Source organism: Triticum aestivum, chromosome 2D (genome assembly GCF_018294505.1).
Source record: "Triticum aestivum cultivar Chinese Spring chromosome 2D, IWGSC CS RefSeq v2.1, whole genome shotgun sequence".
In the NCBI taxonomy this organism is placed as follows: domain Eukaryota; kingdom Viridiplantae; phylum Streptophyta; class Magnoliopsida; order Poales; family Poaceae; genus Triticum; species Triticum aestivum.
Genome location: NC_057799.1, coordinates 38,019,585 through 38,091,673, shown reverse-complemented (window position 1 = coordinate 38,091,673; position 72,089 = coordinate 38,019,585). Strand labels below are relative to the sequence as shown.

Below are 72,089 nucleotides of genomic sequence, written 5' to 3'. Positions count from 1 at the left end.
ATGGATCCAAATCAGCCCCTTACGAAGCAACGCATAAACTAGGGTTTAAGCTTCTGTCACTCTAGCAACCCATCATCTACTTATTACTTCCCAATGCCTTCCTCTAGGCCCAAATAATGGTGAAGTGTTATGTAGTCGACGTTCACATAACACCACTAGAGGCTAGACAACATACATCTCATCAAAATATCGAACGAATACCAAATTCACATGACTACTAATAGCAAGACTTCTCCCATGTCCCCAGGAACAAACGTAACTACTCACAAAGCATATTCATGTTCATAATCAGAGGGGTATTAATATGCATATAGGATCTGAACATATGATCTTCCACCAAATAAACCAACTAGCATCAACTACAAGGAGCAATCAACACTACTAGCAACCTACTAGTACCAATCCCGGACTTGGAGACAAGAATTGGATACAAGAGATGAACTAGGGTTTTGAGAGGAGATGGTGCTAGTGAAGATGTTGATGGAGATTGCCCACTCCTGATGAGAGGAGCATTGGTGATGACGACGGCGATGATTTCCCCCTCCCGAAGGGAAGTGTCCCCGACAGAACAGCTCTGCCGGAGCCCTAGATTGGTTCCGCCAAGGTTCCGCCTCATGGCGGCGGAGTCTTGTCCCAAAAGGTTGCTTATGATTTTTTCCTCGACGAAAGACTTCATATAGCAGAAGATGGCCACCGGAGAGCCAACGGGGGGCCCACGAGGCAGGGGGCACGCCCTGGGGGGTAGGGCGCGCCCCCCACCCTCGTGGCCAGGTGGGGCCCTCTCTGACGTACTTCTTCCGCTCAGTATTTTTTATTATTTCCAAAAATAACTTTCGTGGAGTTTCAGGACTTTTGGAGTTGTGCAGAATAGGTCTCTAATATTTGCTCCTTTTCCAGCCCATAATTCCAGCTGCCGGCATTCTCCCTCCTTATGTAAACCTTGTAAAATAAGAGAGAATAGGCATAAGTATTGTGACAGCCCATAATGCAATAAATATCGATATAAAAGCATGATGCAAAATGGATGTATCAGGGGGCACCCCATAGACACACAAGTTGATATTGTCTTAGCCGTGTGCAGTGCTCCCCTCCACCATAATCCACCTCGGTCATATCGTTGCAGTGCTTAGGTGAAGCCCTGCGCCAGTAGCTTCATCATCACCGTCATCACGCCGTCGTGCTGACGAAGCTCTCCCTCGACACTCGGCTGGATCAAGAGTTCGTGGGACATCACCGAGCTGACCGTGTGCAGATCGCGGAGGTGTCGTACTTTCGGTACTAGGATCGGTCGGATCGTGAAGACGTACGACTACATCAACCGCGTTGTCATAACGCTTCCGCTTTCGGCCTACGAGGGTACGTAGACAACACTCTCCCCTCTCGTTGCTATGCATCACCTAGATGGATCTTGCGTGTGCGTAGGAATTTTTTTGAAATTACTGCGTTCCCCAACAGAACTCTTGATCCAGCAAAGTGTCGAGGAACAGTTTTGTCAGCACGACAGCCTGGTGACGGGTGATGGTGATGTGATCCACGCAGGGCTTCACCTAAGCACTACGACAATACGACCGGAGAAGTAAATTATGGAGGGGGGCACCACACACGGCTAAAAACAATTGATGTCCTTTGGGGTGCCCCCCTGCCCCAATATATAAAGGAGGAAGAGGGAGGGGCGGCCTAGGGGCGCGCCAAGTGGGAGGAGTCCCACTTGGACTCCTAGTCCAATTCTCCCCCTTCCTTTCTTCGGAGGGGGAAAGGGGGAAGGAGAGGGAGAGGGAGAAGGAAAGGGGGGCCCGCGCCCCCTCCCCTTGTCCAATTCGGACTCCCCATGGGGGTGCGTGTCACCCCTTGTGGGCTGCCCTCTCTCTCCCCTATGGCCCATAGTGCCCCATTACTTTCCCCGGGGGGTTCCGGTAACCCCTCGGTACTCCAATAAATATTTGAAACACTCTGAAACCATTCTGGTGTCCGAATACTATCGTCCAATATATCAATATTTACCTCTCAACCATTTCGAGACTCCTCGACATGTCTGTGATCTCATCCGGGACTCCGAACAATCTTCGGTCACCAAAACACATAACTCATAATACAAATCGTCATCGAACGTTAAGCGTGCGGACCCTATGGGTTCGAGAACTATGTAGACATGATCGAGAAACATCTCCGATCAATAACCAACAGTGGAACCTGGATGCTCATATTGGTTCCTACATATTCTACGAAGATCTTTATCGTCAAACCGCAATGACAACATACGTCATTCCCTTTGTCATCGGTATGTTACTTGCCTGAGATTCGATCGTCGGTATCTTGATGACCCACAAGTATAGGGGATCTATCGTAGTCCTTTAGATAAGTAAGAGTGTAGAACCCAACGAGGAGCAGAAGGAAATGATAAGCGGTTTTCAGCAAGGTATTCTCTGCAAGCACTGAAATTATAGGTAACAGATAGTTTTGTGATAAGATAATTTGTAACGAGCAACAAGTAACAAAAGTAAATAAAGTGCAGCAAGGTGGCCCAATCCTTTTTGTAGCAAAGGACAAGCCTGGACAAACTCTTATATAGAGAAAAGCGCTCCCGAGGACACATGGGAATTATCGTCAAGCTAGATTTTATCACGTTCATATGATTCGCGTTGGGTACTTTGATAGTTTGATATGTGGGTGGACCGGTGCTTGGGTGCTGTCCTTACTTGAACAAGTATCCCACTTATGATTAACCCCTATTGCAAGCATCCGCAACTACAAAAGAAGTATTAAGGTAAACCTAACCATAGCGTGAAACATATGGATCCAAATCAGCCCCTTACGAAGCAACGCATAAAACTAGGGTTTAAGCTTCTGTCACTCTAGCAACCCATCATCTACTTATTACTTCCCAATGCCTTCCTCTAGGCCCAAACAATGGTGAAGTGTCATGTAGTCCATGTTCACATAACACCACTAGAGGAGAGACAACATACATCTCATCAAAATATCGAACGAATACCAAATTCACATGACTACTAATAGCAAGACTTCTCCCATGTCCTCAGGAACAAACGTAACTACTCACAAAGAATATTCATGTTCATAATCAAAGGAGTATTAATATGCATATAGGATCTGAACATATATGATCTTCCACCAAATAAACCAACTAGCATCAACTACAAGGAGTAATCAACACTACTAGCAACCTACAGGTACCAATCCCAGACTTGGAGACAAGAATTGGATACAAGAGATGAACTAGGGTTTGAGAGGAGATGGTGCTGGTGAAGATGTTGATGGAGATTGGCCCCCTCCCGATGAGAGGAGCGTTGGTGATGACGATGGCGATGATTTCCCCCTCCTGGAGGGAAGTTTCCCCGACAGAACAGCTCCGCCGGAGCCCTAGATTGGTTCCGCCAAGGTTTCACCTCGTGGCGGCGGAGTCTCGTCCCGAAAGCTTGCTTCTGATTTTTCTTCGGGCGAAAGACTTCATATAGTAGAAGATGGGCACCGGAGGGCCAACAGGGGGCCCACGAGGCAGGCGGGCGCGCCCCCCACCCTCGTGGCCAGGGTGTGGGCCCCCTCTGGTATTTCTTCCGCTTAGTATTTTTTATTATTTCCAAAAATAACTTCCGTGGTGTTTTAGGACTTTTGGAGTTGTGCAGAATAGGTCTCTAATATTTGCTCCTTTTCCAGCCCAGAATTCCAGCTGTCGGCATTCTCCCTCCTTATGTAAACCTTGTAAAATAAGAGAGAATAGGCATAAGTATTGTGACATAATGTGTAATAACAGCCCATAATGCAATAAATATCGATATAAAAGCATGATGCAAAATGGACATATCAACTCCCCCAAGCTAAGACCTCGCTTGTCCTCAAGTGAAAGCCGATAACGATAAATATGTCCACATGTTTAGAGGTAGAGGTGTCGATAAAATAAAATACGGACATGAGGGCATCATGATCATTCTTATAACAGCAACATATATGAATATTGTCATATGATTTCTTATGCTCAAGTAATAATCTATTCACAATGTAAAGTATGAATCAGAAACTTTATTGAGAACAAACAAACTATAATCTCAGTCATTGAAGCAATTGCAATTTATCATAACATCAGAAAGAGTCTATGTCAGAGCTTTTTAGCAAGCCCACATACTCAACTATCATTTAACCTTTCACAATTGCTAACACTCACGCAATACTTGTGGTTACGGAGTTTTAATCGGACACAGAGAAAGATAGGGGCTTATAGTTTCGCCTCCCAACCTTTTACCTCAAGGGTAATGTCAACAATAATAACTCATGCTAACTTACATCCAATTAGATATATATATATATCAGGATATTTCCAACACACTGTGCTTGCCAAAGGATAAAATATAAAAAGGAAAGGTGAAGATCACCATGACTCTTGCATAAGGTAGGAAATAAAATTAAAAGATAGGCCCTTCGCAGAGGGAAGCAGAGGTTGTCATGCGCTTTCAGGGTTGGATGCACAAAATCTTAATGCAAAATAACGTCACCTTATATTGCCACTTGTGATATAGACCTTTATTATGCAGTCTGTAGTTTTTATTTCTTCCACATCACAAGATCGTATAAAGCTTATTTCCTCCACACCAATCAATCATACATATTTAGAGAGCAATTTTTATTGCTTGCACCGATGACAACTTACTTGAAGGATCTTACTCAATCCATAGGTAGGTATGGTGGACTCTCATGGCAAAACTGGGTTTAAGGATATTTGGAAGCACAAGTAGTATCTCTACTTGGTGCAAAGAATTCAGCTAGCATGAGGGGGAAAAGCAAGCTCAACATGTTGGATGATCCATGACAATATACTTTATTTCAGATATAAGAAAACATAACCCATTACGTTGTCTTCCTTGTCCAACATCAACTCTTTAGCATGTCATATTTTAATGAGTGCTCACAATCATAAAAGATGTCCAAGATAGTATATTTATATTTGAAACCTCTCTTTCTTTATTACTTCCTATTAATTGCAACGATTACCAAACCTATGTTTGTGAACTCTCAACAATTTTTAATCATCATACTCTTTCTATGTGAAGTAATTACTCTCCATAAGATCAATATGATCTCTTTGTTTCTTTTTATTATTTCTTCTTTTCTTTTCTTCCCTCAAGAACATAGCTAAATAATCAAGCCCTTGACTCAACACTAATCTTTATTATATAGCTCACGGACTCGATTACATAGAGGGATCATAAAGCAAAACTCAAAACTAGATCATACTAAAACTTTATTCTACTAGATCGAGATATTACTGAAAGGATCGAACTAAGAAAAACGGTAAAGATAGAGATGTGATGGTGATACGATACCGGGGCACCTCCCCCAAGCTTGGCAGTTGCCAAGGGGAGTGCCCATACCCATGTGATTATATCTCCTTTCTCAGAAGTGGTGGTGATGGGGTTGTTGATGAAGTAGGCTTGTCGTCCATCTTCCAAGGCATGGTCTCACCATGATAGAAGGATGATCGAGTCTCCGAGATCCTCAAATCTGCAGCCAAACTCATTCTCTTGAATCTATATTCATACTCATAGTTTTGGTTTTGCAGGTCATAGATTTGAGCTTGGAGGTGCTCGATTTTCTCATGGAGCTTGAAGATGGCCTCCCCAATGTCCTTGGCATATAGCTTGTGGTTGTGGTGAACTCCGCGATCATCATGTGATTGGAGTCAAGTCCACGCTCCACCATCTCCTGGCACATGAAAACTTGTTGCTCCATTGCCTCGAGCCTTGTCTCCATGCTCCCGGTCCTCCTTGGTCCCTCAACGTCGCGGATGTGCAGCACCCCCTCATGCATCTCAATGGTTTGAGGGTGTTGCAGCACCTCCGCGAGGTAGGGGTCGATGACCTTCTCGAAGAACTTGTCCTTGGGGGCACTTGGAGATGTCATGATGATCTAGATCTGTCAGAAAAACAGCTCGAAACAAGAATAGAGGACAATTACGTGATACAGGAGTCAAAACCTTCGGGAGATTATATAATGAATTTTTACCGACCAAAATACGTAACGTGCAAGAAAACGGAGTCCGGAGAGCACACGAGGTGCCCACGAGGCAGGGGCGCGCCCGGGGGGTAGGGCGTTGTTGGGGAACGTAGCAGAAATTCAAAATTTTCCTACGTGTCACCAAGATCAATCTAGGAGATGCTAGCAACGAGAGGGGAGGAGTGCATCTACATACCCTTGTAGATCGTGAGCGGAAGCGTTCAAGAGAACGGGGTTGATGGAGTCGTACTCGTCGTGATCCAAATCACCGATGATCCTAGCGCCGAACGAACGGCACCTCCGCGTTCAACACACGTACGGAGAAGGGATGTATCCTCCTTCTTGATCCAGCAATGGGGGAGGAGAAGTTGATGGAGATCCAGCAGCACGACGGCGTGGTGGTGGAAGTAGCGGGATCCCGGCAGGGCTTCGCCAAGCGCAAGCGGGGAGGAAGAGGTGTCACGGGAGGGAGGGAGGCGCCAGGGCTTCGGGTGCTGCTCCCATGCGCCTCCCTACTATATATAGGGGTGGAGGGGGCTGGTTTCTTGCCCTCCAAGTCCATTGGGGCGTTGGCAAAGGTGGGGGAAAGAAATCCCATCATTTCCCTTCCCCACCGATTGTTATCCCCCTTTTTTAGGGATCTTGATCTTATCCCTTCGGGATATGATCTTATTCCTTCTAAGGTGGGATCTTGGTGCGCCTTGACCAGGGGTGTGGGGCCTTGCCCCCACTACCCACGTTCATGTGGGTCCCCCATGCAGGTGGGCCCCACTTCGGAACCTTCTAGAACCTTCCCGGTACAATACCGAAAAATCCCGAACATTTTCCGGTGGCCAAAATAGGACTTCCCATATATAAATCTTTACCTCCGGACCATTCCGGAACTCCTCGTGACGTCCGGGATCTCATCCGGGACTCCGAACGACTTTTGGATTTCCGCATACTAATATCTCTACAACTCTAGCGTCACCGAACCTTAAGTGTGTAGACCCTACGGGTTCGGGAGACATGCAGACATGACCGAGACGACTCTCCGGTCAATAACCAACAGCGGGATCTGGATACCCATGTTGGCTCCCACATGTTCCACGATGATCTCATCGGATGAACCACGATCTCGAGGATTCAATCAATCCCGTATACAATTCCCTTTGTCAAGCGGTACGTTACTTGCCCGAGATTCGATCGTCGGTATCCCAATACCTTGTTCAATCTTGTTACCGGCAAGTCACTTTACTCGTACCGTAATGCATGATCCCGTGACCAAACACTTGGTCACATTGAGCTCATTATGATGATGCATTACCGAGTGGGCCCAGAGATACCTCTCCGTCATACGGAGTGACAAATCCCAGTCTCGATTCGTGCCAACCCAACAGACACTTTCGGAGATACCTGTAGTGCACCTTTATAGCCACCCAGTTACGTTGTGACGTTTGGTACACCCAAAGCATTCCTACGGTATCCAGGAGTTGCACAATCTCATGGTCTAAGGAAATGATACTTGACATTAGAAAAGCTCTAGCAAACGAACTACACGATCTTGTGCTATGCTTAGGATTGGGTCTTGTCCATCACATCATTCTCCTAATGATGTGATCCCGTTATCAATGACATCCAATGTCCATGGTCAGGAAACCATAACCATCTATTGATCAACGAGCTAGTCAACTAGAGGCTTACTAGGGACATGTTGTGGTCTATGTATTCACACATGTATTACGGTTTCCAGTTAATACAATTATAGCATGAACAATAGACAATTATCATGAACAAGGAAATACAATAATAACCATTTTATTATTGCCTCTAGGGCATATTTCCAACAGTCTCCCACTTGCACTAGAGTCAATAATCTAGTTCACATCACCATGTGATTAACACTCAAAGTTCACATCGCCATGTGACTAATACCCAAGAGTCAATAATCTAGTTCACATCACCATTTTATTATTGCCTCTAAGGCATATTTCCAACAGTCTCCCACTTGCACTAGAGTGAATAATCTAGTTCACATCACCATGTGATTAACACTCAAAGTTCACATCGCCATGTGACTAATACCCAAGAGTTTACTAGAGTCAATAATCTAGTTCACATCACCATGTGATTAACACTCAATGAGTTCTAGGGTTTGATCATGTTATGCTTACGAGAGAGGTTTTAGTCAACGGGTCTACAACATTCAGATCTGTGTGTGCTTTACAAATCTCTATGTCATCTTGTAGATGCAGCTACCACGCGCTACTTGGAGCTATTCCAAATAACTGCTCTACTATACGAATCCGGTTCACTACTCAGAGTCATCCGTATTAGTGTCAAAGTTTGCATCGACGTAACCCTTTACGACGAACCCCCTTTCCACCTCCATAATCGAGAAAATTCCTTAGTCCACTAGATACTAAGGATAAGTTCGACCGTTGTCATGTGATCCCTTCCTGGATCACTATTGTACCCCTTGACTAACTCATGGCAAGGAACACTTCAGGTGCGGTACACAGCATAGCATATTGTAGAGCCTACGTCTAAAGCATAGGGGACGACCTTCGTCCTTTCTCTTTCTTCTGCCGTGGTCAGGTCTTGAGTCTTACTCAATACTCACACCTTGTAACACAGCCAAGAACTCCTTCTTTGCTGATCTATTTTGAACTCCTTCAAAATCTTGTCACGGTATGTATTCATTTGAAAGTACTATTAAGCGTTTTTGATCTATCCTTATAGATCTTGATGCTCAATGTTCAAGTAGCTTAATCCAGATTTTCCATTAAAAACACTTTTCAAATAACCCTGGATGCTTTCTAGAAATACTACATCATTTCTGATCAACAATATGTTAACAACATATACTCATCAAAAATTATGTAGTGCTCCCACTCACTTCTTTGGAAATACAAGTTTCTCATGAACTTTGTATAAACCCAAAATCTTTGATCATCTCATCAAAGCGTTCATTCCAACTCCGAGATGCTTACTCCAATCCTTAGAAGGATTGCTGGAGCTTTGCATACTTGTTAGCATCTTTCAGGATTGACAAAACCTTCTGGTTGTATCACATACAACCTTTCCTCAAGAAAATCGTCGAGGAAACAATGTTTTGACATCCTATCTGCAAGATTTCATAAATAATGCAATAACTGCTAATATAATTCTAACAGATTCTTAGCATCGCTACGAGTGAGAAAGTCTCATCGCAGTCAACTCCTTGAACTTGCCGGAAAACATCTTAACGACAAGTCGAGCTTTCTTAATGGTGACACTTACCATCATTGTCTGTCTTCCCTTTAAAATCCATCTGTACCCAACAGCCTTACGACCATCAAGTAGTTCTTTCAAAGTCTATACTTTGTTTTCATACATGGATCCTCTCGGATTTTATGGCCTCGAGCCATTCGTCGGAATCCGGGCCCACCATCGCTTCTCCATAGCTCGTAGGTTCATTGTTGTCTAGCAACATGACTTCCAAGACAGGATTACGTACCACTCTGAAGTAGTACGCATCCTTGTCGTCCTATGAGGTTTGGTAGTGACTTGATCTGAAGTTTCATGATCACTATCATAAGCTTCCACTTCAATTGGTGTAGGTGCCACAGGAACAACTTCTGTGCCCTGCTACACATTAGTTGAAGTGACGGTTCAATGACCTCATCAAGTCTCCACCATCCTCCCACTCAATTCTTTCGAGAGAAACTTTTCCTCGAGAAAGGACCCGTTTCTAGAAACAATCACTTTTGCTTCCAGATCTGAAATAGGAGGTATACCCAACTATTTTGGGTATTCTATGAAGATGCATTTATCCACTTTGGGTTCGAGCTGATCAGCCTGAAACTTTTTCACATAAGCGTCGCAGCCCCAAACTTTTAAGAAACGACAGCTTAGGTTTCTCTAAACCATAGTTCATACGGTGTCGTCTCAACGGAATTGCGTGGTGCCCTATTTAAAGTGAATGCGGTTGTCTCTAATGCCTAACCCATAAACGATAGTTGTAATTCGATAAGAGACATCATGGTATGCACCATAACCAATAGGGTGCAGTTATGATGTTCGGACACACCATCACAATATGGTGTTCTAGGCGGTATTAGTCGTGAAACAATTTCCACAATTTCTTAATTGTGTGCCAAACTCGTAACTCAGATATTCATCTCTATGATCATATCACAGACATTTTATCCTCTTGTCACGACGATCTTCAACTTCACTCTGAAATTACTTGAACCTTTCAATAATTCAGACTTGTGTTTCATCAAGTAAATATTCTCAGCATCTACTCAAATCATCTGTGAAGTAAGAACATAACGATATCCACTGCGTGCCTCAGCACTCATTGGACTGCACACATCAAATGTATTACTTCCAAAAAGTTGCTCTCTTGTTCCATCTTACTGAAAACGAGGCCTTTCAGTCATCTTGCCCATGTGGTATGATTTGCATGTCTCAAGTGATTCAAAATCAAGTGAGTCCAAATGATCCATCTGTATGGACTTTCTTCATGCATATATACTAATAGACATGGTTCGCATGTCTCAATCTTTTCAAAAACGAGTGAGTCCAAAGATCCATCAACATGGAGCTTCTTCATGCGTTTTATACCAATATGACTCAAGTGGCAGTGCCACAAGTATGTGGTACTATCATTACTATCTTATATCTTTTGGCATGAACATGTGTATCACTACGATCGAGATTCAATAAACCATTCATTTTAGGTGCAAGACCATTGAAGGTATTATTCAAATAGACAGAGTAACCATTATTCTCCTTTAATGAATAACCGTATTGCGATAAACATAATCCAATCATGTCTATGCTCAACGCAAACACCAAATAATAATTATTCAGGTTTAACCCCAATCTCGATGGTAGAGGGAGCATGCGATGCTTGATCACATCAACCTTGGAAACACTTCCAACACATATCGTCATCTCACCTTTAGCTAGTCTCCGTTTATTCCGCAGCTTTTATTTCGAGTTACTAACACTTAGCAACCGAACCGGTATCTAATACCCTGGTGCTACTAGGAGTACTAGTAAAGTACACATTAATATAATGTATATCCAATATACTTCTGTCGACCTTGCCAGCCTTCTCATCTACGAAGTATCTAGGGTAGTTCTGCTTCAGTGACCGTTCCCCTCATTTCAGAAGCACTTAGTCTCGGGTTTGGGTTCAACCTTGGGTTTCTTCACTAGAGCAGCAACTGATTTGCCGTTTCATGAAGTATCCCTTCTTGCCCTTGCCCTTCTAGAAACTAGTGGTTTTACTAACCATCAACAATTGATGCTCCTTCTTGATTTCTACTTTCGCGGTGTCAAACATCGCGAGTTGCTCAAGGATCATCATGTCTATCCCTGATATGTTATAGTTCATCACGAAGCTCTAATAGCTTGGTGGCAGTGACTATGGAGAACCATCACTATCTCATCTGGAAGATTAACTCCCACTCGATTCAAGTGATTGTAGTACTCAGACAATCTGAGCACATGCTCAACGATTGAGCTTTTCTCCCTTAGTTTGCAGGCTTAAGAAACTTGTCAGAGGTCTCATACCTCTTGACGTGGGCATTAGTCTGAAATCCCAATTTCAGTCTTTGGAACATCTCATATGTTCTGCGACGTTTCAAAACCGTCTTTGGTGCCACAATTTTAAACCGTTAGCATCACACACTGAACTATCACGTAGTCATCAAAACGTGTATGTCAGATGTTTCGTAACATCTACAGACGACGCTCGAGGTTCAGCACACCGAGCGGTGCATTAAGGACATAAGCCTTCTGTGCAGCAATGAGGACAATCCTCAGTTTACGGACCCAGTCCGCATAATTGCTACTATCAACTTTCAACTAAATTTTCTCTAGGAACATATCTTAGTAGAACTAAAGCGTAAGCTATGACATTATTTGCAAAGACCTTTTGACTATGTTCATGATAATTAAGTTCATCTGATTATTTAATGAACTCCCACTTAGATAGACATCCCTCTAGTCATCTAAGTGATACATGATCCGAATCGACTAGGCCGTGTCCGATCATCACGTGAGACGGACTAGTCATCATCGGTGAACATCTCCATGTTGATCGTATCTACTATACGACTCATGTTCGACCTTTCGGTCTCTTGTGTTCCGAGGCCATGTCTGTACATGCTAGGCTCGTCAAGTCAACCTAAGTGTTTTGCTTGTGTTCCGAGGCCATGTCTGTACATGCTAGGCTCGTCAACACCCGTTGTATGCGAACGTTAGAATCTATCACACCCGATCATCACGTGGTGCTTCGAAACAACGAACCTTCGCAACGGTGCACAGTTAGGGGGAACACATCTCTTGAAATTTTAGTGAGGGATCATCTTATTTATGCTACCGTCGTTCTAAGCAAATAAGATGTAAACATGACAAACATCACATGCAAATCATAAAGTGACATGATATGGCCAATATCATCTTGCGCCTTTTGATCTCCATCTTCGAGGCGCGGCATGATCACCTTCGTCACCGGCATGACACCATGATCTCCATCATCGTGTCTTCATGAAGTTGTCTCGCCAACTATTACTTCTACTACTATGGCTAACGGTTAGCAATAAAGTAAAGTAATTACATGGCGTTTTTCATTGACACGCAGGTCATACAATAAATTAAGACAACTCCTATGGCTCCTGCCGGTTGTCATACTCATCGACATGCAAGTCGTGATTCCTATTACAAGAACATGATCAATCTCATACATCACATATATCATTCATCACATCCTTTTGGCCATATCACATCACATAGCATACCCTGCAAAAACAAGTTAGACGTCCTCTAATTGTTGTTGCATGTTTTACGTGGCTGCTATGGGTTTCTAGCAAGAACGTTTCTTACCTACGCAAAAGCCACAACGGTGATATGCCAATTGCTATTTACCCTTCATAAGGACCCTTTTCATCGAATCCGATCCGACTAAAGTGGGAGAGACAGACACCCGCTAGCCACCTTATGCATCAAGTGCATGTCAGTCGGTGGAACCTGTCTCACGTAAGAGTACGTGTAAGGTCGGTCCGGGCCGCTTCATCCCACAATGCCGCCGAATCAAGATAAGACTAGTAACGGTAAGCAAATTGAACAAATCGTCACCCACAACTACTTTGTGTTCTACTCGTGCATAGAATCTACGCATAAACCTGGCTCATGATGCCACTGTTGGGGAATGTAGCAGAAATTCAAAATTTTCCTACGTGTCACCAAGATCAATCTAGGAGATGCTAGCAACGAGAGGGGAGGAGTGCATCTACATACCCTTGTAGATCGCGAGCGGAAGCGTTCAAGAGAACGGGGTTGATGGAGTCGTACTCGTCGTGATCCAAATCACCGATGATCCTAGCGCCGAACGGACGGCACCTCCGCGTTCAACACACGTACGGAGCGGGGATGTCTCCTCCTTCTTGATCCAGCAAGGGTGGAGGAGAAGTTGATGGAGATCCAGCAGCACGACGGCGTAGTGGTGGAAGTAGCGGGATCCCGGCAGGGCTTCGCCAAGCGCAAGCGGGGAGGAAGAGGTGTCACGGGAGGGAGGGAGGCGCCAGGGCTTGGGGTGCTGCTCCCATGCGCCTCCCCACTATATATAGGGGTGGAGGGGGCTGGTTTCTTGCCCTCCAAGTCCATTGGGGCGTTGGCAAAGGTGGGGGAAAGAAATCCCATCATTTCCCTTCCCCACCGATTGTTATCCCCCTTTTTTAGGGATCTTGATCTTATCCCTTCGGGATATGATCTTATTCCTTCTAAGGTGGGATCTTGGTGCGCCTTGACCAGGGGTATGGGGCCTTGCCCCCACTACCCACGTTCATGTGGGTCCCCCATGCAGGTGGGCCCCACTTCGGAACCTTCTAGAACCTTCCCGGTACAATACCGAAAAATCCCGAACATTTTCCGGTGGCCAAAATAGGACTTCCCATATATAAATCTTTACCTCCGGACCATTCCGGAACTCCTCGTGACGTCCGGGATCTCATCCGGGACTCCGAACGACTTTCGGCTTTCCGCATACTAATATCTCTACAACTCTAGCGTCACCGAACCTTAAGTGTGTAGACCCTACGGGTTCGGGAGACATGCAGACATGACCGAGACGACTCTCCGGTCAATAACCAACAGCGGGATCTGGATACCCATGTTGGCTCCCACATGTTCCACGATGATCTCATCGGATGAACCACGATGTCGAGGATTCAATCAATCCCGTATACAATTCCCTTTGTCAAGCGGTACGTTACTTGCCCGAGATTCGATCGTCGGTATCCCAATACCTTGTTCAATCTCGTTACCGGCAAGTCACTTTACTCGTACCGTAATGCATGATCCCGTGACCAAACACTTGGTCACATTGAGCTCATTATGATGATGCATTACCGAGTGGGCCCAGAGATACTTCTCCGTCATACGGAGTGACAAATCCCAGTCTCGATTCGTGCCAACCCAACAGACACTTTCGGAGATACCTGTAGTGCACCTTTATAGCCACCCAGTTACGTTGTGACGTTTGGTACACCCAAAGCATTCCTACGGTATCCGGGAGTTGCACAATCTCATGGTCTAAGGAAATGATACTTGACATTAGAAAAGCTCTAGCAAACGAACTACACGATCTTGTGCTATGCTTAGGATTGGGTCTTGTCCATCACATCATTCTCTTAATGATGTGATCCCGTTATCAATGACATCCAATGTCCATGGTCAGGAAACCATAACCATCTATTGATCAACGAGCTAGTCAACTAGAGGCTTACTAGGGACATGTTGTGGTCTATGTATTCACACATGTATTACGGTTTCCAGTTAATACAATTATAGCATGAACAATAGACAATTATCATGAACAAGGAAATACAATAATAACCATTTTATTATTGCCTCTAGGGTATATTTCCAATAGGCGTGCCCTCCACCCTCGTGGAGGCCTCGTGTCCTTCCCGGACTGCTTCTTATTTTTCTAAATATTCCAAAACGGAGAAAATTTCCCACTAGAACTGTTTTGGAGTTGGTTTACTTACCGTACCACATACCTATTCCTGTTCGGAGTCTGAAACGTTCCGGAAAGTGTCCCTTATGTATTCCTCCAGGGTTACGGTTTCAATAACATTGGTTTCAACATTTATAGGATTACCTGAGATATAATGTTTGATTCTTTGACCGTTCACCACCTTCGGATTTGTGCCTTCGAAGTTGTTGATTTTTATGGCACCGGAACGATAGACCTCCTCGATAACGTAAGGACCTTCCCATTTAGAGAGAAGTTTTCCTGCAAAAAATCTTAAACGAGGGTTGTATAGCAATACATAATCACCTACATTAAACTCACACTTTTGTATTCTTTTGGCATGCCATCTTTTAACTTTTTCTTTAAACAACTTGGCATTCTCATAGGCTTGGGTTCTCCATTCATCAAGTGAGCTAATGTCAAACAACCTCTTCTCACCGGCAAGTTTGAAATCATAATTAAGCTCTTTAATAGCCCAATAAGCCTTATGTTCTAGTTCGAGAAGTAAGTGACATGCTTTTCCATAAACCATTTTATACGGAGACATACCCATAGGATTTTTGTATGCAGTTCTATAGGCCCATAATGCATCATCAAGTTTCTTGGACCAATTCTTTCTAGATCTATTAACAGTCTTTTGCAAAATTAGTTTGAGCTCTCTATTACTCAATTCTACTTGACCACTAGACTGTGGGTGATAAGGAGATGCAATTCTATGATTAACATCATACTTGGCAAGCATTTTATGGAAAGCACCATGAATAAAATGTGAACCACCATCAGTCATTAAATATCTAGGGACTCCAAACCTCGGAAAAATAACTTCTTTAAGCATCTTAATAGAGGTGTTATGATCAACACTACTAGTTGGAATAGCTTCTATCCACTTAGTAACGTAATCAACAGCGACCAAAATATTTGTATACCCATTAGAGGCAGGAAACGGTCCCATATAATCAAAGCCCCAAACATCCAATGGTTCAATAACAAGTGAATAATTCATAGGCATTTCTTGACGTTTACTAATATTAACAATTCTTTGACATTCATCACAAGATAAGACAAACTTACGGGCATCCTTGAAGAGAGTAGGCCAATAAAAACCGGATTGCAATACCTTATGTGCAGTTCTATCTCCAGCGTGGTGTCCTCCATAAGCTTCGGAGTGACACATGCGTAGGATCTGTTCCTGTTCATGCTCAGGTACACAAGTCTAATAACAGCATCTACTCCTTCATAAAGATGTGGGTCATCCTAAAAGTAGTGTCTTAAATCATAGAAAAACTTTTTCTTTTGCTGGTATGTGAAACTAGGTGGTATAAATTTAGCAACAATGTAATTAGCATAATCAGCATACCATGGAGCAGTATGAGAAGCATTTATGACATTTAATTTTTCATCAGGAAAGCTATCATCAATAGGTAGTGGGTCATCAAGAACATTTTCTAACCTAGACAAGTTATCTGCAACGGGGTTCTCAACTCCCTTTCTATCAATAATATGCAAATCAAATTCTTGTAGCAAGAGAACCAATCTAATAAGTCTAGGTTTAGCATCTTTCTTTTCCATAAGATATTTAATAGCAGCATGATCTGTGTGAATAGTTACTTTAGAATCAACAATATAAGGTCTGAACTTATCACAAGCAAACACAACTGCTAAGAATTCTTTTTCAGTAGTAGCATAATTTCTCTGGGCATTGTCTAGAGTTTTACTAGCATATTGAATAACATTTAATTTCTTATCAACTATTTGCCCTAGAACAGCACCGACAACATAATCACTAGCATCACACATAATTTCAAAAGGTAAATTCCAATCAGGTGGCTGAACAATAGGTGCAGAGATCAATGCTTTCTTAAGTATTTCAAATGCTTCTATATAATCATCATCGAAGACGAATGGTATATCTTTTTGTAATAAATTAGTCAGAGGCCGAGAATTTTTTGAGAAGTCCTTAATGAACCTCCTATAAAAGCCGGCATGACCAAGGAAACTTCTTATACCTTTGATGTCCTTGGGACACGGCATCTTTTCAATAGCATCAACTTTAGCTTTATCAACTTCAATGCCCCTTTCAGAAATTTTGTGCCCCAAGACAATACCTTCATTAACCATAAAGTGGCACTTCTGCCAATTCAAGACAAGGTTAGTTTCTTCACATCTCTGCAAAACTCGATCAACGTTGCTTAAGCAATCATCAAAAGAGGATCCATAGACGGAGAAATCGTCCATGAAAACCTCACAAATCTTTTCACAAAAATCAGAGAATATAGCCATCATGCATCTTTGAAAGGTAGCAGGTGCATTACATAAACCAAAAGGCATACCTCTATAAGCAAAAGTACCGAAAGGGCAAGTAAAAGTGGTCTTAGCTTGATCATCAGCTGACACAGGTATTTGAGAGAAACCAGAATAACCATCTAGAAAGCAAAAATGTGTATGTTTGGATAATCTTTCTAGCATTTGATCAATAAAAGGTAAGGGGTAATGATCCTTTTTAGTTGCCTTATTTAATTTGCGGAAATCAATTACCATCCTATAACCTGTAATAATTCTTTGTGGAATCAATGCATCTTTATCATTAGGGACGACAATAATACATCCCTTCTTAGGAACACAATGGACAGGACTTACCCACTGACTATCAGCAACGGGATAAATTATACCTGCCTCAAGGAGCTTTAGTATTTCTTTTCTTACCACTTCTTTCATCTTAGGATTCAACCGTCGTTGGTGATCAATAACTGGTTTGGCATCTTTCTCCAAATTTATTTTGTGTTGACAAAGAGTGGGACTAATGCCCTTAAGATCATCAAGAGTATATCCAATAGCAGCACGGTGCTTCTTCAGAGTTTTCAACAATTTTTCTTCCTGCTTCTCTGAAAGGTTAGCACTAATAATAGCAGGATATATCTTCTTTTCATCAAGATAAGCATATTTAAGAGTATCAGGCAATGGTTTAAGCTCAAACACGGGATCACCCTTGGGTGGAGGAGGATCCCCTAAGATTTCAACAGGCAAGTTGTGTTTCAGAATAGGTCCCTGTTTAAAGAACACTTCATCTATCTCCCTTCTTTCATTCATAAACATATGATTTTCATGGTCTAGCAAATATTGTTCTAAAGGATCACTAGGAGGTACGGCAATAGAAGCAAGACCAATAATTTCATCTTTACTAGGCAATTCCTCTTCGCGGTGTTGTCTACGAAATTTAGAAAAGTTGAACTCATCGCAGTCTATCCTAGCATTAACAGTGTTTAAGAAGGGTCTACCAGATATAATGGGACAAAAACTATCTTGTGGGGAACCAAGAACAAGAAAATTAGCAGGATATTTAGTTTTCCCACACAAGACTTCAACATCTCTAACAATCCCAATTGGTGAAATAGTACCTCTATTGGCAAGTTTAATTGTGACATCAATATCTTCTAACTCAGCAGGTGCAATATCATGCATAATTTCTTTGTATAAGTCAATTGGTATTGCACTAGCACTAGCACCCATATCACACAAGCCATGATAACAATGATCTCCTATTTTAACAGAAATAACAGGCATGCCTACCACAGGTCTATGTTTATCTTTAGCACAAGGTTTAGCAATTCTAGCAGTTTCATTGCAGAAATAAATAACATGCCCATCAATATTATCAACCAAGAGATCTTTAACCATAGCAATATTAGGTTCAACTTTACTTGCTCAGGAGGTTTGTGTGTCCTAATATTACTTTTGTTGACTACAGTTGAAGCTTTAGCATGATCCTTTATTCTAACAGGGAAAGGTGGTTTCTCAACATAAGCAGTAGGAACAATAGGATCATTATAAGTGATAGTCTTTTCTTCAACTTTAATAGGTGCAGCTACTTTTAATTCTATGGGAGGATGATATTTAAACCACTTCTCCTTAGGGAGATCAACATGAGTAGCAAAAGATTCACAGAAAGAAGCTACTATCTCAGAGTCAAGTCCATATTTAGTGCTAAATTTACGGAAAACATCGGTATCCATAAAAGATTTAACACAATCAAACTTAGGTGTCATACCTGACTCCTTACCTTTGTCGAGATCCCAATCTTCAGAGTTGCGTTTAATTCTTTCCAATAAATCCCATTTGAATTCGATAGTCTTCATCATAAAAGAGCCAGCACAAGAAGTATCGAGCATGGTGCGATTATTGTCAAAAAGCCGAGCATAAAAATTCTGAATAATCATTTCTCTTGAGAGCTCATGATTCGGGCATGAATATAACATTGATTTAAGCCTCCCCCAAGCTTGAGCGATGCTTTCTCCTTCGCGAGGCCAAAAATTATATATATAATTACGATCACGATGAACAAGATGCATAGGATAAAACTTCTGATGAAATTTCAATTTCAATTGTTTGTAGTTCCATGATCCCATATCATCACATAGCCTATACCATGTCAATGCATCTCCCTTCAAAGATAAAGGGAAGACCTTCTTCTTGATAACATCATCGGGCATACCTACAAGCTTAAATAATCCACAAACTTCATCCACATATATTAGGTGCTCATGAGGATGTAATGTTCCACCTCCTGCAAAAGGATTAGCTAGCAATTTTTCTACCATACCCGAAGGAATTTCAAAGTAGACATTTTCCTTTTCAGTAGGTTCAGTAGGTTGAGGAGCAACTCTTTGCTCTACTGGTCGGGGTGAACATACCCCGAACAAGCCCCTCAGAGGATTACTTTCCATAGTAACAAGTGACAGTAAATTTCAGCACACTATATAAATTTTTCCTTATCAAAATCCACCTACCAAAGGCGCTTCACTCCCCGGCAACGGCGCCAGAAAAGAGTCTTGATGACCCACAAGTATAGGGGATCTATCGTAGTCCTTTTGATAAGTAAGAGTGTCGAACCCAACGAGGAGCAGAAGGAAATGATAAGCGGTTTTCAGCAAGGTATTCTCTGCAAGCACTGAAATTATAGGTAACAGATAGTTTTGTGATAAGATAATTTGTAACGAGCAACAAGTAAAAAAAGTAAATAAAGTGCAGCAAGGTGGCCCAATCCTTTTTGTAGCAAAGGACAAGCCTGGACAAACTCTTATATAGAGAAAAGCGCTCCCGAGGACACATGGGAATTATCGTCAAGCTAGTTTTTATCACGTTCATATGATTCGCGTTCGGTACTTTGATAGTTTGATATGTGGGTGGACCGGTGCTTGGGTGCTGTCCTTACTTGAACAAGCATCTCACTTATGATTAACCCCTATTGCAAGCATCCGCAACTACAAACGAAGTATTAAGGTAAACCTAACCATAGCATGAAACATATGATCCAAATCAGCCCCTTACGAAGCAACGCATAAAACTAGGGTTTAAGCTTCTGTCACTCTAGCAACCCATCATCTACTTATTACTTCCCAATGCCTTCCTCTAGGCCCAAACAATGGTGAAGTGTCATGTAGTCGACGTTCACATAACACCACTACAGGAGAGACAACATACATCTCATCAAAATATCGAACGAATACCAAATTCACATGACTACTAATAGCAATACTTCTCCCATGTCCTCAGGAACAAACGTAACTACTCACAAAGCATATTCATGTTCATAATCAGAGGAGTATTAATATGCATATAGGATCTGAACATATGATCTTCCACCAAATAAACGAATTAGCATCAACTACAAGGAGTAATCAACACTACTAGCAACCTACAGGTACCAATCCCAGACTTGGAGACAAGAATTGGATACAAGAGATGAACTAGGGTTTGAGACGATATGGTGCTGGTGAAGATGTTGATGGAGATTGGCCCCCTCTCGATGAGAGGAGCGTTGGTGATGACGATGGCGATGATTTCCCCCTCCCGGAGGGAAGTTTCCCCGGCAGAACAGCTCCGCCGGAGCCCTAGATTGGTTCCGCCAAGGTTCCGCCTTGTGGCGGCGGAGTGTCGTCCCAAAAGCTTGCTTATGATTTTTCTTCGGGCGAAAGACTTCATATAGCAGAAGATGGGCACCGGAGGGCCAACAGGGGGTCCACGAGGCAGGGGGCGCGCCCAGGGGGTAGGGCGCGCCCCACACCCTCGTGGCCAGGGTGTGTGTGACGCCCGGATAATCAAGCTACAGTAACCCCCTACTAATGATGCCAAGTCACCACGATTACTGTTGATAATCTCGCTTGGATTCAAAATTGCTTCGGATTCAAATTTAAAATATAGTCAAACTATAAAAAGTTTTCAAATGTCAAACTAAAATGTTCAAAAGGTGGTAATTAATCCGTAGGCAATTATGGTGGTGAAATCAACTTTTTGTAAAGTAATTAAGTGGCCTAAAATAATTAAAACATGGGTCAATTATTTATTAAAATGCATTTTCAAAATGGTAGAAATCTCCAAACTATTTTATTTGCCCCGAACCTTTTTGTGACAGTAGCCTATATTACTATACTAATTGTGGAGCAACTTTTGTTCTTATTAAGACTAAAATGGCTTAGAAACTAAATAGAAACAGAACTTGAAATAAAAAGAAAACAAAGAAAAAGGAAAGAAAGAAAACCCCGGGCCTTCCCCCCTCCCCTTCTGCCGTTTGGCCCAACTGGGCATCCAACCCACCAGCCCAGCCGCCCCCATCGCTCCCTTATCCCCCTGGGCGACCGGAACCCTAGCGGTTCCCTCCCCACTCGTACCCACTTTCCCTCCCCACGATCCCCTCGCCCTGATCCCCTCTTCCTCTCCGCTCGTTCTGGATCGGGGCACGAACTCGCCGCGCCCGACGTGCACGTCGCCGCCCTCGTCGGCTCCGTCGTCGCCCTCGTCGGCTCCGTCGTCGCCCTCGCCGGCTCCGTCGCCCGCCACCTCGCGCTCCCATCTCCATCTCCCTCGACGGATCTGCTCGCGCCCGAGGACGCCGTCCCCATCGCCGGAGCATGCCGCCATCGAGCCCTCCCCGAGCTCGCTGTTGCACGCCTACAGGGCCCGGTGAGGCCTCCCATCCTTCGTCTTCCCCCTCTCGTTTACCCCGTAGAGCTCACCGCACCCGCACCTCCAGCACCTCCCGCTCGCTCTCTGCACGCCGTTCGGGGCCGAGGCCCGCCCCGGGCCATTCCCTTCCGCTCTGGCCATCGGCCCCCGCTCGCGCGACCGCGCCCTCGCGCCATCCAGCCGCCCGCCCGTGCTGCGCCCCTGCTCGCGGTGCGCGCCCGCGCCCCGAGCCCGCGCCCCTTGCTGCCCCGCCTCACCAGCGCTGCTGCAGCTCGTCGGTCCCGTCGCCTCTGCCACCCGCTCGCCGCACCTGCACGCGCTGCTCCTTCCCGCTCGCCCTGTCTCACGCCGAGGAGCCTCCGCCCCTCTCGTCGCGGCCTCGCGCGCCCGTCGTCCGCCTCTGGCCGCCCTGCTGCGTGTCGGCAGTCGCGGCCCTCCCCATGCTCTGCTCGGTCGCAGCCACCGGAGCTCCACGCCGGTGTGCTGGCGCCCGCGCCCACCAGCCGCCCCACGGCGCCCAGTCGGGTGTGCCCCAGCGGGCCAGCGCCCGTTCGGCTGTGCCCGTTAGCACCTAGCGCCCGTAACCCGCATCGGCCCCCTGGTCGAATGACACGTGGGGCCCAGCCCCCAGACGTTAAAAAAAAAGAAAGAAAAGGAATTAAAAATATAATGATTAAAATATTAATTAATTAATTAAAGAATTGATTAACTTAATTAATTTTGATTAATTAAACTAAACAACTAATTAAACTAATGAATCATGATTGGTTAGTCTAGTCAATGACGAACAGGACCCACATGTCAGTTTGACCAGTCAACACCCCTGTTAACTGCTGACGTCAGCATGCACTGTTCTCATAATGTTGAATTAAATTAATTAAATAAATTCTAAAAATGATTTAAAACTTTAGAAAATCATATAAAATAAACCATAGCTCAGATGAAAATACTTTCTACATGAAAGTTGCTCAGAACGACGAGACGAATCCGGATACGCAGCCCGTTCGTCCGCCACACATCCCTAACCTATCGAACTCGCAACTTTCCCCCTCCGGTACATCTGTCCGAAAACGCGAAACACCGGGGATACTTTCCCGGATGTTCCCCCCTTGCCGGTATCACCTCTTACCGCGTTAGGGCAGACCTAACACTGCTGTTTGCTTTGTCATGCATCCTTATGCATCTGTTTGCATTGTATTCATTGTTTCTTCCCCCTCTTCTCTTTGGTAGACTACGAGACCGACGCCGTTGCTGGTGCCCCGACCGACTACGTTGTTGACGACCCCTACTTCCCAGAGCAACCATGCAAGCCCACCCCCCCTGATCACCAGATATCGCCTATTCTTCTCTATACTCTTGCATTAGAGTAGTGTAGCATGTTACTGCTTTCCGTTAATCCTATTCTGCTGCATAGCCTGTCTTTGCCACTACTGTTGTTACTTTTACCTGCAATCCTACATGCTTAGTATAGGATGCTAGTTTTCCATCTGTGGCCCTACATTCTTGTCCGTCTGCTGTGCTATACTATCGGGTCGCGATCACTTGGGAGGTGATTACGGGTATATACTTATATACTTTATACATGATACATGTGGTGACTAAAGTCGGGTCGGCTCGAGGAGTACCCGCGAGTGATTCACGGATTGGGGGCTGAAAGGACCTTTGTCCCGACGGCCCTCTGGGTGGATCTTTGTGGCGGAGCGACAGGGCAGGTTGAGACTACCTAGGTGAGAGGTGGGCCTGGCCCTGGTCGGCGTCCGCGGTTACTTCAAAATAACACGCTTAACGAGTTCTTGGTATTTGATCTGAGTCTGGCCATTTGGTCTATACGCACTAACCAACTACGTGGGAAAGATATGGGCACTCGACGTCGTGGTATCAGCCGAAGCCTTCGTGACGTCAGCGACTGAGCGGCGCGCGCCAGATTGGACCGCGTAACGTGACTTCCTTTGTAATGGAGGTTGCTAGGTCTGCTTCCGGCCACCCACGCAACGTGCAGGTGTGCAATGGGCGATGGGCCCAGACCCCTGCGCGCTTAGGATTAGACCGGCGTGCTGACCTCTCTGTTGTGCCTAGGTAGGGCTGCGACGTGTTGATCTTCCGAGGCCGGGCATGACCCAGGAAAGTGTGTCCGGCCAAATGGGATCAAGCGTGTTGGGTTATGTGGTGCACCCCTGCAGGGAAGTTTATCTATTCGAATAGCCGTGATCTTCGGTAACAGGACGACTTGGAGTTGTACCTTGACCTTATGACAACTAGAACCGGATACTTAATAAAACACACCCTTCCAATGCCAGATACAACCCGGTGATCGCTCTCTAACAGGGCGACGAGGAGGGGATCGCCGGGTAGGATTATGTTATGCGATGCTACTTGGTGAACTTACCATCTACTCTCTCCTACATATTGCAAGATGGAGGTGGCCAGAAGCGTAGTCTTCGACAGAATTAGCTATCCCCCTCTTATTCTGGCATTCTGCAGTTCAGTCCACCGATATGGCCCTTTCCACATATACCCATGCATATGTAGTGTAGATCCTTGCTTGCGAGTACTTTGGATGAGTACTCACGGTTGCTTTTCTCTCTCTTTTCCCCTTTCCCTTCTACCTGGTTGTCGCAACCAGATGCCGGAGCCCAAGAGCCAGACGCCACCGTCGACGACGACTCCTACTACACCGGAGGTGCCTACTACTACGTGCAGCCCGCTGACGACGACCAGGAGTAGTTAGGAGGATCCCAGGCAGGAGGCCTGCGCCTCTTTTGATCTATATCCCCGTTTGTGCTAGCCTTCTTAAGGCAAACTTGTTTAACTTATGTCTGTACTCAGATATTGTTGCTTCCGCTGACTCGTCTATGATCGAGCACTTGTATTCGAGCCCTCGAGGCCCCTGGCTTGTATTATGATGCTTGTATGACTTATTTATGTTTTAGAGTTGTGTTGTGATATCTTCCCGTGAGTCCCTGATCTTGATCGTACACGTTTGCGTGCATGATTAGTGTACGATTGAATCGGGGGCGTCACAGTGTGGGCCCCCTCTGGTATTTCTTCCGCTCAGTATTTTTTATTATTTCCAAAAATAACTTCTGTGGAGTTTCAGGACTTTTGGAGTTGTGCAGAATAGGTCTCTAATATTTGCTCCTTTTCCAACCCAGAATTCCAGCTGCCGGCATTCTCCCTCCTTATGTAAACCTTGTAAAATAAGAGAGAATAGGCATAAGTATTGTGACATAATGTGTAATAACAGCCCATAATGCAATAAATATCGATATAAAAGCATGATGCAAAATGGACGTATCATATCTTCATACCTAGTCCAATCTCGTTACCGGCAAGTCTCTTTACTCGTACCGTAATGCATCATCCCGCAACTAACTCATTAGTCACATTGCTTGCAAGGCTCATCATGATGTGCATTACCGAGAGGGCCCAGAGATACCTCTCCGGTACTCGGAGTGACAAATCCTAATCTCGATCTATGCCAACTCAACAAACACCTTCGGAGACACCTGTAGAGCATCTTTATAATCACCCAGTTACGTTGTGACGTTTGATAGCACACAAGGTGTTCCTTCGGTATTCGGGAGTTGCATAATCTCATAGTCAAAGGAATATGTATAAGTCATGAAGAAAGCAATAGCAATAAAACTTAACGATCATAATGCTAAGCTAACGGATGGGTCTTGTCCATCACATCATTCTCCTAATGATGTGATCTCGTTCATCAAATGACAACACATGTCTATGGTCAGGAAACTTAACCATCTTTGATTAACGAGCTAGTCAACACTACTAGGGAAAACCTAGTAGTAGCGCGGGTTTAATGCCCACTAGTAGCGCGGGCTGCCGCACTACTAATAAGGTGCTACAGCTATTACTTAGTAGTAGCGCGTGCGACACGCGCTACTGCTAAGACACATAGCCGCAGCGCTTGTTCTCTCCCGCGCTGCTGCTAATCTAGCTAGTAGCAGCGTGTTTACTATCCATCGCTACTAGTATTCTTTTTTAATATTTTAATTTTTAGTGTATTTATACACCGTTATACAAATTTTGGTACAATACCAATTATGAGGTTTATATCATTATGTCTATAATAATGTGTCAAATGAAGGTGGATTAGGTTCAAGTGGAGGCAATATGTGGTGCATGTCAAAAGTATACTACTAATCCAAACTTAATCTAGTTTGGACTAGTAGTACTTTCGATGTGCACCACATGTTGCCTCCACTTGAATCTAATCCGCCAGCACAAGCTATTTAATCATCATCATAGTCATTACCACCAACAATATTTATTTAATCACCATAGTCATAGTGTAGCACATCATCATCTTCAAACTCATTCTAGCTAGCTAATCACCACCAACACTAGCTGCGGTAGCTATCTAATCACCACCAACACTAGCTAATAATAATCATCATAGTCATTACCACCAACACTAGCTATTTAATCATCATAGTCATAGTGTAGCACATCATCATCTTCAAACTCATTTCTAGCTAGCTAATCACTCCTGCCGCTCTCTCTCGGGTAAAATAATATAAAACATGTGTAGCACTCCTCCTTCATCAAGTTGGAGCATGCAGATGAACCTGTCTCCTAATCGTGGGCTGCGCTTCTGATTGCTGCCCCTAGTACTTCTTTGCACTCCCCCTTCACAATTTTGCTCCAGTCTTTCACTATTAAGCATTCCTCGCTATTAGAAATCCTGAATGCAAGTGCATTGTAGGATATCTTGGCCGTAAGCTAACAATACTCATGGTACCTTTAGTCTCGATCCCATGAGGCACAACATTCATCAGGAGTCCCTGTTGAAGGACATCGTATAGTAACATACTTAGCAATGAAGTTTAGCTTAAAAAATAATGTATGCAAAAGATGCACTAAGGACAAATAGTAAAAATCTTACCATCTTTCCTAAATAGATGTGACCGTAGTTCAATACGAACACTATTGGTCGCACGTTTTGAGTACTAACATTTCTAAGTGCAGGAAGAAAATTTGTCTTGACAGTATGAAGATCCTCAAGCCATGAAACATAATGACTTATCTCCTCGCAGTTTAGTTCAGCCCCGGGACAGTAGTAGGTCATGTCTACCAAGCGCTGGACATGTTTCCTTGAACGGAAATAAGCTGACAATAGAAATTAGTTGTCAACTATTTTTGAATAAACAATATCAAAGACATAAATATGGTTGAGAAACTCACATAATGGTATAACTGGAGGCGTCTGCACATGGATCCAGATGTCGATATTACCTTCAATATCATCTTCCGAACGAATATCAAAGGTGATAACCATATCAGGCTCTAATGCATAAGTCTTGCATAGTGCTCGCCAAGTTTTGCATCCAAAATAGGTGTAGTCGTCTGCGTTGTATAATTTTGCATGGAAAATACAACCATGCTCGGTCTTCAAGTAAACTTTCTTTACCTCCATAGTACGACTGAAACCTATCTTATCCAAGACAAAAACTCTTGCATGGCAGGGGATACGCTAGTAGAATAGTAAAAAAATAATTATAAGTTGAAGCAAATGAAGCAGATGTCATGCTTAATTACGAAAAAAGACTTGTCGTTGTGACTTACTGTATCCACTTCGAAGTTCTCGTCCAGCTTGATGCTGAAGCGCCTATCATCATCTAGGAAGATTCCGTCGCACAGGACGCGCTCGTCTTCGCAGTATTTGCAAATACCGAAATCCTTTTCGTCGTCAGACATTTCCTATGTTCATAGTTGAAACATTAATTGAAAATCGATCGAAGACAACTACCAGGATACTCAACACACAAATCCGGGGCACTCGATATTTCCTACATATTCTGGCACAAGTCATGCCAAAATTCACGGAAAAATCCGGCATGACCTTTGCTAAAATAGGACATATCGAGCGCCTGAAATTTGCCGGAACGGAAATGAATCAACACTCCGGCAAAACATAGGCCACTCGGAGGTGTAACCTGCAAACATAACCGGCCACTTGGGCAAGCACATATCCTATTTGAGCAACACAAGATATACATTTCAAAATATCTTATAGGACTCATATTGACATGAGCATTCAATAAGCAAAACCAAATCATAAAATAAATAAGTATTCAAATTAGCATGCATTCAATAAGCAAAAGTAAATCATCTCATGCGTCCGTACATCGTCGAATATTATCACTAATACATCCCGAATAGTATCATACATATAACATCACTAATACAACTAAAATCCTAGCGCACGACGGGTATCGGCGCGGGCGGTGGACACCCAAAGAGAAGGAACCATCACAGGATCATAGCTCCAGTGAGATCCCTCGAGAACCTGCCAGGTATTGGAGAACCTATGCTCCAACGCAAACAAGTAGCGACGGACGTGCGCATCCTCCTTGCTGACACGGTGACGTACCACCTCCGCGGGGTCCTCAAGCCTCTGCACCGTCACTGGCCCACGCGACCGCCACCAAAGAAGGTTCGGGTCAACGATGGGCTGGCTCCTCACCAAGCTGCGCCCCCCGGTAGGTAGCGCCTCCCAGTACCAGCCCGGCGGAGCCCAGTCCCGGACATGACCCATCTGGTCAAGCAGGTGTCCTCCGCCGAGTCGACGACGAGGATGCGGGATAGGCATTGTCGACGTCGATGCGGGAAAAATTGCTTTAACTAAAAAAATAACAACAAGTTCTTACTAACTAGTTCTATTAATTCAACTAGTTCTTACTAAAAAAACTTACTATAAATAAAAATAAACTAGTACCTAATTAGTACCTAGTTCTTACTAACTAATTAGTACCTAGGAACTACTGCCCTAATTACCATCTAATTTGATGAACCTAGGGGTGGAAAGTGGTAGCGGATATTCCAATTATCCAACTTAAAAGTGAAATAAGTGGTCAAATTTTACTCGTTTTATTATGCATTACAATAGTGTTTATTCATCATCTAAGAAAACATCATCTAAGAAAACATCCGAGCCGCATCTGTATCCGATTCATTTCCACCCATAGATGAACCCTAACTAATTTGATGCAACTAAAATTTGAAGAACCCTAGCTAGGCAGAGGTAGGGGAGGGGGAGGAGCAGGCGTGCTCACCTCGGGTGCCTGCGGCGAGGGAGGGACAGGAGGCGTCGAGGTCGGGGTCGGGGCTCGGGCGTGCGGCGGAGGGCGGCGTCGAGCTCGGGGTCGGGGGCGGCGTCGAGGTCGGGCTCGGGGGCGGCGTCGAATCCGAGGTCGGGGGCGGCATCGAGGGTGTGCGGAGAGCGACGGGAGAGCGTGCGGCGGCCGACGGGCGACGGCGGCGGCGACAGCGGAGGAGTTGGATCTGGGGGAAGTGGCCGTGGGAAAGAAGGACCGCGCGGTTAAGTCAGAAGTAGCAGTAGCGCGTTCCAGGAAGTGCGCTACTGCTAAGCTAGCTACAGCGTTTTCCTCGATACGCGCTACTGCTATTCCTTTCTATTTTTTTCCCTTTTTCATTTATTTTTCTTCACATTTTATTTTTTTCCTTTCACCTTTTTCTATTTCTTTCATTTTCATTTACTTTTCTATTTGCTTTCCATTTAATTTTATTTCCTTTAGCAGTAGCGCATTTCATCATAAACGCGCTGCTACAAAGCAAGTAGCGGTAGCGCGGTTCTACGTAGATCGCTACTACTATGTGTAGCCTATCGGCTAAGCCGTGGGAATTTTAGTAGTAGCGCTTTTATCTTCAGGCACGCTACTGCTACAATTGTATATGTAGCGCCGTTTACACCAGCGCGCTACTGCTACTTAGCACCAGCATGTTTTTTTAACACGCGCTACAGCTAAAGTTCTGTGTATAAGATTTTCCCTAGTAGTGCAAGTAGAGGCATACTAGGGACACTTTATTTTGTCTATGTATTCACACATATATCAAGTTTCCGGTTAATACAATTCTAGCATGAATAATAAACATTTATCATGATATAAGGAAATATAAATAACAACTTTATTATTGCCTCTAGGGCATATTTCCTTCACATATGGCATGAAATCATTGTTACTGGAATTACGTCGCACAAAACCTCACAAGAAAATTGGCCGACTGAAAACAGTGTCGTAGTTTGGTGCATGATGTCGAGCTTGTCGTAGATCCTCCTCAATGAGTACGGCCTTGGATGTGGTCTCATTGATAGTTGCAGCTTCTCCACCATGTCGATGCCGACTGCGTTGATCGAACTGTCATGGTCGATTGTCGTGGCGCAAACTTTCTCGCCCACTCTACAGTAGGTGTGAAAAAGTTCAGCACCATAACCTTTCTCCTTCAGCAAAAAATCACTTGATAGCCTCAAGTAGCTCCTCCTTGATGAAGACGTGCTAGTCATCTCCTCCGAAGTGCCGTGAGAAATGCCGGTCTCTGATACCAATTGATGAGAAGCGAACCTCCAGACAAGGATCGATCCGTTGTTAGCCCGATCTTTCATGTGAGGAACTTCTTTGTACATTTGACTATCGGTTTTTCAGGTGGCTGTAGTCGCCTAAAGAAATAGCCAACGTATTGTAGCTACAACTCTAGCATTAGATATGGCCGTATCATATTTTTTGTTTGAGTAATATGATTAAAGTAGACCTGGGGTCATAGTTTGGACAACTGATAGAAAAGCACATAGTTATGACGTTATTCATGATAATGATCGTGTTTATAGGCATCACGTCTGCGACAAGTAGACCGACTCCTGCCAGCGTCTACTACTATTACTCCACCAATCGACCGACTCCTGTCTGCATCTATGGTCGTCAATACTAATGCTCTAGCTATTATACTCCCTCCTTGCCAAATTACCATGCATATAATATATTTTTAAGTCAAACTTTCCAAATTTTGACTTTGTTTACAAACCTTCCCCATGTCCTCAGCAAAGTAAAATTTGTCATAATTTGCGGTTGTGAACTGGACAACATTTTGTATAAGCCTAGAAATTTGCTTTGCCATTCTGTGGTCGATCATGTGGCGACGAAGTGGGACATACCAGTACTCGCAGGAGTAGCAGACACGGTTTAGAACCAGGATTCGAAAATCATGTACATTGAGATTGCCTAGCTTCGAAAGCATAGGGGCATTGAACTCCATTGTGTACCGAGCTACAACATTTCATTGTTAGATATATTCTTTTTTTTTTGCGAGGGAAAAGGGTTTCATTCATCAACCAGCAGCCATATCTGCATTACAAAGGTCCGGCACCTCGTCCGGACCAGATCGAAGCCACACCGCGGTGCGCTTTTTAATTCTACCATAGTTTGCTAAAAAATGGCTAACAACATTTTGTTCTCTCCTTACATGCTTGACTAGAAATTCCCCACGGTCCTGTAGAAGCTTAGTGATCTCACGTACCATCATCATATGCTCAGACCGGTTCTCTCCTCCTTCATTAATCAGCTTGGCCATGTCTAGGCAGCCCGTTTGGACAACAATCGGTAGTGCAGATTATTGTGAGGCTAGGGAAATGCCCTCCATGCATGCTGCAAGTTCGGACTCCAGCGGGGACATACACTGCCGTAACTCTCGGCTAGAAGAGAAGATGATAGCTCCATGTTCGTCCCTGAGAACCATGCCTGCCCCAGCACTCCCGTATTTGTCAGAGAAGGAGCCGTCGATGTTAAGCACCGCCCAGCCGGCCGGCGGTGCCTCCCATCTGAATGTCTGCTCCTTTGCTTGGTACACATGCGCTACTTGCTCCCTCTTGACCTGGGGGGCGGCCACCATCTTGCCTTTGACATGATCGCCATGAGGATCCGCTTGAAGGGCCAGCAAGGAGCTGATATAGCTGTACAGGAACCTTGTCGAGGCCTCTACTGGTGGTGGTTGTTTGTCGTGGACGATCTCGTTTCTGACGTGCCAGCAGTGCCAAATCGTCATGAGCGTGTACATGCGCTCCTCCTCTGGCAGGTCATCAAGCACATGAAAGAGCCACTCCGGCCCTGTGTTCACAAGCTGCCGGACATCTGGGATGTTCCATTGCTTCGCCATTGACAGCCATAGGGCGACCACTCGGGGGCATCTACAGAGAGCATGGAAAGTGTCCTCCAGTTCGGTGGCACACACAGGACAAAGGTTAGACACTTCAAGATTACGAGAATGTTTATTTGTCCAAGTAGGGAGACAGTCTGTCGCTACCCTCCATGCAAACACACGCACCTTTGGAGGAGCAGGGCGCCTCCATAAAAAAGCCCTGATATATTCTTGAAGAAATTGACGCACAATTGTGAGCTTCTCTGTTGAGTTCTCTAGATATATGAATCACTTGGGTTTGCAGAGCATTTGTTGTAGCAAAGAAACCTGTGAAATCGATGTATAATTACTTGTTCCGATCGATCCCTGGTAGACTTTCAACCGATGTGGAGAGCTATAATCCCTCTTCAAATTGAAAATCTGGCTATGGACGATCTGGCACAATGCCATAGCCACTAAAGACAATATGAAGAAAAGGAATATAAAACTATAAATCATCTTTTTTTCCCCTCTTGCTCAGCTTCTGCTTACATGTGGAGTACGATATGTAATACTTTTGGGATTCATGATAGACCCATTTGCCTCACTCAATATTTTACTTGGGTGGGAGGGAGTTAACTCTCATGTTGTTTCGACGGCTGGTCGTTTCCTGTAGTGCCGCTTGGGGCAGGTGTTTTATCTCAGTTTGCTGTCGACTGTGTTCTGCCCTTCTGCGTGAACTTTTGACGCGTCTAGTTGGTCTTTTGCTGTTCCTCCTAGCGGTCCGCTGTTATCGCTATTTCCACGGTGATTGTCCTGCTGTGAAGTGCCCTCACCTCCGCCTGCAAATGCTGCTCTGCCAGCTGAAGAAATGAAGATAACAGTACTACCATGCCCTGCTTCTTGGAATTGTATATGCGTCATTCCAATGCTAGTCCTGCTATCATTTGGATGATAATTGCATGCAGCATCGGAGTAGACCTTAATTACAAACTGTAATTATTATTGAATCTGGTGTTATTGAAGTTCCCTGCTTAGAAATGCGCTATTACTCGTTTCATTCTGCATCGAAGTTGGCTCTAAGGATGGGGCAAATAGCTCCCATGCGACGTTGTTGAGTTGAATTGTCTCTCATGCGACATCGTTGGTTCAAATGGCTCTCATGCGACATCTGCGTTGGAAGTGCGACACTGCTGCCTAATCCAAAGACACATGTTTAAAACTCAAATCAGGTGAGCGGGACCCACAGCGTGGGACCCACTAACTTATCCAGCTCAGCATTGGTCAGGTGAGCGGGACCCACAGCGTGGGACCCACTAACTTATCCAGCTCAGCATTGGTACAAGAGGACCCCGAGCCGTGCAGCACCCGAGCCCATCCTCCCCCCCCCCCCTCCCCGACCGTTGTTGTTCTTCTTCTCCGGCGACGACGCGCAGCAACGCCGTTCTGGGCCGCGACCTAGCAATGTCGAGCTCCGCTTCAGCCTCCCGCCGCTCATGGCCGCGCTATAGCGCAGTGCCCATGACAAGGTGCCCTGCATGCCCACGTACCGCACCCCTGAAGCGGCTAGTCACAACGACCGACAAGAATGGCAACCTTGGGCGGGAATTCGTGAAATGCGAGAGCAAACCAGAGCAGGGAAAGGTGAGATTTTACTTCTCAATATGCCAATTTTGGTTTTTGTCTCCCAATTTCATATTTTCCCATTTTTCATCGGATTTGGGATTTAGGGTTCATCTTTCCGATTTCAGAAATTGAAGCAATGCACCCATTTTGAGTGGCTAGATGAGTACATAGAGCGGATTCAACTGGAGGGTGCATCAGGGGAGCTCGATTTACCGTTGGAGGCGGAGAAGTTGGGCAAGTTTGGAACGGGCCCGTCTGGATCTGGGGCCCCTGGATCTGGCAATTCCATTGGGGGTGCCCATTCCATTGGTGCTACTGTGGGGGATGCAGGAGTGACGGCAGAGCTGAAGAAGCTGAACAAGCAGATGAAGAAACTCATCGAATTGCAGAAGCAGGGCAATTTGATGGGGCTGATGGCCAGACTTTTTTATGTTTGTGTAATTGCTCTCGCATTTGTTTATGTGATGATAATTAGTCGTAAGTGAATAGATTGGGCATCATTTGTAATCGTAATGATATGGATGTTTGAATAAAAGTGTTGCGTTGTACGAATTCGACATGTCTTCTCCACTCTGTTTCGGCCCCTTTTTCAGTTCTTCAGTTCGTCATCAGTTTCAGTGGTAGAGGGAGAAAAGGAAAAAAAGTTCGTCCACAGTTGCCCGAAAAGGCCAGGCCCATATAGAAGTTAGGCAGGGCCGAATAGAACATATCCAGGCCCATTGATAAAAGAAGTGTAGCTAGTGAAAAAAATAGTGCACACGGTCATTGACATCGATATATCTTTTCGGCTTTAGGTTATTTCACAAATTTTAAGTTTCCTGTAGTCACCTTTTTTGAGATAACTCATCTGATAATTATTTGAGCTATTTTTATGCACAAGCTATCGTGTCCGATGGTAGGGTCCCGTGTTGTTTCGCCTAAAACAAAAGGTTGGTTCTAGTTAGCAGTCTAACTTGCAGTCTTTGTGAACCAAAAAAGTTGCAATTGTTTGGTTCTAGTTTATTTCAACCAAGCACCATTTTTAAATTTTTTTGATTTGTGCTATGGTGTTTTCAAAGTTTTTACTCGTGTGTTTCAACCAAAAAGGTTGTGCCCCTCTCAAAAAAAGAAGACATCTAGTATGCCCCTAGTAGCATCTCCTTACAACATAGAGGGGCATCCCCTTACAACATATAGTGTATAAAACATAAAAGGAAGATAATTAACTAGACACGTGCTAACAACAACTTTTATGATTGGATCATGTTTTAGTGCATTTTTTAGTTCACATGGCCAAATAAATAAAATGCAATGGAGAAACTTTAGGCCCGAAAAAACATTAATAGATAGCACGATAGAGGGGCATCGGGTACCCTAGTAGCATCCCCTTAGAGAACATATAGAGGGGCATCCCCTTACAACATATAGTGCATAAAACATGAAAGGAAAATAATTAAAACTAGACATATAGCTAGAAGACACGGGCACACACGCCCCAACCAACACAACACAAGTTAGATAGATAGAAAGACTCGCACTCGAACAACTCCTTGGCCCCTCCTTAGCCGGCGCCCCTCACTCGTCGTTCTCCGGCATCTGGTAGGGGAGGGTGTGCATGCCGTTGGGGTGGGGGAAGATGTGGTGGAAGTTGGTGAAGATGTTGTAGGTGGTGAACGCGATAAACTCGCATCCACACCAGAACACCTGGCCGAGGAGGTGGTGAGCGTCGTAGGGGTTGGTGAAGGTGACGTAGAGGGCGATGACGATGCCGTTGGCGTCGCCATCGTACTGCTCGTGGAGGTGGAACATGGGCGGAGTGCCCGGAGGGAGGTGGCGGTAGCCGGCTTGGAGGAAGAAGCGAGTCAACTATCTAGGGCCCCTCCACCTTGAGATGACCCACACCCTCAGGATATTCTCGACGATGACTCCGGCCGGGTACTCCCTCTCCGGCACGGTGCGAGGGCGACGGTAGGTAGGGCCGTAGAACTGCATGGTGGCTCGACTGGTGGATTTGGCTCGAAACGAAGAAGCGGAGGAGGCTTGAGAGATGAGTGTAAGAGGGATGAGGAAATTGTGCCCTTTTATAGCCGTGTTGCAGCCGTAGTCAATGTACACGATGCCTTTGATCGTTTTCTCTTCTCCGTTCGTGCTGGCATAAATAATTGCGGGCATTAATTCAAAAAACGGCGGGCAGAGCATCCAAAGAGGCACGGGCGGCACAGGCGAGATGCATCGTTTCGTGGACTTGCATCGGCGGTGATGCCGCGTGGGAAACAGGCCCGTTCATCCGCGCGTGACACTGAAAAAGGAGCTGCACCACCGACGCGTCCGTCCCGTGTCTCAGGTTCAAACATGCATTTGTTAAAATAGCTTAGATGTGACGTACCTATACGCTGCGCCCCTGCCGCTGCTTTACTGCGTCGATGCGTGCATGCAAGTCCGCATGCAAATGGCTAGGCTGTGTCCCAGCGTTTACGAGCACAGAATAGCTAGGCTGCGACGCCGTTGCATGGCATGCATGGGACAGGGATGGCCCACATGTCAGTGACCCTCTCGCATGCAGCCCATCCCCCCCTCTCGACGGCCGTGCGCACGCACGCCAGGCTCTGCCGGGCCCGATCTGCTCGGCCCAACGGTCACTGAGATGCTCCCCCGCTCAACGTTATCTGTTCGTCAGAGAAAAAAAACGGTGGCCAATCAGATTGGAGAATCAGGGCTCCCACGGATCGCCCCCGCGGAATCCTTCTAGAAGGCCTATCCGACGGCCGCAGTTTGGCGTTAGGGTTAGATCGACGGTGGACGTTTGGCGCTAGGGTTACATGGGTTTTGGAGGCAGTCAACGGGGTTTTGAAAGGTTTGACCGAACATTCAAATGTGTATAACTAATTCAAAAAAATCTAAAAAATGAAAAACATGCGCATATAGTCTTGTTATGTTACATAGTTATGATATAAAATGATAAACTTGATCTAATGATCTTTGCATGAAAAAACCTTCACAAATTGTACTATCTCGACTGAGGTTGCATAGAGTTCAAAGGAGTGAGAAGAGGGTTTGAGGTTTTGAAAATGCAAAAAATCAAAAACCTCACCTTAGCTTCATTTTGGAGTGACTAAGGAGGATCTGAAGTTATTTTTGCATTTTAAATTTTTAAACTTGTTTTATTGCTGACTTTGTATTAAAGGGTGTTTGTTCAAAAATAAATTAATAATATGAATACTTATTCAAAAAAAGGTGAGACTTCGTACTGATCCTATATAGGTATAATATAAGCTAGAAAATCTTTTTGGGTGATTTTGAGAAGGTCGAAAAAAACTTGCTTAGAAATGGGGTCGTTTTCCCTTACTTTGGAGCCTGTTTGGACAACATTTTCAGTGACTATGAGTTGGACTTCACAAAAAGGGTTGGATTTATGAACTAAAGTGCATAGTAGTACATAAAACAATGCAACATCACAGAACAAACAAATGAACTCCAAAAATATTGGAGATAGGTTCAAATTTAAATGTCGGTTCAAATTTGAATTTTATTTCAAGTCAAATCAACATCATAGCACATAAGTTTTCACATCAAATGACAACAAACTTAAGTTTTCACATCAAATTTGAATGATTTCGACTCTATTTCTTTTGCTTCTTTCGACCACTCGATTTCCTCTCCTTTTTTCCACCGTTTGGTTCCACGGCGCATAGTTTGTTGATGCCGATGCTCTTGCTTTTTGGCCCCTTGGTTTTCTTGCCAACTCCACTAGGCCCCCTCAACTTTTGCACCTCACCATGTCCCACTTCTTCAGTTTGCACTTCTGCAGCTTGAGTAGATGGCACACATTGTTCAACTACTTCAGTTTGCAACTCAACACTTGGCAGCACAACCTCCAAACATGGCAACACAGCTGTCAAAGCAGATTCGCATGGCAGCACAACAGTTGCTTCATCTGCAACAGTTTCAGATTGCCCTAGCGCCTGCAAAACAGATTCAGTATGCATCACATCGTTCAAAACAGAAACACTTAGCTCATGTTCAGCAGTAACAGTTTCAGTTTGCTCCATATCTTTGTCACCAAACATTATCTGCTTAGTGCTCTTCCTTCTAAAGCCATTGAGTCTTGCTTTTTTCACTGGCCAGCATTGTTCAACAACAAGAGGTGGGGCTTTTTCTGCACGCTTCCTCCTAAAAAATAAATCATTTCACTTGGTTAGATACTAGAACAAGTAGCAAAATCAAAAACTTGCAAAAACAGTAACATAAACATACTTTGGCCTCTGAGGAGTGTAGATGCATTTGGATGAACCAACTCTGTGCCCAAGTACCTCACACAACTTGCACCTATTTTTGTTACCTTTTTTAGCCCTTTTGGGCTTATCATTATTTTCCTTTTCCTTTTTTCCTTCTTACTACAACCACCTTTCTCAAACCAAGCTTTGAATCTGCTCTGTTTTGGCCTCCCGGTCTTTCTTCTAGTGACAGGGGGACACAAGGTAAATTCTATTTCCACCTCAGGCCACTGAGATTGGTCAGTCAGTGCAGGAATTGGACTTGCATATGCAGCTTTGAATTTTTGTACTGAATAATACTCATGCAAATATGGGTGCATATTTAACCTGGGTTTAGATGCCAAAAAAAGTATGGAATGCTCACATGGTTTTCCAGTGTGTTGCCACTCTTGGCAAGTGCACTCATGCAACTCAGTATTTACCACATGCCTCTTGCCACTCTTTGTATCTCTAACTTCAGCACCCCACAAGGAAGATTTCTCAACAGATAGATGTGAAAGATTTCTACTCCTGTTGACCACCTGTTGTACCACTGCTGGAAACTTGTCCCCTTCCAAAATATTAGCAATTTTTCCTCTCAACTCCCACAAATGCATGATCATGATCCTTATTTGGTCCACCATGTCATGCACAGGCAAGTCTTTCAAATCCTTCACTTTGTTGTTAAAACTTTCTGCCAAGTTTTATTGATATGATCACATTTTATGGCAGTATTAAAACCTGATCTATACCACAACAGAGAATGGTGGGTGTTCAACCATGAAGCAAATTCATTATCACTACATGGTGCCAATATCTTACCAAGGTGATAGGAATGTGTCTGTCTGGTGTAGGATCTTGCTGCTGGCCACATGCGCCCAAATTCATCTCCTCTGAATTTTTTTATCAGATTCATCCACATATGTCCAAAGCACTCCCTCTGCTCAGCATGGGGGAAAACATTTTTTACTGCATTTTCCAACCCTTTACATGCATCTGTGTGGATGGCCAAAGGAGAAACTGGCCCTATGCATCTTTTCAGTTGCATCATGAACCATATTCATGATGCCTCTGTCTCTGATTGAAACATTCCTATTGCAATTGGGAACATCTAGTTGTATCCATCTAGAGCATTGCATGCAGCCAACTGACCATTCCACTTTCCAGTCAAAAAAGATGAGTCTATGCTCAAATATGGATGACAACCTGCTTTGAATCCATCTATGCAAGGCTTCAAACACATAAAAAACTTGCTGAATAAAACCTTGCCATCCTCTGTTACCTCTGTATCTATCTCCACCACACTTCCAGGTGACCTCTTCTCCACCTCTGCTTTAAAACTATACAACATCCTAAATGTATTTGCCCAGTCACCATACAATGATTTCATGGCCCTTTGTTTTGCTTTCCACACTGTGGTATATTGCAGCTGGATGGGGTACAGCTTCTCCAAGTCAACTTTAAGCCTCTTTGCAGTAGTGTTTGGAGTCTTGGCTAAAATAGGAGTAATCTTCTTTGTAACCCAAAGTTGTGATGTCATCTTTGAAACTCTCTGTGAAGTGGTCATACATGTATGCTGGTGTGGTATTTGATTTACCCTTACTGTACTTCCATCAGGTTGTAGTCTGGCAGACAAGTATCATTTGCAAGGATTGCCACCACCATCATAACCTTTGCACCGAGCATAAAATTTCTTTCGATCAGTCCACATAGTCTTGGCATCAAACTCTTTTTTCACTGCATAGGTCCTGAAAGACATCCTAAACTCCTTCATGCTTGGCCACAACTTTCCCACCTCAATAACTGGGTTCTCTTTGTCATACAAACAAACCAGCTCATTATCATCTGCATCATCCACATCATCTGCAGCCTCTCTCATCAGCTCTTCTTCATCCTCATTTGCATTTCTAGGGCCTGTGTTACCATCAGCAGGCAAAGAACTGTCATCCTTCTCCTTATCTTTGTCATCAACTTGAATGCCAAACATTTCGGCCATATCAATGTCAGATATTGATGTAATGACCAAATCTGTTTTTCATCCAACTCTACTACATTCCAGTCAACAACAATCTTCCTAGCACCATGGGTTCCCTCCTCTCCATCTGCATCAATCCCTGTATCTTTAGCTACTACAGTCGGTTCAGTCAACAATGCCAACATCTTCTTTTGTGAAACCCACTCATCATCTTCCACCTGTGCAGCCATCTTTGATGGCACATAACCAACTCTGGAATGAGTTTGCAGATCAATTAGCTCAGCATAAAATGTTACTTGTTTGCTTGCCCACCCTTCTTGCTGATCAATTTCAGCAACCATGGATTCTCCATCTTCAATTCTCACATATTCACCATTATAGTTATCGAAACGTTGCAGAGATACCTCTTGTTCTGGACCCCAAACAATACTCTCCCCAATTCTCTCCACCAAATTGCCCACGGCCTTCTCCTTCATGCTCTCCAATTCCTGGGGATCAACGTCTGCAAATTCGACATCCAACCTCACGGTGGTATCTCTATCAATGTCTTGGACACTGCCATCACTGAGCTTGGCTTTACAGGGGGAAAATTCCACTATAATTGCGAATGTGGTGGCAGAACCTGAACCTCCCCTGTTTTGTCAATGGCAGGCAGCGGCGGCAGTGTAAGCAACAGTCACTACCAAATCGAGTTCGATAACAGCTAAAAGAGAAAAGAGGGCGGCATTACCGATTTGAAGCACTGTCTCCTCGCTCCATCTCATTCAGCCCCCGCGCTCCTATCCAATCGAGATTCTAAAACGCCAAGAAACAGGGGCAGCATGAGGCCACAGATTTATCCAAAATTCTGGGGAATGGGACTAGAGTTTGGAAAATACTCACTCGCAATAGCCGCTGCCGAGAAAGGCACTCCACCACCGGGCCACGGAGAAGAAACAGCCCCCAGATCCAATCGAGATTCTAAATCGCCAAGAAACAGAGGAGCAGCATGAGGCCACAGATCCCCCAAAATTCTGGGGAGTGGGACTAGGGTTTCGGGCTCACTCGCAATAGCTCCGCCGCTGCCGAGAAATGCGCTCCACCACCGCGGAGAAGAAACCGCTGCCGGAGAAGATGCTTACGGCGACGCCGCTCGCCCAGTCCAGCACGGGCGAGTCGAGCACGGTCACACAGTCACCGGTCGAGTCGTGGACGGTTGACTCTTGACTACGTGGCCCTAGGTGGACCCCACCAGTTAGAGCACATAACCCCCAGTGTCCTAACCAAACCTCAGCCTAACTAACAGCCAACTAGCCGCGTAAAAGGGTTGTCTTGCTTGAGCTATTTATGCGCTGGAAGACGTCGCATGAGAGCCATTACAACCAACGGCATCGCATGAGAGACAATTCAACTCAAAGATGTCGCATGGGAGCTATTTGCCCCTAAGGATGAGTGTTCATGATCTGCAATTAAAAGTAGCCACATATGTGCACTGTCCTTTCTTCCGAAAAAGGTTGTCATTCCTGGACTTCCATATACTACACCATAGGAAAGTCATGCCCTTCTACGAAGTCTACATGCATAAGTTTGAACTCGAGGCGCAAACCTGTTTGTTACTCCTCAACTGTTTTAAAATTTGTGTCCTTGTACCTGCAAATCTTGCAAGCGTGTCCTTTGTTTTGCAAGTCTTGCAAATAGCGTATAAATAAGTTAGCATTTCAAGCTTTTTGGCCTATAAACCAAAGATCCTTAACCTGAGCTGGATATCTGAATTGCCCTTGTTGGATGATAACTTACATGAGGATGACTCGAGTTCCTTGCCTTTGTTTCTATTCTCTGTTGTCAATTTAATGTCTATGTATATCATCAGGACCTAATTGCTTTTGTTTACTGGGCTGGTCTCTTGTTGCACATACCATGTTTTTCAGCAGATAATAATAGGATCACCGCTAGTAATTTCCTTCATAAAATTCCAAATTACTCCACCAGTCACATGACAGAAAAATGGACTTTTCATTTTCACTTACATCCTACATCATACGTGTAGCAGTGGTACCAAACTAATGTACAGCCAGTCTGTCAGTGTATCGATCCTCTCCTGACAAATATGAGTAGCTCAATCTTGCCATCTCACTTTGAACTCTTGATTTCTACATAGTAGCAGCATGTTTCATCTTCGTGGAGTCGCCGCCGTGCCGACGATGAACTTCTGGCACATCGTGGTTCCCTGAAAGCACATGACGGTGTGCTCTGCAATCTCCATCTTGTCGGGATGGCTCATGGCCTGGAAACCGAAGGATCCGGTCCATGTCGGTAGAAGCTCAGGCACCGCCGGCAGCACGAGCCTCTCCACCCCCAGCTCGCCAAGCAACTGCAAGTTCAGCAAATATGAAATGTTTAGCTCTGACCATCATGGAAGGCAATTCTTGGAGAAAGCAATACACTGATCGATCAAGCTTGAGACGTACCTTTTCCAGTTGGTTTATGAGTAGGCGGCACATCCCTTGCCGGCGATGCACGAACCGGGTCCCGACGAGCGGCAGCTCCGCGACCTTCTTCCCGTACACCCTGCACCGACATGGCAGATTGGTGTTCAGCATTTGCAAGGAGAAAAGTAACCAGGCACTGCATATATGCATGAGAAGTTGAGAAGAGGATGATCAAGTGCTGGGAGCAAGTACCTGAGCGTGCCCACGGTTATGAGCTCGCCGCCTTTCTCGAGACCCACCACGTAGAATCCCCGGAAGTTGAGCCGCCTCAGCTCCGATCTGCACCACATTCCTCAAGCACGTCAGCAAGGCATTCTTGTTCCCCGGAGGAAATGTGATGTTGAGAAAGAGCTGAAGATTTACTTACTCTCTGTTGAAGACGATGTCGTGGCTGAGGTCGGTCCGCGTCTGCGGCTCGATGAGGGTGATGAAGCACTCGTGGAGCACGTCGAACGCCGAGCACAGCTTCCCGTGCTCCTCCGCCGCCATGGCCTCCTCCTCGGGGAGCTTCGTTGATCTCAACACGGTGAAGGTTACGCCTTCCACTGATGTAGGCATTGATCTTCCAACCAGCCCTTGCAGACGCTGGAAAATGTTCGAGCAGTCATGGCTGCATAGCCATGGCCCTTCTGGGCAGCACTCGAGCTGGTCGCCTCTGCCCCTGACGCAGCCGGCATGATCTGTAAAATTAACAGAGATGAATAAGTATCTACGTAGTTGATTCAATGTACATTGTAGATTCTCGGAGTAATTTGGGATGTATTGAGAATGTACTTACACTCTCGTTCGCATTGGTCGCAGTAGATCGCCGTCTTGTCGGTGAACTCGCCGTCGGCGAGCTCGAACTCGCTGGAGCCGCAGGCGGCGCACCGGCAGGAAGGGCAGAACCACTCCCCCTGCGGGGTGGCGTCGAGGCCGACGCAGCCGTGGTGGAACGTCGAGGGGCAGCAGTCGCAGAGCAGCATGTCGCCGAAGTCGGCGCAGACGGAGCACACCCAGTCGCCGTCCCCCAGCTCGGGCGGGCATCTGCGCTTCAGCCTCGCGCGCGGCGACGGCGAGCCTGTGGCCCTGCTGCTGCCGCCGTGGGCGCGCATCAGCTGCACCAGGCACTGCGACAGCGACCTGCCGTCGTTGAGGTACACGCTCGCCGACGGGCGCTCTTCGCCGCATCCGCCGCCAGCGTGCGCCGCGAACTCCGCCACGGTGAAGGCCTTGCCGCCGCAGCCGCACGCGCACCGTATGGTCCCTTGCGCGGTGACCGTGCCCTGCTTGGCCGGAGGCTCGTCCCTCGTTCGCCTGTAGGACAGCTTGGCCGTCGGGGGAAGGATTTTCTTGTCCATGAGCACGGCGAGGATCGTCCTCGCGCGGGTCGGCTGGCACGCCGCCGCCGCCGCCTGCGCCTTGTCTCCGTCTTTCGGCCTCGGCCGCAGCACGCGCGACGGCGACGCCGCGGGAGACGCAGGACTTTGGGGAGACGCGGAACTTTGGGGAGACGCCGACGCTTTCTTCCTCTTCTTGGCGGCGTACTTCTTGAGGGCGTCGTCGGCGTAGAGCGCGGAGACCCTCCTCACCTTCCGGTGCCTCGTGGGGCAGTCGCCGGCGAACAAATTGCCGACGGCCGGCCCACACACGTCCTCGTCGCCTCCAAAACCCCGCTTACGGCCGCCATTTTCCGCACCGATCGGGCTTATCACACGAGCGATCTCCTTCCCCATCCCCTTCCCGGACGAACAATTCGCCGCCGCGCTCCTCTTCCTCGGCTTCCCACGAGCGGCCGCGGGGTTCCTCGGCGGCGCGGTGCGGAAGAGCTGGAACTTCTTGCAGGCGACGATGAGGGAGATGTAGGAGGCGCCGTGGGGCGCCCTGTAGCGGAGCTCCTGGCGGCCGTCGCACTTGGCGAACTTGTAGAGGGTCCAGCCGGACGCGAGCAGGTGCTCCCTGGCCCTCCGCCGCAGCTCGTCGCCCCGCGGGCCCCGGCCGCCGCCGGCCATGAACTCGACGTACTCCGCGATGTCCATGGTCGTCCTGCGCCGGCGCGAGACACAGATGCGATGCTTCCGGCCGGCGGACGCGGTGATGGGAAGATGAATTTACCAAACTCGAGTTTTTCCGGCGGATCGCGGGTGTTCCCGTCGGTTACGAGCAGGTATATCGCGCGAAGGAAACACCAGGCGCGAGTCGGACACGTAAGCCTCGGGGATTCTCGTTTTAAGGATTTTTTTTCTTGAGAAAACAAAATCTCGCGGAAAAAAAGTAGGAATATGGCCGGAGTAGAGTCGGAGACGGCGGCGACCTGCTGCGAGCTGGACTCGGAGACGGTGCGGCTGGCCATGGCGACAACGGCCAGTAGTGTGGCCATCATGGGGCCGGGCCGAACACTAGTGTCGAAAGTGTTAATATTTGTTAGAATTATTAATCGAGGTACGCAGTCATCTATCGACGACCAGACAATCACAAAGGCTGAGCGGCATGACACCAAGATATGTTAACGAGGTTAACCGAGCTCGGCTACATCCCGGAGCTTGGCCACCCGGGCGCCGGCACATGCCGTCAGCCCCCTTGCGTGTTTGGATTATTATGACGGCATAGATTATATCATGGATCTACCTTCGCATTATATGGGAGGGCCACGATACAAGTGATCTACTAGGACACGACTTCATGCCATATTTTCACACAGTTTGAATCCAAGTCCAATTATAACATACTCCCTCCGTTTCTTTTTAGTCTGCATATAAAATTGGGTCAAAGTCAAACTTTACAATGTTTGACTAACTTTGTAGAAAGTATATCAACATCTACAATACTAAAGCTATAGTATGACAATTATTTTATGATGCATCTAATAATATTGATTTCATATTGTGAATGTTGATATCTTTTTCTATAAACTTAGTCGAGGTTAACAAAGTTTGACTTTGACCAAATTTTGTATGCCGACTAAAAAGAAACATAGGGAGTACCTTGTACCAAATATTCAGTACTGCTCTATCAGTCGCGGCTCAGGGGACATGGGTCCTGTCTAGACCACTGACAATGACGAAGGCGAGGTGGAGATTGAGCATGACACACCAAGATTGAGCTGACAAACAACATGGTCCGCCGCGACTGGCGACAGTGCAGGTGTTGTCGAGGATGAGCCCTCATCGAAGCCAACGGCGATCCCGCTCAACGAGGCGTTGACAGGAGACAAGGAAGAAACTTACAGGAGGTACATGTGCGTGAGGCTCAAGGGCATCGAAAAAGAGGGAATTTAAAGGAATGGTTAGACTGATGAAATTAGTAGGACAGAGGCGCGAAGTGTTGGGGCTAATGCCAGCAGACAGATTGGCACGTGGGTGATGGTGGAGAGGCTTTGATCCATGATGTTTTCCTTTAGCCGCTGCCGCAGTACGGATCGTTAAGGGGCTCATTCGGCTTGGAGGATTTCTACAGGATTTTCACCAATTGAAGTTTTTCCTACATAAGCATTCGCCTTTTTTTTAGAAATAGAGATACCATTAGATGAGACCACATGGCAAACTTGGTAAGTATCAGAGTATGTAGGATACCCTAATCCTCTACTTTTCATATCGACCGGGTTTAAAAATCCTACAAACCTAATGAGCCCTGAAAAGACAAAAAAACCTGGGTGCGGCTATGTGCCGCCTACTGTGAGGCGCATGGTTGCCTCGCCTACAGGGCGCCTGTGGTGGGCCGCCCCCGTAGGTCGTGGCTTGTCCTGCTAATGTCACCAGAGTTTCTTCTTCTTCTTCTTTTATTTTAAATTAAATGCATATGTTTTTAAAACTTAAATTTACTTACAAAATTTGGAAAGACGAATTTTTAAAAAGATAGTGTAGAAAAATTGTTAGCGCAATTTTAAAATATGTTGATAACTTTCAAAATAAATGTTGGACAATGAAAAAATGTTCCCGTGTTTCAAATAAAATGTCTGGTTTCAGGTTTGAAAAAGTGTTTAGAATTTTATAAAATGTTTGTGTAATGTTAAAACAATATTATGTGCCATTAAAAAATGTATGCCACATTTTATTGCAATATTTCGACGATCCAAAAAATGTCCATGAAATTTAAAAAAATGTTATATACAAATGTAAAAAAATCCAAGTAAGTTAAGTTCTTTCTATACCATTATAAAATATATCATGAAATTTTAAGAAATATTTGGTGTCCAAAAGAAGTCAATGAAAAATGTAAAAATATTTATACAACGTAGAAAATTATTCATTATTTTTAGAAAAATGTTTGTTGTCGTTTAGAAAACGTACACCATTTATTTGGAAAAAAATTACCATGCATTCAATTTTTTTTCAAAACACGTATTTAAAAAATATACATCATGTATTATATTTGGAAAATGTCCAACGTGTATGCGAAAAAACGTTTCACGTGTGCTCTAAAAAAGTAGATACCGTTCTGAGAAAAAGTATACATGTGTTGAGAGGAAATAAAACCGATAAAAGCCAACAAAGAAACAAAAAGAAATCGAGAGAAACCAAAAAAAGGAACAAAGAAAACCAAATGTGAAAAAGCGAGAGAAGGAAAACGAAAAAGGCTCCTACGGTGCCTTTGGGATTGACCAGCCATGGGCCGCAGCGAGCCCAACTCGGCACGTGGTCGGGCCTCCGACTGGTTCCGGTGAGCCCCACCCCCCACCGGCACGTCTGCGTTGCCGTACCCGCTTACCATAGTCGCTCTCGCCCCCTTTCGTCTTCGCCTCACCTGCTCTGCTCCCCCTACCGCGAACCAGTCACCAGGCCTCGCCGTCGCCGCCGCCCCCCCGCCGGCGTCGAACCGCCCCGTCCCCGATGTTCGCGAAGCGCTTCTTGCTGAAGAAGCTGCACCAGGTCTCGCCCCGTCCCCTCTCCCGCTCTATCCCGTCAGATTTGGGGTCGATCAGACCGTCCGTCTTCGCCGGGGCTGGGCGGCGGAGTCTTCTTCTGCCGCTGCCCGTGGCCGTGTTGTTGATTCCGTTTGCTTGGCTGTTGCTGCAGGGTGGGGGCGGAGAAAAAGGAGGAGGTGCGGCCGGCGATGTGGCCCAGCTGGACGCGCAGATCGCGCTCCACTACGGCGTCCCCTACGCCGCCTCCGTCATGGCGTTCGACCCCGTGCAGCGCCTCCTCGCCGTCGGGACGCTGTGAGCCCCCAACCTCCCTCCACTCGTCCTAACTTTGCCTACACTGCAAAATAGCAAAACCGAAGCTGTGATATCTCTGTCAAGCTGTGTTACCACCCTCTGAATCCGAGCAACAACCATTTCTTGCCATATAGCAAGGCATCCAAACAAGCATGTGAAGAAGGTCACTTGTAGTGTTTCATCCTGCGTTCAACTCTTAAGCTTGAAGCCTTAATGCAGTTCAGATCATTGCTCGAGTCGCTAATAGAAGATACCAGCAAGCCCTTGAGCACATTTTATGCATCCATGTCATGTCCACCTCATGTTGAATTGATGGTGACCACGCTTCAAACTGCAGGGATGGGAGGATAAAACTCTTTGGGGGTGATAATATCGAAGGCATCCTTATATCGCCAAAGAGCATGCCATACAAGTATCTTCAGGTGTGGCACTTCATCCAATGACTGACCATTCTCTACTTGCACCGTGCGTGTGTAGATACTGAACTAAATGGAAAAATGTCGAGTCGTTTTTTCCCCTGTTTGGGTTGGTTTGAAGTGGAGGGTGTTCCTTTTCTAATGAAGTCGATTTTATCTTTGACTGAAACTCTAGCCAGTACAGTCCTTGGGGTTCCTTCCATGTTACTTGCCTCAGTAAACTATACACTTTTCACCGTCTGCCTTAGTTATATAGTTCTCTGAAGCAACTGTGTACCACCAGAAGCTACTTTTGCATGTTAGACTAGTAACTAGCTACTTTGTACTCCCTCTGTATCAAAATATAAGACGTTTTTTGACACTTTCATAGTGTCAAAATATAAGGTCTGCTTACGTTTGATACTTTCATAGTGTCAAAAAACGTCTTATATTTTGATACAGAGGGAGTACTTGCTTACATTTGGTGTAACCTCTAAAAGCCTTAATCTGTTGCCAGTTGTAGAAGTGTGTAATGGGTTGTTATATATTGCAGTTTATACAAAACCAGGGGCTACTAATTGCAGTTTCTAATGAGAATGAAATCCAGGTATGGCATTGAGAGACAGCTCTTTGTTGTATTCAATTTTCTTTCCCTTTTCATCCTTCTGCTTTTTTGAGAAAGTTTTTCCCTTTTACTCTGGAGGCTACCACTACTCTTATATGTACGCATAAGGTGTGCAATGCATTCATGCTCATGGATTGGTTGGCACACCAACTTTCCATGTGAAGATTCGAGGTTCACTTCAGCATGTCAGAATGCATTCTGCTTATTGATGTGGGGCAATTTTTCTCTGTCCGCACAAGGTCCTTGCCATCTTTTTATAGTGCCTAAAGTGCAGTTAGATATCGACAGTAATTCTTGTTAGAATATAATTCACCAAAAATATAGATAATCCTCAATCTGAATTGTGCAATATTGGGAAAGGGACTCCGAAGGAAATACCTATTTATATGGTGCTGAAGAAGCGCATCTGATACAAACTTTTTATTAAGTGCTCAGCCTACTCTTCACAAAAATAAAATAAAAAATACATGCTTTCATATTCCTATCTCACATCTGAAGCACAGACATCGTTTAATCCTTGGGGTTCATTCGAAGAAGAATGTCAACTATCGCCTAGCCCCTGATTCTTACAGTTACAGGCATGCCAAGCCATCTCTTCTTCCTTCGGGCGGGCTTAGTTGACAAATCTTCCTTTCTTTTTTGTGTATATTTGATTATACTCCTTAAGAAGAATATGTCGAGGGTAGTTACTATCATTGCTGGCAATCACTTACAAATTTTGCCTGTACCTTTGAGGCTTTGACTAAATAGCATGGTCATAACCTTAAAATATTATGATGTTCATACAGTATGGTTTACTCCATCTTGTTTTAGAAGTTTGCATGTAATATACGCGTGTCCTTTTTCTCTTGTAGGTGTGGAATCTTGAATTCAGGCAGCTATTTCATTCTTCCCAGTGGGACACCAATATAACTGCTTTTTCAGTCATAGAGGGGACCTTTCTGATGTGAGCAATGGACAGGAAAATTATTCTGTTACATTCTTAATTTAGTAGCTGTATGGACCACTTTCTAGCCTTTTATCCGTATCTTAAATTTGTTCATCACATTCAGGTACCTTGGAGATGAGAATGGTCTGCTTTCTGTATTAAAGTATGATTTATATGATGGGAAGCTTCAAAAGATGCCTTACAATGTTTCTATACATTCCTTAGCTGGTATAGTGCTGTTTCATGTGTCTCTATCAACAGATATTAATTAATAAATTTTAATTTTCTTCTGTCTATGTATCCAAGTTCATGTTAATATTATAGCAGCATGAAGTTAAAATTGTAATCCGTTACTCTGAAGTTTCAATCTTCCACTGAAATATTGGATATTTTGCACAACTGCATAAGTAAATGGCTTGAGTTAATCTGAAGTCTGAACTTTTTTTACTGGACTTGAGCGATGTTATTTCTATTTAAGGGAATTTCCGGTTTCATACTACTCTTTTGTTTGGAGCACTGGCAGTTGTTATCTTACACACTCGAATTGAGTTCATCTTATCCAGTTATCAGTTCCTCTCAATTGTTACATCTGGACTTGCAAGTGTTTCAATGAATCAACACACCATATTTTTCGCTTATCTTATACTGCTTTGAGTCTTAAACATGATTTTATTGGTCCAATTTCTTCACAGAAGCAGCTGGTGTTCCGTTGCTTGATACTCAACCTATTGTTGGAATACTGCCTCAACCTAACACCTTGGGCACCAGGTAAGATCATCATGAATGGAACTCCTGGATTTTTTTTTTGTTATAATCGTTAACTATATAAGTTTTGTTCATTAGTAAATAGTATGCATGCTGATATTACATCATATTAGGAGGTCAAACATATGAAAAACACAAATAGATACAAGGAGGCTATAATACTATACTCAGCTACCTTTGTTACTATGCAAACAATTCATGAAAAATCGATGTTTGATGCAGAAAATTGGAAAGATGAACTGTACCGTTGTTTTCATCAGATCCCTCTAATATGAGAGGCACAATTTATCACAATTCAGTTTGCCAATCTGAAACACATGAATGAACTGCTTTTTTACATGCTTCAGGGTGCTAATTGCATATGAGAAAGGATTCTTAGTTCTTTGGGATGTGTCAGAGGACCATGCAATTGCTGTTCGAGGCTACGGGGACTTGCATATGAAGGGCCAAGTCACTGGCGCTCAAACACATGCTAGTGAAGATCAAATAGATAATGTTGATGAGAATGAGGAAGAGAGAGAAATTTGCTCTCTTTGTTGGGCATCAAGAGGGGGTTCAACTGTTGCTGTTGGCTATATAACTGGAGACATTCTTCTATGGGATATGACTGCAGTATCCTCTAGACAAGGCAAACAAACTGATGTTTCGTCTAACGTTGTTAAGCTGCAGCTGGCTTCTGGGAGTCGCAGGCTTCCTGTTATTGTCTTGCACTGGTCTGCTGGGTCAGCAAAAGACACCACTAAAGGCGGGAAACTTTTTGTATACGGTGGCGATGATATGGGGTCTGAAGAAGTTCTGACGGTTTGTGTCTTGTTTCATTCTCATCTATCTTTTCTATTTCATGCAATCTTCTAGGCATGCATGCAACTGATGCATCGAAAAGTGTACTCAAGTATAGCTGTTTGCTCCTTTACCAACTTGCAAGAAACTATTTCTAGCTCATCTGAACTCAATTAGAACACCCACATTTGGCTCATCTGGCTGTTGATATGTTAATGTAGAACCAGTAAACTAATTTGCATTGCTACATGGCGTACACAGGTTAGGGCAAATATTTCCTATCCAAGATAATTTCCAGCGATAGCAAATAAGGACATGAGTGTATGCCTTAGAGGCAACCAGTTCGGAGGTCGAAACAACTTGGTAGATATGTTTTGTGCAGATGCGAGCAATTATGTATCTAGATTTTGCTCTACAAATATATGTGTATCATATATCTAGCAAAGTTACTTTTCTGAGCACAGAAAAATATGTACGGCGTATTGTTTTTCAGTGGTGGACTATGGAAAACTTTACCTTGTTCAATGAAAAATTGTATTCTCTTGTAGGTTCTTAGTCTGGAATCATCTAATGGATTAGAGTCAGTAAGATGCGCGTCCCGGGTGGACCTCAAACTTGATGGATCCTTTGCTGATATGATTCTTATTCCAGATACTGGGGTTCCAGATAAAATACGAACTTCTGCACTTTTTATATTGACAAATCCTGGACAGTTAAATTTCTATGATGGTGGTGCTCTATTTTCTGCACGGAAATCAGAAGAGGAATATGCTCAGCCTGAGGCACAAAAATTTCCAGTCGTAGTTCCTACAATTGATCCCAGCATAACTGTTACGGATATGTATTCACTAACTGGGAGAGAGCATCCAAGTATTTCACTGAAGGTACAGTTTTGTGTGGATTCTTGACATTTTACTCTACTTAACTTAACTGCAACCTTTTTACCAGATTGTATATTCATGTTTTTTGGTAGAAATTTTGTGCTAGGCAAATTGTCGCACCTCCAATATCAGGGAATATGAAATGGCCTTTGACTGGTGGGGTTCCTAGTGAAATGTCACTGAAGGAAGATCATGCAGTTGAAAGAATATATGTTGCAGGCTATCAAGATGGTTCTGTGAGAATATGGGATGCAACTTTTCCTATTCTGATGCCAATGTTTGTCTTGGATGCAAAGGTCACCTCTACCGTGTTCTTAGTTGTTGACTGATGACTACTAAATCAATGCAAGAATACTAAAACTATTATTACTTCAGGTGCCTGATGTTATTTTGGATGGAGCAAATGCCTCTGTATCATCGCTGGCTTTTTGTTCATTAAACATGACTTTTGCTGTTGGCACAACAAGTGGTCTGGTTAGTCTACTATTAAAATTTATGGGTCAGTCCAAGTTATTGGTTGTCAGCAGCATATTCAATACTGTCTAAGTATCTTGTATATTTTTGTAACGTTGTAGGTCCGCATGTATAAACTTCAAGAGAACAGTGGGGATTCCAGCTTTCACTTTGTGAGTGGATCTAAGCAGGAAGGTAAATACTGCACATGAAGGCATAAGTGCAAATTAAATTATATTTGCACTTCCTCTTTCTTTGTTTGTTTCCTCTCCATCATCCCGTATGTATTAAAAAAATTAGGTCAGTCAATACGAGACAACAGCAAAGTTGCCCTCATGATGTTGCCTTCTGGGCTTCCAGTTTGCTTTGATTGTCACACACTCTTTCTTGATGGTCAGTCTGAGAGATGGCAATATATTTGTAGAGGCAGTGAGGCACAGATGCAACCTGTCTATAGGCAGGAAACGATCTCAACTGCACCATACTCCCTGTCAAGCTATATGCAGAGAAAAGAAATATTTCGAGTGCTTAATCATTGTAATGATAGTATAGGCCATTATATCCTAGTAATTTGCTGGTATTCTGGTAAAAATGTGTTTGGTGCTGCCTGTTTTACTATTCAACATCTGGTTCAGTCGCAATCCAAGTCTATATAAAACCCTGTTAACAAGATAATGCGTAAATGTCATCTCGTAAAAGGACATATTTCCAAGTGTTCTTTTTTGTTGATATATTTTCCATGTGCTCTTTTTGCTGCCAGATCCTTGTGAAAACAAGTCCATGTCAAATTTGCTTTCATTTGTTATCGTATAAGAGGCATCCATAAAATAGGACCTGCTCATGTTCGTGTTTACTTTTTTCCATGCTAGAGAATCTCACCAGGGCATTTATAAAAACCACTTTTGGTGGGTATGTCCGTATGTGGTTCATTTCGTTTTTCTTACCTTCTGGTATTTTTCTTTCAGTTCATGCTGTTCATCATGGGAGAGGGTTCCATTGCAATATTGCCTTTATGGCATCAAATTCCCCCGTGCGATCTCTCAGATTTACATCTTCTGGAGAGGCCCTTGCAGTAGGGTATCAAAATGGCCAGGTATATTTTCCTTTAAGGTCTCTGAAGTTTCACTAATTATTTGATGCTTGTACATACCATTTGCTATTAACTAATTATTATTATTATGTTTTGGTTTGTCTTCTCAAAGGTGGCAATGTTTGATGCAAGTCAACTCTCCGTGATGTTCTCTGTGGATTGTACATCAGGAACAAATTCTCCTGTGGTTTCAGTAAGCAACTACAGTATAGGTGCATCTGCTGCAAAAGCAGGCCCGCCCCAGAAAGAGATTGCTACAAGTGCAAAATTTCCAACAGATGTTGTACTTTCCTTAAGTAAGGATGCACGTCTTACTGTAGTTGACAGCACAAGTGGTCTGATCATAAATTCACTTCTGCTAGATGAGAAACAATCTTCTGCACTTTTGATGTATGTCATCATAGGTAAGTGATTTCTGTTCACTATGCTAACTTCTACCCCCACCCCCCTAGATCAACTCATAATTTCTGCAAGTTCTGGGTTTAGATGGAGCTTCAGATGAAGAGCAAGCCCAATTACCAGAAGACAAGCTCCCATGTCAAAGTCATACAGGGAAAGAAGAACATGTTCTGGACCAGAAGCAAGTACATGGAGCCGAAACTAACAAGAAAAATGCTTCTCTACATCCACAGAGTGGCGGTTCAGATTCACTTCTTTTGGTCTGCTTCGAGGATGTGGTGCTTTTATTTTCTCTGGCATCAATGATTCAGGTGCATACTTGGCATATGCGAACTACTTCTTTGAGATTTCAAACTTCTAAAGCTTATTGGTTATGTTCTTTTCTCATCAGGGAAGCAACAAGCATCTACATAAAACCAAGCTCACAAAAAAATGCTGCTGGTCAGCAATTTTTAAGAATAAGGATGATAAAGCTTGTGGGTTGATATTATTTTATCAGACAGGCATCATAGAATTGAGGTAGTTACGATTTTGTCATGTTATTTGCTTCATTGCTTGGTATGCTAGAAATTTTAATATGAAGGTGTCTCCCATGTTGTCCTTACGATTTCATATTGTAATCATGTGGATTAACTAATATGACACTTATTGTCAAAGTATGATGGTGGAGAACGGATTCCCTTTGTACATTTATTTGCTCTTACTGCAAGTTTACATGGACTTTTCTTTTCACATGCTTGTCAAAATTTAGATTGCTATAGTTAATAAATCTACGAAGTACAACCTGGTAATACTACCATCATCTTATTTGTTGTTCCCTATGTCTCATGTACAGCACCATGAATAATTTCTTGGGAATATCAGTTTGTTATAGATAAAAGATAGTCTTTGATTGTAAATCTTCACAGTATTCTTTCTTTTAGAATATCTTGTGTATATTTTCAAGATTTCAAAAGGGAGACTTTTCAGGTGTCATCATCTGTTACCTGTAGGTGTGTACATCCATGCAAGGGCCTGGTGAAGTTTTGCCCATACCTGAACTGTTTTATGCTTGTCATGACAGATCTTTGCCAAGCCTAGATATTCTGGCTGAGAGCTCCTTGATGGAATTACTAAGATGGAGTTACAAGACTGGCATGGGTAAAACCATGAGCTCCTCAAATGGACAAATTGCTCTGGTAAATTGTTCTGCTTGCCTTTGTAATTTGATGTTCAACTTTTGACTGTTCGCTAAATTTTGCCACCGCATTGTATCTAAGTATTATTTTGATTATGTTCTATACTAGTGTTGGCTTTCCACATCACTATCTGGGTAACCTTAGCTTAGTTCTCCGCAAAAACAAGCCAGAATAACGGTGTCTAAAATGAGTGACATGTTTTCTTTGTGGCAAGCACAGTTGAGGGTGCCCAACTTTGTTTCATCTCTATTAGTTAATCCAGATTCGTTCTTCAGCTATGTTAGCTTCTATATCGACTGTGCTGTAAAATACCTCCCTCAGTTTTCTAGTATGTCTCCCGCCACAGGTTAATGGATCTGAATTTGCAATTATCTCTCTTATAGACTCAGAGAATGACTTCAGGTACTTGATTTTTTCTTGCTTGCTTCCCATGTCAAGTCTATTTAACTCAATAGTTCTGATGCCCGACCCAGTGGTATTAAACTAATGTTTCGTATCCATGATAATCATTTTAGGATTCCAGAATCATTGCCATGCCTTCATGATAAGGTACTTGCAGCAGCAGCTGAAGCAGCTATGAGCATCTCGATAGACCAGAAAGGAAAGCAGGTAGGCAATTGTCTAATCTCCTCAAACCTATATGATACAGTACTCTGTACAGTTTGACTTAACATGAAACTTCTGGTGTAGAATCCAGCAGCAGGAGTTATTGGTGGCATTATTAAAGGATTAAAAGGAAAAGCGGATGAAAATGCAAACCTGAGAAAAAGTTTCAATTCCCAAACCCCCAGTGAACTATTGGAGTCAATTTTCTTGAAAGGACCATATGTTGAACCATCACTAGCTTATCCTGATGATCCAATAGAAGAACTGTCAATTGGTCTCGCCCTCTCCCTGTTTTTGTAAAGCATTTAGCTGAAGTGCTGCCTATTTACCCAAAAGCGTTTCAATGCAGATGACATAGAAATTGATGATGAAGTGCCCCTATCCCCTCCGCCAGCATCATCCTCTGCTTGTCACATGAATAAGAAAGCAACAGGTTGGGCGTATGTCTTGGTTTTTGGAAACACGCCTTTTGAACTGTTCATGTTTATCAGTTTATGCCTACACTTCTGCAGTAGAGGACGAGAGAGCGAAACTGTTTGAAGGGTCAAGTGATGCTGACAAACCAAGAATGAGAAGTACCCAAGAAATTCTCACCAAATATAAGTTTGGCGGGGTAATTCCATCAACATTGCGATTCGTCATGATCTCTCTCTCTCTCTCTCTCTCTAAGCTGACTCTTAAGGTTTCCTTTTGCAGGATGCAACAGCAGCAGCTGCCCATGCGAAGGATAAGCTCATGCAGCGGCAGGAGAAACTCGAGGTAAAATAATGAATTCCGTAACACACTCTTTACGCACACCAGGCTGGTAGCCCCAGACTGTACTCTGATTTTCGTTGGTCAACTCGTCTTCTCTTGCAACCATTTCTTGAACAAGAAAAGCCTCACTAGCTAATCGCCTTTGTACCAGAGAATAAGCCAGCGGACCGCAGAGCTTCAAGACGGGGCGGAAAATTTCGCCTCGCTCGCCCAGGAGCTCGCGAAAACAATGGAGAACAAGAAGTGGTGGAAACTGTAACCTATTCGGGGTTTTCACATCACTGCATCCTATCCTACACAAAGTACGTCCAGCTCTCGGTACTTGGGAATGCCTTATTTGCCGGTTGTTATTTATCGTGGCATGGTTCCGCCCATTCCGCCCCGCCTTTGTGCTGTGTATATTTATGTTCATGGACAACTGCAGCTTGTCAAGGTGATTGTCTACCTTGCCACTAGGTTGACTCACTCACTGACAGACAGACAGACAGCATGGCTTGTTTGGATGCATTAGCTTAGGTTTATGTTGTATATCACCATGTAATCATATGCACCATGGGTGGAAAGCGTGGGGCGGAACCTACTTGCCGTACATGATTTCTTTTGGGTGGTCATTCAGTCGTTCGTTCTGTCTGTAAAGGTAAAAGGAGACAATAAACCGAACGGCTTACATTGAGAAACTTCAAAGAGCCTGTGTGGCATTGTTAGTTGGTGGTATCTGATGTGACACCTTCTCTTGACTAATACTTGAACTGTGGTTATCAAGTTGCAATGTGTATGTTTTTGTTTTTTGTTTTTTGTTTCGATTCATCAATCGTCACGTGTGGGTGCAGTGCCATATACTCCCTTCGTAAAGAAATATAAGAGCGTTTAGATTACTAGAGTAGTGATATAAACACTCTTATATGTCCTTACAGAGTGAGTATATATAAAGAAAGAGCTACATGAACCTAAGGAAGTGTTTGGTTCGTACATTTTGAGCCGTCATTCGATTACAGCGCAACCTCATACCATCAACTTTTGTTGGGTTCACTTTGAGCGGGAACAAATCCCCCGTAATCGAGTTCCATGTTAAGTCAATTTCGATACCGGTCGACCCCTCAGGAAACAGATCACGTTTCTGCCTGTGATCTGATTCCAGTACCATTTACGTTAACAGAGTTCAACCAAACACCTCCTAAGGCCCCATTTGGTTGTGAGGGATCCCTGCGGGATGCCTGCCTTTTCCCCGGTTGGGTAAACCACGTGTTGAGTTCGCCCTGGGCAAGCAAACAGCGCCGTTTGGTTTCGCACGAGGGAGGAAGAACCCTGACCTTTCCACGGCCCATCCCCGGGTAGATCTCCCCTGTATCGACTGGTCGGGGAGAAAACCCTCTACTCGTTCGCTCGCTCTCCATCGCAACCCTTCAGCCTCAGTCTCCGTGCTTCACGCTGCTGAATTGAAAGCGATGCCCCCGCCCCGCCCCCGACCTCCCCTCTGGCATCTTGTCCAAACTGGGCTGGTGGTCTCCCCGTGGTGGGAGAGGGGATCCCCCAAAACCATGTAAATCTCCCCGAGGTGGATTAGTGCCCTGGGAAACTTCACCTTTCCAACCAAATTAGGCCTAAGGGTGAATTGAAGATTTATTTCAAATGCATAGCTTCATTGGTGAGCACGTTCGTGCAGACGTCAACATTTATTTTCCTGGAATTTAGAGGAGCACCTTGTTCACTTGAATGAACCGACACGACTAGCAAGAGAAAAAATTATTGTATGTTGATGCTAGAACTTCAAATAACATGTAGCATAGTCCAGCATACATGACAGTTTTTCATCGACATTACAATCAACACTGTTGTAAGCACGACTTCCCTTCATGAGTTAAGATCATAAAATACCATTCGTCCGGCATGGCTTCCCTTCATGAGTTAAGATCATAAAATACCATTCGTCCAGCATGGTGAGGCCACTAAACTATCGGAATCAAAATTTTAAAACAACATGTAGTATATGCCATAAGAAGTTCACTATGCACTATTAAACAACATGTGTACACATCTAATCTATATTTTCATGGTTGCATTTAGTGCCGCGGAGCTACATTCAGTTTGTTCATGGAGCGGATCTGTCTGAATAACATAATCTATACTGCTATATAGTACTCCCTCCGTCCGAAAATACTTGTCCAAGGAATGGATGTATCTAGATGCACTAGTAGAAAACAGGGCTTTGGTTCGGCCAGAAAAGAGCATTAATCCCGGTTGCATTACGAACCGGGACTAATGTGAGTATTAGTCCCGGTTCGAGCGGCTAGGGCACCGTACAGGCATTAGTCCCGGTTCAAATGGGAACTTTAGTCCCGGTTGGTGCCACGAACCGGGACTAAAGGGTGCGATGCCCATTAGTACCGGTTCGTGGCACCAACCGGTACTAAAGGTTAGACCTTTAGTCCCGGTTCGAACCACCAACCGGTACTAATGGGGTTTGAGGCATTAGTACCGGTTCATGGCACGAACCGGTACTAAAAGTCCCATTTTCAAACTCTACCCCCCCCCCAATCGCCTTTTCAGTTTTGTAAAAAGCACAAGAAAATGATAAAAAAAACTTCAAAAATTAAAATCCTTCCAGATGTAGTTATGTTACTACATGTACTAGTTAGGAAAATTTAAAAACTTAAATTTGGACATGTTTTGCATACGATGTCAGAAAAAAATGTATAATATATCAAAATGTTCAGCACGAAAATCCGCATCCGATTTTGACAGCCTATGGCCTGTTTGCAAATTTTTAGAATCCTCAAATTCTAAAAGGAAAAAGTTATGCTCAAATTTTTGTTTTTTTTTGAATTTTTGTTAAATCTGGTCAAACTATGGTCAAACTACTTATTCAAGAAGTATTAGTGTTACTAAATAATTATTCAAGAATATTAGTGTTACTAAATAATTATTTCATTTTTTTTTGAATTTTGGTCAAATCTGGTCAAACTGTGGTCAAACAATGGTCAAACTAATTATTCAAGAAATATTAGTGTTACTAAATAATTATTTCAGTTTTTTGAATTTTGGTCAAATCTGGTCAAACTGTGGTCAAACTATGGTCAAACTACTTATTCAAGAAATATTAGTGTTACTAAATAATTATTGTTTTTTAGAACAATAGTTTCAAACTCAAACAGTGAAATGTGTGACTTCATGCTCAAGCTAAATTCCCGAGGGTTAATAGGATTGACATCTTACTATTGTCAGAAAAACAACAAGTGTAGACTTGGAAACGAGGGAGAATAGAACCCGAAAGTTAAGCGTGCTCAGGCTGGAGTAGTGAGAGGATGGGTGACCGTCTAGGAAGTTAGATGATTTGGAATGATGAGGGGTGATTAAAGATTAGAGGTTAAATTGAGCAGTGATGAGGGGTGATTAGAGATTAGAGGTTCAAATAATTCAGAAATTTGAAAATAAAAAAAAATAAAAAAATCATAAAATTTCCTTTAGTACCGGTTGGTGTTACCAACCGAGACTAAAGGTGGACCTCCAGGCAGCGGCCACGTGGAGGGCCTTTAGTCCCGGTTCGTGTAAGAACCGGGACTAAAGGGGGAGGCTTTAGTAACGACCCTTTAGTCCCTGTTTCAGAACCGGGACTAAAGGGGGAGGCTTTAGTAACGACCCTTTAGTCCTGGTTCCAGAACCGGGACTAAAGGCCCTTTTTCTACTAGTGATGTATTTTAGTTCTAGATACACCCATTTGTATCCATTTCTACGACAAGTATTTCCGGAGGGAGTACCTACTCTTGACCTGCAAATTTGTTCACGGGCTAAAAACAATAACCTTCAATGATGTAGACCAACTGAGCATATAACTTACTTTACTGAACCAACACAAGGAAAATGCGAAAGGAAAGTCCAACAATTCTGAAATTCATACCGTTGTGCATGTAAAATTTACTCATATTCACAGTAGTTGTTCCGGGATATGTAGTGTCATTTGCCTTCATGTTTTATCTCTAATATTCCCTACGTTATTTCTGAAACTTGTGGTTCTTCTTTAGAAACGGGAAATTTAATTGTAAATCTTCCGCCATCCCAAGTTGTAGAAAAACCTTGCATATGAAAGGCATATTTGCTAGATGCGAACCTCAAGAGCTTAGATTTTGGCTTGATGAGGTCCGAGTGATTCTTTTTCCCTATAGCAACACACGAACATTTACTAAAGAAATGAACAGATTTCCCTCTTTTACTTCTTTCTTCGCCCAACCAACCATATGTACCTCCTCCCCTCTCCCTTCATCATATGGATTCTTTACCCTCCTATTTCTGGGTTTTTTAGTCATCGGTTTTCTTAAAAATTGATGACTAAGAAAGAAGGGCGTGCCTGGCGCAGTGGCAGTCATTCCACATGTGGCCTGGAGGTCCTGGATTCGAACTATCCTCCTTGCAGAATTATTATGCAAAGGTAAGGTTGTTTAGATATTTCCTTCCTTGGACCCCACCTTGTGTGGGAGTTTTCAGCACTGGATACGCCACTTTTATCGGTTTTCCTAAAAATCGCCTCAACTACCCTCCTTTTTATTGGCAAACCGAATAAAATTATGTTTTCTTTGTTAAATGAACAAGTGTTGACTCAAACGAAACACAGTTGCAGACAACCTACTAATAAAACAATTATGCCCCCGTTGTAATGCATGTGCAATTAGCTAGGCATGAATAATGAAGTGTGTGTATGCGCGCGCGCATGTGTGTTTTAATATCCTTTTGTTTTGCAAAAAGAGTTTTGATATCTTTAAATATCTCGGTTCCAATCTCAGAAGCTTATTGTCTAGCAACAATATCTTTATATATCCTTTCCGTTTTTTTAGTCTGCATATAAGATTTGGTCAAAGTCAAACTTTATAAAGTTTGACTAACTTTATAGAAAAAATATCAACATCTACAATACTCCATCCGTCTCGGTTTACAGTGCGTGCGTGTAGTTCTAGGTCATTCATTTGACTAACGAAAATATGAGTTATATGTCACCAAAAGTATATCATTGGATTCTTAAGCGGTTGTAGTTTTTAAACATATATTTTCATCACATATAATACATATATAGCTAGTTAAATTCTCAACGTAGAACGACGCGCATGCCCTATAAATTGAGACGGAGGAAGCACAAAAGTTATATGCTATGAAAATTAGTTTCATCGTGCATCTAATAATATTGATTACATAGTGTCAATGTTGATATCCTTTCCTACAAACCTAGTCAAATCTTATATACTTTACAAAGTTTGAATTTGACCAAATTTTATATGCAAACTAAAAAGAAACAAAGGAAGTACTTCCTAGTGTCTTATTAGATGTGGTTTGCCTCAGTAGAACCTCCCCCCCCCCCTAAAATGGGTTATGGATCTTAAAACAGACTTTATAAATGGTAATTATGTATTTTAAACCATGTTGCCTTAAATTCAGGGTAGGCAGCAAGGTCGAAGTACCGACAACTTATGTATCTTAAAAGATGGAGGTATTGAAGCAAACCTACTGAAGAATAAGCCGTGCTTATGGATTTCATAACAATCAGAGTCTAGGCTTGGAGGAGGTGATGCGTCCATTTTGCTTCATTATTTTCTACTGTAATTTATCTTATTTCAATGTTATATTTCATATTATAATGCAATTATAATGCATTTTCTCTCTTAAAATGCAAGTTATGCGAAGAGAGGGAGATTGCCGGCAGCTCCGAAGCTCAAAATGAAGCGTGGATTTTTAGAGAATTATTTGGAATATATAATGGAATTATGGAGTAAAGATCTGCCAGAAAAGGTTCACCAGCCAGCCACATGGGCAGGTGGCACAGTCACCCTCTAAACCCGCCACCTAAGCTTGTGTGCCCCTGGTGGCTCTCCTCCAGAAGTCCTTTGGCCATAAAATCCTAACTACCCTAGAAAAAATCAAGAGGACAATTTCGGGACTTTTTGCCACCGTTTGCGTGGCGGAACAGAGACAAAGCACTTTTGCTCTGTGGCAGAGCGATTCCACCAGGGAAACTTCCCTCGAGGAGGAGGGAATCAAAGCCTTCATCATCACCAACACTTCTCTCATCATGGGAATCATCATCTTCACCAGCGGCATCTCATCTCAAAACTCTAGCTCATCCTTTGTGTTCAATCTTTGTACCAGACCTCATATTGGTACCTGAGAGTGCTAGTTGACAATGCAAAATACCACCAGATCCCTCTGTAGGGTTACAAGTGCAGCTGGAAGTCTCGAAGCGAAGGTCGCACAAAGGTTTTACCCTACATCCTACTTGCTTTGATATTTCACGGTGGAGGAATACCTCATGCAAAGGGTTTACAATGGTGATTGATATTGTTACCAAGAGCTGCTATCGGATATTAGATGGGAAGGCGTTTTTTGATACTATTAGTGTGAAAAAACGTCTTATATTATGGTGTGGAGGGAGTAGTACACATGCTTATTTGGTAGGTTTGGTAAAATATGATGTTTCCTCAAGTCGATGACCCCAAATTATTGAAGGAGTGCATGAGGATGTAGGATTTCTCTACTTGCATCAACATTTTTTGGGATTCGGTAAATTCTGTTTATAATGGACTTGTTAGGGAATCTTTTGTTTCCACAATAAGATAGTCACGAAAGTAAACAAATGATCTGAAAAACTGGCTTCACTTTTGTATAAATTTAGGTAGTGGACACTGCAGGGCTCTTCATCCTCTACACGATCCAGCAGACAAGGCCATTGTTGAAACAGCACCATCCTAAGTCTGTCTTTCAAAGCAAAACAAGAAAAGGTATATGAGATGTAGCAGATTTTTCCTACACTGCACTCGTTCATATTTGGTTTTGCTCATATGTTGCACTAAATTTCTTTCAATAATCATCGAACGACGCAGCTACTCCAGAAGAAGAAAAACCAACAATGATGCTGCTACAGGGTCTAAATAGAGAAAAAAGGTAAGTATATGCTAATTATATCAAAATGCACCAACCATGCTATGCCTAATAGCTAATATAATAAGATGGCCTTATTACCAACAGATCTGCCAAAAAATAGTTGTTCGTTTCAGGGACCAGCGAAGGGGATGCAACTAATCTGCAGATGCAGTGAAAAGTGTTTCAAATCCAGCATCTTATGATAGTTGAGGATGTTGCTTCCTGTTCTGCATATATGTACTAACTGTATATTGTTGGGTACTAAGAATGCAACAGATGAATGAGCTATAGCCATTCCCCATATGCCAAAACTAGGGCACGAACCAATCCCAGTAAAGAACAACTCGAGTAGAACGGATGTGCTAAACTTTGCGCTAAAATGAACAGTTTTGATCAAGAACTTTCACACCGCCAACTCTATCCCGAGCAAACTATTTAAATTTTCTTCCATGGATGAAACCGACAAAGACTATCTCAGGCTTACTGACGGGCGCGGCGGCACGCGCCTCCGCCCGCTAGTAGGCATTAGTTTACCTGATAATTCACCACCACCAGCAAGAGAGGGCACTGCAAGTCTGCAATAGAATGCTAACATGGTTTCAAATAGACTAAAGCTGACCGGCATATATAGAAAAAACTGACAGCGGAATAAGACATGATTCTAGTCAGAATATATTGGCAGGGTTTGAGCTTTTCCATCAGCATGTCATTGGGCATCCTTGTAAAGGAAGACATCTGGAACAGAGGCTGAATCCAGCTCATAGAAGCCGCTGAGCTTGCCGCCATTTTCTTCCGTCAGACAGAACGAGGGCACCCGGTGAGAGAACTTCAGATTGTGCCTTGTAGGTATCTCCACAACTCTCTTTCGCTTGCCAGGCTTGAACACCGCTGTGTAACCATTGACTTGAGTAAGAAGAGAAACTTTTGTGCTAGCTTCAGTGCGCTCAATGATCTCGCCGATCTCAAATCCGCAAGCATGAGGGCTCGAGGGAGTCCAGTCAGGTGTCCAGTTCATGTAGATGACCCAAATCTCACCTACTTGCGGAACAATTTCAATCTGCTGGTTGGGGTCATGTCCGGTGCATACTAAATGAGAGAAAGTATCGTTTGTTTCGTACATGGTTGTCCACTTTCGAATTTTAAATTTACCACAGCTGACAGGTATATCCTGCTCCAACCACTGTTTCTCCTGCTCCACTTGGGGACAAGCTTCAAGCCAGGTCAAATAAACTTTGAAAGGTTCTAGCTCGACTTTGCTTACCCAGCCATAGAACTTAGGGAAGTTGTCAACATCACTGTATAAAGCCCATATTTGTCCACGTTCAAACTTCTCACATGAGCGGCATTCCTCGAAGTTATAGAATTCAGAATCAGGATATGTATAAACTAAGGAGGGACTATTTTGCTCAGAGAAGTCACCTAAAGAATTAGGACCATCGGGATTTCTCTGCAAGGATGTCTTTGGCTCAGAAGAAATATATTCATTTTCTCCTCTACTGCTTGCACTGTCAGTGCTCAAATCAATGGATGTGCTGCCCTCTTTCTTGCCAGGGGACATGCAGGAGTGAAGAGAAACACAAGGAAACGCTGCATCCAGGTCAATGGGGAGACATGCAGTGTCAAGTTCCAGAAAACCTCCAGGGACACCAACTTTCTCATTACCATTTGTCCTATAAAACGGAACACTGTGAGAAAAACGAAGTAGCTCACTTGGTGCTACCACAATTTCAGATTTATCCTTAACTGTCATAAATAAACTGACAAAGCCTTCAATCCTGACCAATGGGACAACAGTAACGCCAGCACTAACTGAGAAATTTGACAGGACTTCCACGACTTCATATTCATAGGATCTATGATTATCTGCATCTGATCCCCACTGCATGTTCCATCCCTTATAAAGAGCCCATACCTCACCCTTATTGGGATGTACTTCATATTTCCTTCGTTTAAAACCTTTTGTCCATGAAACAATATGCGAAAACATTTGTCTGTCTTGTGATATCTCTGTTGTTCCTAAGCTAAAGCTTCCACAAGCAACGGGCAGTTCTTCATCGGACCATTTCTCCTCTGCTTCGTTCATTGCAATGCGCTCCAGCCAAGTGAGATGAACTTTAAAGTTGGAGGCATCCAAACTTTTTATTCTAGCATAATATCTCGGCATGCCATCAAGGTTATCATAAAGGGCCCAGATTTGACCAGTTTCAAACAGACTAGCATCCCTCAACTTCTCAAAGTCGAAAAATTCTGCGTCAGGGAAAGAAAGCTTCACAGAATAGCAAGGTTGATTCTGACCAACAGTATCTGTAACTTCTGCCCTGATATTGTCCTGATCACCTATATCTGGAGTTTTAGCTTCCTCTTGGATGTCTACTTTGCCAGACACATCAGATGGAACCGATTGCCTGTCAACGTTAGTGACATTATCATCAAATATCTGCTTCCCATTCAAATCAGCATTAGATGGACAATTGTTCTTTCTTCGCTTCTTTTTGCTATTATAGTTGAGGCTACTACTGCCATCAGCATCTTGCGTCCTCCTAGCTGATCTCCGGAGAACAGGGGATCCTGCAGCATTTAACACTGTAGATGCATCCTCTATACCCGAGTTCTTTCTGTCAAAAACACCTGTGTTCATGTTTACAGTTTGGGCAGAAGATTTACTTTGAGTCTTTGCTGGAATTTCAACTTTCCCCTTTGTAATATACGACTGGTTAGCTTCCTTCTCGCCACTAGGATTGTCATGCCCTTTTATATCGCATTCTGCCACATTTATCCTTATTTTGGCATATGTGTTAACACCTGTAGATGAAAGCTTTGCAGGACCAGGGACATTCATAGCATTTGAAGCTGCAGATGCATCTGCTCTACCTGACTTTGCTCTGCCAATGATGCTTGGATCAGGAGGATCTGGTATTGACCATCCACCCATATGTTCATTTGCAGTCGGTACAGCAGGTTTTTCTTGATTCATTGCTGAAAATTGACTTTGCCCGCTTGTCGTTCTTGACTGACTAGGGACATTCATAGCATCTGAAGCTGCAGATGCATCTGCTCTACCTGACTTTGGTCTGCCAATGATGCTTGGATCAGGAGGATCTGGTATTGACCATCCACCCATATGTTCATTTGCAGTCGGTACAGCAGGTTTTTCTTGATTCATTGCTGAAAATTGACTTTGCCCGCTTGTCGTTCTTGACTGACTAGCTTTCTCGCCCATGGTTGGCCTGCTATACCCTTTCATGTAACCGTCACCTTGGGCCACATTCATCCTTGGATTCGCACCTGTGGTTTCCTGTGCAGAAGAAAGCTTCACACGGCGGCCTTGTTGACTTGGAAACGTCTTCGTTGGAACTTGAGAATTAGTGGGTACACTCGATGAAGGCGGCGCATACTGTTCTTGTAAGTTGTACTTGTATGCAAAGAAATTATTTTCGCAGTTCAGACAGCGGATCAGAGTGTTTAGGGCATGGTTGTGATACTGATATCGCATCTGACAATGAGCACATATGGTCCAAAAAGTCTGTACATGCCCAGGTACATCGCATTTGCTTGTGCCACTCTTCTTTTGTTGCTGTGTAGCTTGCTTCGACACTTTTCTGGAAGCATACTGCCTTCTGATATCATAATGAGATCGCTTTGTTTGATCACACAATATTGAATGAGCTTCAGCAACCAACTTGAAAGCAGCTTCAGCACCAGGAAAACAGTTTTTATCGGGATGGAGTGAAAAGGCAAGCCTGAGGTATTGCTTTCTTATGTTAGCATGATCTGTTGTTGCCTCCACTTGAAGGATTGCATACCAGTCCGGCTCTCCATTCACCCTTGCCTCTGCTGCACAGTGTACAGTGCAAACACTTAACAGCTGAGATATATTTTCAAGCTCTGGAAATAGCATCTGAGCTTTAAGTGCAATCTTTCGGGCACCAGCGAAGTCTTTATCTTCCAACTTCTTTGCAGCAATGTCCCTGGCCATGGAAGCCTCTTCTCTGTTGCACTCCATCATAATCACTGCCAAAAAAATACCACGAAGCTCTCACGTGAAGTGATATCAGCTGGAAATGAGTATCCTCTGACTCAAGCTTCACAGCGGATAACAGATGCGCACATCTCGACAATTTCTCAAACAACAATATGACTGAAAATTTACTGCATCAGGACCTACAAATTTAAGAAGGAAAGAATAATTCTTAGTAACTGAAAATTTAACACCTAAAAACACACGCATTTGTGGATTCCATAACAATAAGTCAAGATTGCTCAAGTGCAAAACCTAGTATACGAGACCACATATGATATATTCCCTCCGTTCGTAAATAGATAGTTTCCTAGAAAGCGTGCAGTCAAATTTGTTTAACTTTGACTAGCAGTAGATAAAATAATAGTTAGATTGGTAAGATGAAAGTAGAAATATTAGATTTTTCATGAAATATATTTCCATCATATTAAACTACAAGTTTCTACTAACATATACGCATGGTCAAGAATACATATTTGAGAACGAGTCAATGCTAAAACATCATCTATCTAGTGACACATCGAAAGGCAATACCAGCAAAAAAAAGAAGACATGTGAACAAGATTGACAAAAGATATATTTCACATCAACCTTATGCACTGATAAGGAAGAGCGAATTGTTATTTATAATCAGCTACTTGGCCAGCGTTCTTCGTAAGTTGTTTATGCAGTGCCGTCTATTATCAGCTATCACCAGAAAATGTTTACCACATCAGGACCCCGCAGCTGTGGAAAATTTACTGCATCAGGACCTACAAATTGTTATTTATAATCAGCTATCACCAGAAAATGTTTGTAGCAGGCTATTATCAGCTCGTCGATGTACAACACCATAGTATAGTTTGTGTTGCATGTGATTTAGTGACAAAAGAATGACCGGAAAGGGGCATAACCCACTAGAAACAAATAGAGAAGTAATAGATTATCTTGTCAAGTAAATACAGTGCCATTCTCGACAACTCTAGATGAAAAGGAAAAACTTGCCATGTTCCCATGTGCAGGAAGGAGTTTGATGAGCCCAAAGTAAGACGTGTGAAAACATGGGTTATTCAAGGAAAATTTGGGGCATCGTGGCAGCGACTCAGATGGGCTGTCTCAGGTGTAAGAAGAGATGAGAACGACTAGAGAGCACTACTGGATTTGTAATACAAGAAAGTATCCAGGGAATTTCTAGATCCGGCAGATACTACATGCTTCAGGTTCAATCCTGCATACCACAGGAAGCAGATGAAACTAGATATCTGCAGGCAAATTAAATCGCCACTCCATCATCATTACCATATCTCTCGGCAAAAACGTACTAAACCAATGCGTTCATTCATCATCACTAAACACGCCAATTTCCTATGGCATCCTCTGAGAACAAGCATTGTACAGCTACTGCAAAGATCGTGGTAAGAAAAACATTTGCAATCATATTCCTTCTTTCATTCCTTTCATTTACTTTGGCATAAAATTTAAATGCATGTATATGTGTAGTAATTTCTAAACTATGACATAGGCACACCTCAGTACCAACAGGATGTAAAGGGATTACGAGACTACAAGAGCACTCAAACAATCAGTGAAACATACAACCAACACTAACCGCAGCAACATTCAAGCAATCAACAGCCAACAGAATGCAAAAATATGACAGTTGCATTGCGACAACCAGCACCACGTAGCGCATTCAAACAAGTGGCCAGTACCAACAATGATTTCTAGGGCATTGCAGTTTTGTAAGAAAATCGTACCAATCCCCGCCCTCCAAGCCCATGCTGCTGTCTGCAGCTGCGCCCCACAACCCAAATAAACAATACATTATCAATTTCGGAAATTACAGGGCACAAACTCACCGATCACATTCCCGGAAAAAAGTGGGGAAAAAAAACTCGCTGATCACATAAACGAGATTAGAGGGGGCAAACATTGCAGGGGTACGGTAGATGCAGTAACCTAGGGTTTGGGGCCGCGTGGTTCGGGAGAGGCAGCGGCCTGAGAGGAGGAAAGGGTTTGTGGGAGGAACCCGGGAGGGGCTGCCGGAGGGGACGCAATGGAGACTACATCTTCTGCTCCTACCACGCCATAGGAAGACTCGCCCATGCATAGGATTGGAATTCGATCAGCGCAGGAAGAAGAAACCAATCTAAAATCTAGTTGCATCCATTCATTCATCCATCCATCCATCCATCCATCCATCTAGGAGACAGATCAGAGAGGAAACATGCATCCAGTTCGTCCATTCATCCATCCATCTAGGAGATAGAGTAGAGCGGCGACAGAGAGGAGAGGGCTCACCGGAGGCGACGTCGGGCGCCGAGGCCAGTGGCCGGGGGCGGAGTCGGGGCGAGGCAGGCGTCGAGGCCAGCGGCCGGGGCGGGCTGTCGGGCGACGCGGCGGCGGCGGCGGCGCGAGCCCTAGTGTGGGGAGTTGGGGGATCGAGCAACAGAGAGGACGAGTCGTGCGACTCGTTTGGAGCGGGCGGCCACCAGTGTCAGTTTCTTAGTAATTTGCCCCTCAAATTGGGGTACTACCATAGCTGGCCAAACGGGCCGGCCCGGCACGGCCCGGCCTGCTGAGGCACGATTATTATATGGGCCGTGCCGGCCCGCGTGCTGCAGCCTGCAGCCCAGGCACGGCCCATATGCTAATTGGGCCGGCCCACCGGCATGCTAGGCCCGCTAATCTGCCTCCTATTTTGCGCACTGGGCGTTTTTAGCCTATTTTTATCTGTTGGGCCACATTAGAATACATAAAAAAATAAAAATAAAAGATAATCGGGCCGTGCCGTGCCGGCCCGCGTGCTCGGCCTTCAGGCCCAGGCACGCCCCTAGCGTGCCGCGTGCCAGGCCTGGCCCGTTTAGCACGTGCCGTGTCGTGCCAGGCCCGTGCCGTGCTGGCCGTGCTACCGGGCCGACCCAGTTATCCTGGCCCATTTGGCCACCTATAGGCACTACCTTAAATCGAAGGGCACTATTAGGCGCCGGCGCGCCGGCCGAAAGTTTCGGCAGGTCACCCCCCCTCCCCCTCCCCCGTCGTTGATATCTCGAATCGTTTACCTACCTCTCTTAACGCTTGGTCAACGGCTGGATAAAACACCATGACCCGCTCGCCTCTGCCAAGATAGCCGCGCGCGTGTCCAGTGTGAGCGAGGCGCGGCAGCAGCCTCGCGTCGCCGTCTCACCGCGGCATCGGCGTTCAAGGGAAGCATGCCGGCACGATAGTTGCAGCTGGGTGCAGAGCATGCCGGTTCCAGCTCGTCCTCGTAATACACCCCCTCCCCCTCTCCCCTCACCGGCTGCAGCTCCACCATGGGCGGTTGCAGCTCGCAGCCAAGCCGGTTCCAGCATTTCGCCTAGTCGGGCGTAGCACGACGTCGTCGTTCCAGCACCTTCCTCTTGCTAGCTGCAGCTCCGCCATGAAACGCCACAAAAAAATCAGCAAGAAAAACTATGTTCACGGAAAATGTCCTATCAAAAAACAACACCGGTTTCAGCAAAAATGCACCGCTGCCGACCATCACAACAAAAAGAAAACTCACCGGATCTAGCAAAATGTTTGGCCGGCTGTAACAAAACAAAAAGTCGATGCAGCAAAATGACTCGAATGGTCGTTCGGTTGCAGCACTGGTCATGTGTGGATGCATCTTTTCGCCGACCAGTTCCAGCAAAAAAATCGCCGGTTGCAGCACGGGAGGTCGTCGTCTCCATCTCCGGCAGCTTCTGGTTGCAGCTTTCCGCCCGGTCGGTTCCAGCAACAAAAACTAGCCGTTTGTAGCACAAGGGGTCGTCATCTCCATCACAAGCTACTGCTGGTTGCAACGCCGTTGCAGCTGCTACCTCGCTGCACCGCCTGCCACAAAACAAGCCATGGCTGCGGCCGCCCTTGAGTTGCAGCACCGCCCACCACACTACCCCCCATATTCGTGGGAGAGGAAGGAGCCGCGTGAGCGTCACAGCCATCGGGAGGTAGGAGCCGCACAAGCACCATGGCAGGGGCCGCTCACCAGGGAAGATTGTTGTGTCGTGGCCCATGGCTGACGAGATAGCTATTGAGGGGAGAGAGATGTGAGGGGAATGAATGGTTGTACTGCGTTGTGAAGAGATAAGCGGTGGGTGGACCCAAATGCTAACGTGGAGAGAAAACTTAAGCGAGCGACGTGGTGCGACCGGCCGAAGATTTGGCCGGCATGTAGGCACGAAGGTGGTGGGGACCTACGTCGACTCAAACTGTATTGCATGGGAATACGAGCGAACCACTGAGCGATGAGGGAGGGCTAGTGATGGTGTCATGGACTAGGGGGTCCTAGCTTAGCTGATCTTGGCCCTGGGCCGAGCTGACGACCCATGATAAAGAAAGAACTCCGGAGGCCTCAAACCCGCGATGTATCGAACACCGCCGATGACTTGACGTGTACTCCAAGGATAACTACTATGTCCGGCATGTGATCTCTAGTTGACAACCAATCTTATGTAACCCTAGATACCCTTGGTGCCTATATAAACCGGAGGGTTGAGCCCGTAGAGGGATCTCATTCATTCATTACCATCATCCATACTAGCCTTAGGGTTTAGTCCACAACTTACGATCTCGAGGTAGATGAACTCTATACATTGATATACACATAATATAAGCCAGAGTAGGACGTAGGGTTTTACCTCTTTGAGAGGGCCCGAACCTGGGTAAAAACGTTGTGTCCATTGTCTCCTGTTACCCATCGATCCGATCTCATAGCTCAGGGCCCCCCTACCCGAGGTCTGTCGGTCTTCGAGGGTAGATATATATAAGTGTGTGTATGTGCGCGCGCGCGCGCGTGTGTGTGTGTGTGTGTGTGTGTGTGTGTGTGCGTGCATGTGTGTGTGTGTATTTTGATATCCCTAATTATCTCGGTTGCGACCTCCAATGCTTACAGTCTAGCAAAAATATCGTGATATGCTTTCTAGTGTCTTATTAGATGAGGTTTGCCTTGGTTCAACCCCCTCCCCCTAA

At 44.3% G+C, this 72,089-nt stretch overlaps 3 protein-coding genes across 6 annotated transcripts; 1 reads left to right on the top strand and 2 right to left on the bottom strand.

The window, feature by feature from the left end:
• Nucleotides 1-41,689: 41,689 nt before the first annotated feature.
• Nucleotides 41,690-44,398, bottom strand: LOC123048574 (increased DNA methylation 1). The gene is made up of 5 exons (XM_044471653.1): nt 42,986-44,398; nt 42,575-42,887; nt 42,400-42,486; nt 42,187-42,286; nt 41,690-42,089 (listed from the first exon to the last, which is right to left on the bottom strand). Exons 1-5 carry the CDS (start codon nt 44,223-44,225, stop codon nt 41,889-41,891), a joined length of 1,941 nt encoding a protein of 646 aa, XP_044327588.1. The 5' UTR covers nt 44,226-44,398; the 3' UTR covers nt 41,690-41,888.
• Nucleotides 44,399-46,884: 2,486 nt separating this feature from the next.
• Nucleotides 46,885-56,962, top strand: LOC123051384 (uncharacterized). Of its 2 annotated transcripts, none has more exons than XM_044474253.1 (24): nt 46,885-47,054; nt 47,202-47,344; nt 47,682-47,766; nt 48,293-48,346; nt 49,219-49,310; nt 49,417-49,520; nt 49,985-50,060; nt 50,405-50,858; nt 51,386-51,721; nt 51,811-52,014; nt 52,094-52,192; nt 52,294-52,366; nt 53,137-53,264; nt 53,374-53,665; nt 53,748-53,971; nt 54,052-54,179; nt 54,724-54,838; nt 55,185-55,240; nt 55,354-55,447; nt 55,529-55,718; nt 55,794-55,877; nt 55,960-56,057; nt 56,141-56,203; nt 56,352-56,962. In XM_044474253.1, exons 1-24 carry the CDS (start codon nt 47,016-47,018, stop codon nt 56,457-56,459), a joined length of 3,339 nt encoding a protein of 1,112 aa, XP_044330188.1. In that variant the 5' UTR covers nt 46,885-47,015; the 3' UTR covers nt 56,460-56,962. The 2 variants fall into 2 exon arrangements, with proteins under 2 accessions (XP_044330188.1, XP_044330187.1); XM_044474252.1 differs by having other exon boundaries at nt 55,957-56,057.
• Nucleotides 56,963-63,516: 6,554 nt separating this feature from the next.
• On the bottom strand, nt 63,517-69,602 carry LOC123051383 (uncharacterized). Of its 3 annotated transcripts, none has more exons than XM_044474251.1 (3): nt 69,399-69,602; nt 66,211-67,261; nt 63,517-66,021 (listed from the first exon to the last, which is right to left on the bottom strand). In XM_044474251.1, the coding sequence occupies exons 2-3, from the start codon at nt 67,104-67,106 to the stop codon at nt 63,807-63,809; spliced, it is 3,111 nt and encodes a 1,036-aa protein (XP_044330186.1). In that variant the 5' UTR covers nt 67,107-67,261; nt 69,399-69,602; the 3' UTR covers nt 63,517-63,806. The 3 variants fall into 3 exon arrangements, with proteins under 3 accessions (XP_044330186.1, XP_044330185.1, XP_044330184.1); XM_044474250.1 differs by adding an exon at nt 67,710-67,870 and having other exon boundaries at nt 63,517-67,261; nt 69,399-69,588; XM_044474249.1 differs by having other exon boundaries at nt 63,517-67,261.
• Between the last annotated feature and the right edge of the window lie 2,487 nt (nt 69,603-72,089).

Excerpts from the sequence above, each read along its gene's own strand:
- LOC123048574 (XM_044471653.1), bottom strand. The coding sequence starts at position 44,225 with ATGGACATCGCGGAGTACGTCGAGTTCATGGCCGGCGGCGGCCGGGGC. Across the intron at positions 42,888-42,985 it reads CGACCAATGCGAACGAGAGT|ATCATGCCGGCTGCGTCAGG; the intron begins GTAAGTACATTC and ends TTAATTTTACAG. Across the intron at positions 42,090-42,186 it reads TCATAAACCAACTGGAAAAG|TTGCTTGGCGAGCTGGGGGT; the intron begins GTACGTCTCAAG and ends CTGAACTTGCAG.
- LOC123051384 (XM_044474252.1), top strand. The coding sequence starts at position 47,016 with ATGTTCGCGAAGCGCTTCTTGCTGAAGAAGCTGCACCAG. Across the intron at positions 55,241-55,353 it reads GACTCAGAGAATGACTTCAG|GATTCCAGAATCATTGCCAT; the intron begins GTACTTGATTTT and ends TAATCATTTTAG. Across the intron at positions 55,719-55,793 it reads AATAGAAGAACTGTCAATTG|ATGACATAGAAATTGATGAT; the intron begins GTCTCGCCCTCT and ends GTTTCAATGCAG.
- LOC123051383 (XM_044474249.1), bottom strand. The coding sequence starts at position 67,106 with ATGATGGAGTGCAACAGAGAAGAGGCTTCCATGGCCAGGGACATTGCT.